At 33.3% G+C, this 72,089-nt stretch overlaps 1 protein-coding gene across 2 annotated transcripts; it reads left to right on the top strand.

Annotated features, from left to right (window-relative positions):
* Positions 1 to 38,917: 38,917 nt before the first annotated feature.
* On the top strand, positions 38,918 to 45,637 carry LOC110663693 (dolichyl-diphosphooligosaccharide--protein glycosyltransferase subunit STT3B). Of its 2 annotated transcripts, XR_002496581.2 has the most exons (7): positions 38,918 to 40,001; positions 40,291 to 40,827; positions 41,477 to 41,931; positions 42,544 to 42,666; positions 44,200 to 44,259; positions 44,602 to 44,787; positions 45,210 to 45,350. XR_002496581.2 is itself a non-coding variant. In XM_021823082.2 (6 exons), the coding sequence occupies exons 1-6, from the start codon at positions 39,078 to 39,080 to the stop codon at positions 45,337 to 45,339; spliced, it is 2,229 nt and encodes a 742-aa protein (XP_021678774.2). In that variant the 5' UTR covers positions 38,921 to 39,077; the 3' UTR covers positions 45,340 to 45,637. The 2 variants fall into 2 exon arrangements, 1 of the variants encoding a protein (XP_021678774.2); XM_021823082.2 differs by lacking the exon at positions 44,602 to 44,787 and having other exon boundaries at positions 38,921 to 40,001; positions 45,210 to 45,637.
* Positions 45,638 to 72,089: the final 26,452 nt, after the last annotated feature.

Raw genomic sequence — 72,089 nt, forward strand, 5'->3', positions numbered from 1 at the left:
GCATATTTATTTTGTATTATTTCTTTTTATTTTATTATTGGCACCACTAAGTATTATTGCTTAGCGGGTTGCTTTTTGCCACACGTAGGTTCTGGAGAGACCGACTGAGAGCCCAGTAGACCACAGACTGGGTGAGATCTTCTGCAGCTCTGCATAGTGTCCGTGTCACCTCACTGTCATCAGTGCATTTGTAGGACACTAGGTTTTATTTTGGTATTTTGTAATTAACTTTTATTTTCTCATGTGTAATTAAGACTTATGTAATGCATTTTAGTATTTATGTAAATTACGAAAATTGTGTTTATGAATGAACAAGTGAATATTTATTTATGACTTTTGTATGAATTTCATATGAAATGAATGAATGAGAATAGGAGTATATATGAGAAATATTGGGATTTTGTTGATGAAATGGAGTTTGGGATTGATTGAAAATTTTGGAAGTGTTTTTCATAGGTTCCGAAGAGCTGTTTTATCCATTTTTAGCCAGCACTCTGTCGGATTTTCTATAAAATTTGCGGAACCTCAAATAAATTATAATTTCAATAAATGACTTAAATGAATGATATTTCACGAATTATATTTCATAACTATGAAAGAAATAAATTAGGAAGAATAAAAATAGTTGAATTAAAATAAGGTATTCCGGTACACTGTGTGACATATCTTCCTCGGCTATACAGTAGACGGGTAAGGGGTGTTGCAGTTTGAATGTGATTTAAATATGATTTTTTTAAAAATTGTTTGAATGTGATTCAAATCTGAATTTTTAAATTTGTTTGAATCATATTCAAATCTAGATTTTTAAGTCGAATATAAGATATTCAATTTAATTTAAGTATGTATGTTTTATTTAATTATTAAATAGTGATATGCATGATGGATGATCATGGACTATAAAAGACCAATGTGATTAGATTTATTTCTTTTATGTTTCTTTGGATTGTAAATTAATTTATTTATTTTAATTTATTTTGGGCATGTATTATTAAGGTTGTAATAATTTTTGGGTTGTAATTTCATTCATTTAGTTCTTGTAAATTCGCCTTGATATGCCAAGGATTACTATGTAATTGGATTGCAAGAAGATTAAGGAGGTCAAGAGCATTGGTGAGACCAGTGGGAGGAATTCAAGATCAAGTGTTGATTATGTACTCCTTCAGCAACTCTTGTAATATGAATGAATGAAATGCACCTAGGAATGCCCTGATTCAATTCTTGGTGGCTCATAATTGAATCCCTTAGAAAGTCCATGATCATACCATATTTACTGTTTATCCATGAATGCATGAGATGTATGGGAATGTATGCAAGTATATGATATATGCATGCTAAATGGATAATGTGCAAAGTGAGACCTTAATAGTAATTAGGATGACCATAAAATCTTCCAAACAAATGATTAAGTTGGAAATGCTATAATTAAAGTAATTATAACATGGGCCCTCCATTAGGGTAACTATTTTAAGAAATTTTAAATAGTTGCATATGATGCAATTAATTTAAGAGATTTTCTTAAGAATAATTGTTAAGCATGAGATTTTGTAAATATGTAAATGGTTTGGTAGCCAATATTTGATGTACCTGAGGACATTAAAATTATTTGCATAATTACTGGCTCAATGGGATCAACTTAACTAATGCAAGATAAGTCAATAATGGATGTACTTGAGATTTTGAGCATTAGGGGCTAGTAAAGGATTGAACCTCGCATGAGATGTGATGGGCAAGGAGTTGCTCACTTATAGTTGTAATTCCAATAGTAGATGTACCTGAGGATGATCAATAGAATTATAAGAATTCAATCACACACTAGAAATCCATCCAACTAGGATTTCTGTTTTCTACTTTGGAAGTGTAGGATTTGCTAAGTTAGTGGGAGGACCAATTTGATTAAAAGACCATAATCATTTTGGTTAATTACATGATACATTTACTAATTAATCTAGTTATTTTCTGCAGTTAATTTTCTGATAATAATGAGCACAGAACAACCACCACCATCCAATATCCTTGCAAGCATACTTGATCGCAATAGGTTGACAGGACCTAATATGTTTGATTGGCTAAGAAATTTGAAACTTGTCCAGAACCTTGAACATATAGGATATGTTCTAGACTCAAATGTTCCTGGTCCCTTAACTCCAAAGGCCACTCAAGAGGAACATGAAACTTTGGACAAGTGGAAGGAGCATGATATGAGAGCTAAGTATTACATGCTTGCTTCCATGAGTAATGAGTTATAGAAGTAGCATGAGAACATGCAGAGTGCAAGTGAGATCCTCCTTCACCTACAAGAGTTGTATGGTGAGCACAATAGGAATGCTAGGTATGAGATATCTAGGCAGCTGTTCCGCATGAGGATGTCTGAGGGACAAAATGTTGGGGATTATGTCCACAAGATGATTCGGCTAATTGAGTAGCTGGAACATCTTGACTTTAACATGAATTTCCAACTGCAGACGGATTTAATCCTTCAGTCCCTTCCTGAGTCTTTTGGGAATTTTGTGACAAATTTCTATATGACTAAACAGGAACACACCTTGGCTGGTTTACTCAACATGCTGGTTATTGCTCAAAAGAATATGTTGGGCAATAAAGGAAAAGGGATAGCTTTGATTGCATTTTCTTGTGCTGGAAAGTCCAACAAAAAGAAGGGCAATAAGAAAAAGAAACCTTAGATTCCTGGTCCTTCTAAGAAAATAGCTAAACAGAAAGGGAAGACTAAGGCTGATGGAGGCAAAGGAAAGTGTTTCCACTGCCAGAAGGATGGGCACGGGAAAAGGAACTGCCCAGAGTATCTTGCTTCTCCGAAAGACAAGAAGGATAGACCTTCAGAAGGTATGTCCATATCTTGTTATTTAGATTCTGATGATACTCATAGTTCATCTACAACTTGGGTTTTATATACTGGTGCCAGTTCTCACATTTCTTATGATATGCAGGAACTAGGAAATAGTAGCAGCTTGCGTTCTCGAGATTTTAGAGTCCGGATTGGTAATGGCTCAACTGTTGAACCTTTAGCCATAGGATCTAAATCTTTTTACATGTTTAGACATGTTTTGTGTTTGGATAATATTTTATATGTACCTAATGCTTTTAAGAACATCATTTCTATATCTAGTTTGACTAGAAATGGCTATGAATTTCAGTTCACAGATGATGTTTGCAATATTTATTTTGGAAATAAATATGTTGGTTCGGGTTATATGAATGATGGTCTTTATTATTTGGATAATAATGACAAACACAAAATGAATGCAAGTGATCTAAAAGAATGCAATGCCATGGTGAAAATCAACTCAAGTTCAAAATATATTTGACACTTAAGATTAGGTCATGTTGCAGAAGATAGGATTGCAAAATTGAAGAAAATGGGGATTTTATCCTCATTGGGCTCTAAGCCTACTCCAACTTGTGAATCTTGCCTTCAGGGCAAAATGACTAGATCACCCTTTGTTGGACAAGGACTAAGAACTGAAAATATTTTGAAACTAATACATAGTGATGTATGTGATCCATTTAAGGAAATTGTTAGAGGCATTTTTCATTACTTTATTACCTTTACTGATGATAAATCAAGGTTTGGGTATTTGTATTTGATGAAATACAAACATGAATCCTTTGAAAAGTTCAAATAATTTAAATCTGAAGTAGAAAATCAAACAGGAAAAAGTATTAAAGCTCTTCGATCAGATCGTGAAGGTGAATACTTGAGTACTAAATTTGATGAATACTTGAAAAAGCATGGCATTGTTTCCCAGTTGACTCCTCAAGGAACACCACAGCTAAATGGTGTATCTAAAAGGAGAAATCGTACCCTATTGAATATGGTACGTAGTATGATGAGCTATACTGATATTCCAATCTCTTTTTGGGGATTTGCATTAGAATCAGCTTTATATATTCTGAATAGGATTCCATCAAAATCAGTTTCTTCCTCACCTTATGAGATATGGCATGGAAGAAAACCAAGTCCTAAGCATGTTAAGATTTGGAGTTGTCCAGCTTATATCAAAAAGCTGAACACTAATAAATTGGAAACCAGATAAGAAAATGGTCGATTTGTTGGATATCCAAAAGATAGTTTTGGATACTATTTTTATTTGCCTACATCACAAAAGGTTGTGATAAGTAGAGATGCCACATTTTTTGAACAACAGTTTGTTCAAGAAGGAGGCAAAGGAAGGCAAATAGAGTTAGAGTTAGAGAATTCTGACCAACTAACAGATCAGATGGATATAGATCCATCTAGTCAACCTACACCCATTGATGAAACATCTACAGCTATTCCTCATAGAACAACAAGGGTATCTCACCCACCTGTGAGATATGGTTTCCTTTATGAAGAAGAACAAGAGTTGTCTACTCATGAAGAAGTAGATCATGGAGATGATCCATTTACCTATGAAGAAGCTATATCAGATATAGACTCTTCAAAATGGATTGATGCTATGAAATCCGAAATTGATTCCATGTATAAGAATCAAGTTTGGGATCTTGTTGACCCACCTGAAGGTATTGTACCTATAGGAAACAAATGGGTTTTCAAGAAGAAAATTGGTTCTGATGAAAAGGTAGAGACCTATAAAGCAAGGCTAGTAGCGAAAGGATTTCGCCAAAGGCAAGGAATCTACTATGAGGAGACTTTCTCGCCTGTTGTCATGCTTAATTCAATTAGGATTCTATTAGCAATAGCTACATAGTATGATTATGAGATTTGGCAAATGGATGTCAAAACAGCTTTTCTCAATGGATACATTGAAGAAAACATTTTCATGGAACAACCTAAGGGTTTTGAATCCCAAGATGTTTCCAAGGTATGCAAGCTAAAGCGATCCATTTATGGGTTGAAACAAGCTTCGAGGAGCTGGAACATCTGTTTTGATGAAGCCATTAAGTCATTTGGTTTTATCAAAAATGAGGATGAGCCATGTGTATATAAGAAGGTTAGTGACAGTGGTATCACTTTCCTTGTCTTATATGTGGATGACATACTGTTGATGGGACACAGGTGTGTTGACAACTATAAAAATATGGTTGTCAAATACATTCTCCATGAAAGACTTAGGGGAGGCAACCTATATTCTTGGGATTCGCATCTATAGAGATAGAGCGAAAAGAATAATTGGTTTATCCCAAAGTCTATACTTGGAAAAGGTATTAAAGAGGTTTAACATGCTTGATTCCAAGAGAGGATTGTTACCAATGAGACATGGTATCCACCTTTCTAAAGAGATGTCTCCAAAGACACCTAAAGAAAGAGCTAAAATGGCTAGGATTCCATATGCTTCGACTATTGGAAATTTGATGTATGCAATGTTGTGTACTAGGCCGGATATTGCATATGCTGTTAGTTTGACTAGCAGGTATCAATCCAATCCAGGTTTGGAACACTGGATAGCTGTCAAGAATATCCTTAAGTATTAAAAAAGAACTAAGGATTTATTCTTGATTTATGGAGGTGGAGACTTGTAATTGGATGGTTATACTGATTCTGATTTCCAATCAGATATCGATGATAGAAAGTCTACCTCTGGGTATGTGTTCATTTGTAATGGAGGTGCAGTCAGTTGGAAGAGTTTCAAACAGAGCACGACTGTAGATTCCACCACCGAGGCTGAGTATATTGCTGCATTAGATGTTACAAAGGAAGCTGTTTGGATAAAGAAGTTCGTGATAGAACTTGCAGTAGTTTCTTCCATTGAGTCATCAGTTCCACTTCACTGTGACAACAATAGAGCAGTCATATAGACTAAGGAACCCCGGTCTCACCAGAAATCCAAACACATAGAAAGGCGCTACCATATTATCAAAGAAATAGTTGGGCGAGGCGATGTAGCCATGCAGAAAATAGCATCAGCTGAAAATTCAGCTGATCCATTCACTAAGCCTATGTCACAGACTCAGCTAGACTGACATCTTGAGAAGATGGGTCTAAGATATTGTAATGAATGGCTCTAGTGCTAGTGGGAGATTGTTAGTAGTATGCCGTAAAGTATATCATTTAATATGTATCTTGTACATCTTTTATTAATAAAAGGCATTTTCACTTTTTCATTTACATAATATATTTATGTGTAATAGAAAAGGTCCATTGATATTTTGTTAGAAATTCTATTCTTAAGTTGTTAAGAATATGAGTGACAGTATTTCTAGCACAAAGTATTATAAATAGGTTCACAATCGAGGATACTTCATAATAAGGACATGACTTATCCAGTAAAATTGTATTCATATTTATTCCCAAGTTATTTATATGAGATATAAATAAGATGAAATGGTGAGTCTCATGCCATATAACAAACATGATAGGCATTTATACATGATAAGTAGGCCGAACCAATGACACTTATGACAAGCACATGGAGTTTACTCTTGTTAATGCATTGTCATAAATCATATCAGTGCAGATAATTTTTAGACCTGAGATAGCACAGTTATCTTGTATATAGGTGGTTTGAGTTTGATACTGCTTTCATACTTGTACTGTGTATGGGTATATGGGCATATGTTGGCTCCTACTAGTTATATATGGAGGTAGGTGTTGATCAAGATGGAATATGTTCCTCTAAGTAAATAGAGATAAAATCCTATATTCATTTAATTGTTCTTGATGTTTCAAGTTCCTGGCCAGGACAGATAGATTTATTTAGAAAAGAGTTTCTGATGAGAAAAATCTTTTAATCAAGAACTAGAATTAAAAGAGAACATAATATTCATAGCAAATGGGTTTTGAGATAAACCATAACTCCAGCTCGAATTGGGATTTTGTAACATAGAAATTCTAGTGCATGGCAACATATGATTATAGGTTCATTTAAGGTAAACCTTATTACTAATTGGATGGCCATAACATGCTATGCTAGGTGTTAACCATGGTCTATGAGGTGTATAAAATGATTTAGAGAAATCATTTATGGTAAGAAAGAGTTCTAATGATATTAAGAGTTGATATCATGTCTCATTGCCAATTAGTGATGAGCCTAGTAAGTCACACACAGACACAAGTTATCACCTAATTAAATATGATTTAATTAATTAATTAAAAAGTTTAATTGATTAATTAAATAGGTTTAGTTTGCAATTAGATTGCGAAGTCCCTAGCATGGCTTGAAACCAAATCTAGGTTATTGGATGTATAGTATAAGTTAAATTTATATTTAAAGTGTTTAAATATGAATTTAATTTATGAGAAATTATTTAATTTATATTTGATATAAATTGATTAGAAGAAGAGAAATAATTATTTTGGGTTGAGAACTCAAAATTAAGACACAGGGGTATTTTGGTCATTTCACAGGGTGACATGTGGCACCATGAGACGGTGACATATGGCACTACACATAAACTTGCCAAATGTCTTTATGTAAGATGATTAAAATTAAGATTAAATATAGGTTTGACACTTGGCAAAATGTGATTGAGTCAATTAGACCTAGAGCCAATCAGAAGATGACATGTCGCAAGGGTTTTAAGTGGTGACCTAGCTATATAAGTGTTGTTATGAATAGAAAAACATAACAAGTTGCTACCTTTCTCTTTGTGCCGCCACCTTGGAGACCTCTCCCTGAAGGAGCGGAAGCACGAAAAACACAAGTTTAGATCATTGAAATTCAAAATTTTTCATCTAGGGTCACATGTATCATGCAAGATTCATTTTTATCTATTTGATTTCAATGATAAACAACATATTAAAACTCTTTTAATATGTTTTTGGATCTGTATTTACCATTTAAGATTTTAGAATTAATCAGATTAATTTTAGAACCCTAGATTAAATCAACAACAAATACACTAACCTCTTAATGCACTGCAACATATTTGTACCTTTGGGATGCATCTTTAGGACACCAGATGTTGTCCCTCTAGCTTGTCCACACCAAGTTCACCTATAGCAGCCCTTAAACAGCTTCTAAAGCTTTTTCTATGAATTATAAAATCAAGTTTTTCCTTTTGAGAGATTAAAGATATAAACAGAACACTAGAAACGATTTCTAGTATTTTTAATTCAAGAGATTGTTTGCTGATCTCTTGGAATAGATGAGAGATGAAGAAGAAGAGAAGGGAGAGGTGCCTTTGGGTGGCGGCACAAAGAGGAGTAGCAGGTTGTTGTTATTTTTCTTTCATAACAACACTTATATAGTTAGGTCACCACTTAAAACCCTTGCCTCATGTCACCTTCTGATTGGTTCTAGGTTTAATTGACCCAATCACATTGTGCCAAGTGTCAAACCTATATTTAATCTTAATTTTAATCATCTTACATAATTAAAAGACATTTGGCAAGCTTATGTGCAGTGCCATGTATCACCATCTCATGGTGCCACATGTCACCCTGTAAAATGACCAAAATACCCCTGTGTCTTAATTTTGAGTTCTCAACCCAAAATAATTATTTATCTTCTTCTAATCAATTTATATCAAATATAAGTCAATTAATTAATCTTTATTAATTAATTTCTCATTAATTAAATTCATATTTAAACACTTTAAATATAAATTTAACTTATACTATACATCCAATAACCTAGATTTAGTTTTAAGTCATGCTAGGGACTTTGCAATCTAATTGCAAACCAAACCTATTTAATTAATCAATTAAACTATTTAATTAATTAATTAAATCATATTAAATTTGGTAATTACTTGTGTATGTGTGTGACTTACTAGGCTCATCACTAATTGGCAATGAGACATGATATCAACTCTTAATATCACCAGAACTCTTTCTTACCATAAATGATTTCTCTAAATCATTTTATGCATCTCATAGACCATGGTTAACACCTATCATAGCATGCCATGGCCAGCCAATCAGTAATAAGGTTTACCTTAAATGAACCTATAATCATATGTTACCATGCACTAGAATCTCTCTGTTACAAAATCCCAGTTCAAGCTGGAGTCATGGTTTATGTCAAACCCCATTTGCTATGAATATTATGTTCTCTTTTAATTCTAGTTCTTGATTAAACGATTTTCTCATTAGAAACTCTTTTCTGAATAAATCTATCTGTCTTAGCCAAGCACTTGAAACACCAAGAACAATTAAATGAACATAGGATTTTATCCCTATTTACTTAGAGGAACAGATTCCATCTTGATCAACACCTACCTCCATAAATAACTAGTAGGAGCCAACACATGCCCATATACCCATACATAGTACAAGTATGAAAGCAGTATCAAACTCAAACCACCTATATACAAGATAAATGTGCTATCTTAGGTTTAAAGATTAAATGCACTGATATGATTTATGACAATACATTGACAAGAGCAAACTCCATGTGCTTGTCATAAATGTCACTGGTTCGGCTTACTTATCATGTATAAGTGCCTATCATGTTTGTTATATGGCCTGAGACTCATCATTCCATCTTATTTATATCTCATATAAATAACTTGGGAACAAACATGAATACAATCTTTCTAGATAAGTCACAAACAATACCAAAATGCTGCTTCCAAGTCTCTCACTTGGCAGCCTTCTCCTTTCCCTTACCTACGACAGCATAAAGAAGCTATCACTGAGTATATCACTCAATGGTGCATAACTAATAACTTTAAAAATTAAGGTAAAACACAATTTGTCAAAGCATAATAAATCACATTTTTCTTAAGCATGAAAACTTCACAATAGTTCTAAGTTCATAAGAGCCATTTATTGGAATAACATTTCAAAGGAGAAATCATACTTCATAAATCACAATTCACAAAGCATTAGTGTTGCCAACATCAACACACAGTTTAGGCCATGACATAAAATTTCATGATCAGTGCCGTGTTGTACACCACGACAAAGCAATCTCAACCTCACTAACTGTTATTAATGAGGGAAGGGCTAGCTAGCTAATGAGTACTCATGTAGTCTTACCCCACTAACCATTATTAATGGGAGACATAATCAATATCAATTATAAAACCCCAAGTAGCTGTTACTACTGGGGAGTTTCGAAGGGACTGTCATGCTAACTGTGGTTTCAAAACAACTTTCAAGAGTTTCTAAATCAATAATCACGTTTGTAAAACAATAACATATTCAAATCATCATAAAACCCATAAAAGGGGTGCCAACACACAAATTCCTCAAAAACAAGAGAAAAACATACCTCATTCAAGATAAACTCATTTCAAATCAAACTCATACAAATAAACTCATTCAAATCAATTTACGAAGCTAAAACAAAGAAAAAGGTTAGTTGTGCACAAACCTTCAATAATTCTCCTTCCTTGTTACCTACTTCTCCTTGTCCGTTCCAGCTTCTTTTTCTACTGAAAATACACAAATAGAATATGTCAATACCAATTTCAATTGCTGCCAAGAACTCATTACATGCATGTCTAATGCATCCCAAGTTAGCTTTGAAAATTTTAGAATATTTTGGTTTTGGGACAGCTTGGTGCCCCAATCTTTGAATCCAATTTGTACCTAGTTTCAATCATAATTTGGTGAGGTGTTCTTCATGAAAATTGTTCATTTAGGTCTTAGCTTTATTTTCCTTTTTGAATCGTCTAATTTGGAGCTGTGTAGCTCAAGTTATGCCCAAAACACGATTACTGTTCACGTCACTATTCATGCTGCATATTTAGTTCTGACAAATTTATCAATCCAAATTCGTTCAGCAATTTGATCAAGTTAAGTCCATAATTTAGTATAATGTTCTTCATATGAAATGTTCTAATATGTCTTAGGTTTCCATCGGTTCAAGAATCTCCTAAATCGGAGTTTTCTAGAGAGAGTTATAGCCTTACAAAATTTACTATTCATTTGGTCAATTTTAGGTGCCTAGATTCTGGCAGATTTGGTGACTCAAATTCTTTCCGCAATTTGATTGAGTTAAGTTCATAATTTGGCCTAACATTCTTCATATGAAATGTTCTACTATATCTTAGGTTTACATCGGTTCAAGAATCACCTAAATTAGTGTTTTCTAGAGAGAATTATGGCTGTTTAAACTTTACTGTTCACGTGAATAATTCTGCAGGTTCCAGAATTTTATCTCCCATTTCAAGGCTCATTTCGGGTAGCTTAAGGTCATTTTCGGGGTAAGGTATCTTCATGAAAATTCTAGCCCTATGTTTTAAGTTTCGTTTCCAATTGGTTTCATAACAATTAGAGTTGTGTAGCTTAAATTATGGGCTTCCAAACACACTGATATCAGTGTGCAAAATTCTGCCCTAAGTTCAATTTTTCATTTCTTCAATTACTTCTATTAACCAACCTCAATTCACATTTAATTCACCCAAAATGACTTTAATTTATCATTGACACATCAATGGCACTTCCTAGCACAAACCCCACAATTTTCAAACACCAAAATTTGTAATTTTCCCTAATCCTACCATTTCATTACTTCCATTCATCAACCCAATGTCAATTCAAACTAAATAAACCTCAAATGATCATAATTTAACACTACACACACCAACTTCACTCTCTAGCACCAAAACCCAATTTCCCCATGAAAATCTTTCATAATTTAATTTATGCAATCCCATGAAATCTTACTACTTCCAATTATGCATACTACTTCACTTTAACTTAGATTTATCATCAATTTAACTAAAAATATATCAAACCCTAATTTTTCTCTCATTTGGCCAAAACCCTAGTTTAGGTTTCATACATGTTTTCTTTCATTTTTTTATAAAATTTCATCATAAATTAACTTCATTTCAAGTTTATACAACTAATCTAACATGAAAAGAAACTTACCTCTTGTTGATTTCTTTCCAACTTCACTTTTCTTCCAATTCTTATTCTCCTTGCTTTTAATCTCTCAATCAAAGATCTCTTTGATGTTTTCTTTTAGTGGGCTATGGAATTTATGAAGGGAATTTAAGGGAATTAAAACTTGGGAGGGGAAATCAATGAGGGGAAGAAGTGGAAGAAGAAGAGAAAAAGAGAGAGAGAGAGGAAGAGAGAGGAGAGGGTGGTGGCATCTTATGAAAAAAAAAGAAATGAAGAAGACATTTATCTTCTTATTTATTTATTTATATATATATATATATATATATACATACATGCATATATTTATCCCCAAAATTAGCTTATTAAAATTATAAATTTTAATTGTGTCATAAGGATAATTAAACTTAAATTTTTATTCCTTTTTTTTTATATTTACACTTAATTTTTCCTTTTAATTAAATAATTAAATTTAACTATCAAAAGCCCATAAGTCTTTCATTTTAATTTTGTCATAATGGAAATGAAAGTTTAAGTTTTCATTTCATAAATTTTCCCTTACATATTTTTACTTGAATTTTTCTTCAATTTTTACCCCATAATTCAATTCATTAATTTCATTTAATTTAATTGACATTTTGGTCAAAAGTCAACTCTTGAGGTGAATTGACCAAAATGCCCCTCATCGGGTCATAATCCTTCTTTTTATAATACCCGATGAGTCCTTAGCTTTTTGGTTCACTAGAATTTTTATTGTGTCTATCTCAATTAATTTTCTATTTATTTTTGGTCCTCAAGGTGTCTTTGAATAGTATTAGTCACGGACCAAAAATGGTACTATTTATAACTCGGAGGTTCGGGGTATTACAATTCTCCCCTCCTTAAAAATAAATTTCGTCCTCGGAATTTACCTGGTCTCAGTCTTTGAATAGCTGTGGGTGCTGTCTCCTCATGTCCTCCTCATGCTCCCATGTAGCCTTCTGGCCTGAATGATGGTTCCAAAGCACTTTGACTAGAGGTATTTGTTTGTTCCTCAACTGCTTCACCTCATGTGCCAAGATCTTTATGGGCTCTTCATCATATGCCAGGTCTGGATTCACCTCAATCTCCTCTATTGGCAAAATGTGAGAGGGGTCTGATCTGTACCTCCTCAACATGGAGACATGGAAGACATTGTGAATCTTTTCCAACTCCGGAGGCAATGCAAGTCTATATGCCAATGGACTCACTCTTTCCAGAACCTCATACGGCCTAATGAAGCGAGGACTTAGTTTCCCCTTTCTACCAAACCTCATGATCCTCTTTCATGGGGAAACTTTCAGGAACACCTTGTCACCCACACTATACCGAATATCTCTTCTCTTTAGGTTAATGTAGGACTTCTGTCTATCCATTGCAACTTTGAGTCTATCTCTAATGAGCTTAACCTTTTCTTCTGTCTGTTGCACTAATTCTGGACCAATCAACTTCCTCTCGCCCACTTCATCCCAACACAAGGGAGTTCTACACTTTCTGCCATAAAGTGCTTCATATGGAGGCATCCCGATGCTTGATTGATAACTGTTATTGTAGGCAAATTCAATTAAAGGCAAGTGTGTGTCCTAACTCCCTTCAAACTCAATCACATAAGCTCGAAGCATATCTTCTAAAATCTGAATGATCCTTTCAGATTGGCCATCTGTCTGTGGATGGAATGCTGTACTGAAGTTCAATCTAGTTCCTAGAGCTTTTTGGAGACTACCCCAGAATCTAGAAGTGAACCTTGGGTCTCTGTCCGACACAATAGACACTAGCACTCCATGTAACCTCACAACATCATCAATGTACAGTTTGGCCAATCTTTCCAGGCTATAATCCATTCTCACTGGCAAAAAGTATATAGACTTGGTCAATCTATCAACAATAACCCAACCTACATCATGATTCTTTTATGTACGTGGAAGTCCTGTCACGAAATCTATAGTGATTCTTTCCCATTTCCACTTGGGAATTGGCAATGGCTGTAGCAACCCTGCAGGCACTTGGTGTTCTGCCTTTACTTGCTGACAAGTTAGGCATTTAGCAACATATTCTGCAATGTCTTTCTTCATTCCTCTCCATCAATAATGCTCTTTCACACTTTTATACATTTTGGTTCCACCAGGGTGCATTGCAAAAGGTGAATCATGTGCTTCCTTTAAAATGATCTGCCTCAGTTTAACATTCTCAGGAATGCACATTCTGCCCTTATATAACAACAAGCCCTCATCATTTACTAATAATTCTATTTTCTTGCCATCCCGAGCCTCTTTCATCAACGTCACATACTTATCATCCTTCTGTGCAACTGCTTTAATTTGTTCTGCCAACATTGGCTTCACTTGCCAAGTAGCTACCATCTGCCCATCTTCATTAATCTCCAAATTAGCATGCAATGCTCTTAATTCATGCACCATGGACAAAGGAAAAACCCTCAAACCAGCCATAGTCTTGCGACTTAAAGCATCAGCTATAACATTTGCCTTTTCCAGGCTGATAGTCTATCAAGCAATCATAATCTTTTATCAGCTCTAACCATCTCCTTTGCCTCAAATTTAACTCCTTCTGTGTGCCCAAGTATTTCAAACTTTTATGATCTATGTATATATAACATCTCTCTCCATATAAGTAATGTCTCCAGATCTTCAAGGCAAAGACAATGGCTGCTAGCTCCAAGTCATGTGTAGGATAATTCCTCTCATGCGGTTTAAGCTAGCATGAAGCATAGGTAATGACATTCCTATCTTGCATCAACACACAGCCCAATGCATTATGAGAAGCATCACTGTATATGGTATACTCCTTACCCAAAGTGGGCAAGGTTAAGACTGGAGCTTCAGTTAAACGCCTCTTTAACTCATCAAAACTTTCCTGGCACCGATCAGTCCACTGAAATTTTACATCCTTCCTAAGTAGCTTGGTCAGTGGAGATGCTAGCATGGAGAATCCCTTCACAAACTTTCGGTAATACCCGGCTAAACCAAGGAAACTCTGAACTTCCGTGACATTTCTAGGTGACTTCCAATTAAGAATGGCTTCTACTTTGCTGGGATCCACCTGGATACCCTCTGCAGATACAATATGCCCCAAAAATGTAATCTCCTTTATCCAAAACTCACATTTCAACAGTTTGGCATACAACTACTTCTCCCTCAAAGTCTGCAATACTATTCTCAAGTGCTTGTCGTGTTCCTCTGCATTCTTTGAGTACACCAAAATATTATCAATGAACACCACAACAAACTGGTCCAAATATGGCCTGAAGATAGTGTTCATCATGCCTATAAAAGCAGCTGGAGCATTAGTCAACCCGAATGGCATTACCAAGAACTCATAGCAGCCATACCAAGTCCTAAAGGCAGTTTTAGGAATACTTTGCTCCTGCACCCTCAACTGGTAGTAGCCTGATCTCAAGTCAATTTTGGAGAATACAATTGCATCCTTTAACTGATCAAACAAATCATCGATACCATCCTTCTTCTTCACAAATAATACTAGTGCTCCCCAAGGTGACACGCTAGGGCGGATGAAACCCTTATCTAACAATTCCTGCAATTGCACCTTCAACTCTTTTAACTCAGCTGGTGCCATCCTATAAGGAGTGATGGAGATTGGCTCCACACCAGGCATAGTCTCAATTTCAAACTGCACCTCTCTTTCTGGAGGCAATCCCGGTAATTCTTTTGGAAAGACATCCAGAAAATCCCATACCGTAGGAATATCTTTAAGATCTAGAGTCTCCACCTGGGTGTCTATCACATGAGCTAGATAAGCTTGACATCCCTTTCTAATCATCTTTCTAGCAAGTGCAGCTACAATGATGTTGGTTGGTAATAACTGCCTCTCCCCGTGTATCACTATGTCTACATACTCGGGAAGACCAAAAGTGACTGTCTTCAGTCTACAGTTGATCATGCCGTGATGCCTGGCTCACCAATCCATGCCCAAGATGATATTATAATCTCGGAAGGGCATGTCAATTAAGTCTGACAAGAATGTATGTCCTTGGATCACCAGAGGACAATCCTTATACAATTTGTTCACCCTAACCTCTTGTCCTAAAGGACTAGTCACTAGCACATCATAATCCAATTTCACACAAGGAATAGCAATAGAGCATGCAATACTGGCACTAGCATAAGATTTTGTAGAACCAGGGTCAAACAGCCCATAGTCTCTATCAAAAATGGAGAAAGTATCAGCCACAACATCTGATGTCTCAGCTTCATCCCTCTGGAGCATGGTGTACACCCTGACTGGTGCACCACTCTGCTCTGGTTGGCTCACTATGCCCTGGCTGCCAGAAGTGTTACCTCTACCCCTACCTCTACCTCTACTAATTATCGATTGTCCTCTAGAAGCAAAACCTTGAACAGATCCCTCAGTGGTAGTAGGTGGCCCAGATCTGTGGGCACTAGTGCAATCTCTAGCAAAATGCCCACTTCCACCACAGTTGTAATAGGCTCCTATGGCCTTATAACATACTCCTCCATGAGTCCTGCCACAAGTCTCACAAGCACGGGTAGGAAAGGAACCCCTACATGTCTGCTGTCCGGATCTAGGTGGCCTCTGCCCTGAGAATCTTCCCCTACTAGATCCTCTATTACTTGGTCCCCCAAAGCTCTTCCTCTTACCCGAATTGTTACTTGGACTCTGACCTGTAGGCTTACTGCTCTTCTCTTTTTTAGTGATTACCTTCTCAGATGCCCCTTCCAGTTCTATCCTTTCTAATTCAAGGGCCTGTGATATCAACCCAGAGAAGTTGTCATGTCGAAACCCAACCACTTGCAATCTCAAACTAGGCCTCAAACCGGCCTCAAACCATTTGCATCTGTCTCTACTGGTAGTGAGTAGGCTTCCAGCATAGTGGTTGAGGTGAGAAAAGTCTCTCTCATACTCGGCTACAGTCTTGTTCCCTTGCTTCAAACTGAAAAACTCCTGTAGCTTCATATCCACATAGGTATCAGGAACATACTTCTGTCTAAACTCCCTTAGAAAGTCATCCCATGTCAGCACTGGTGGCTCAGCCAAACTGTGGGGAATGGTCTTCCACCACGCATATGCATCTCCATGCAGCAAGGAAATTGAATATTCAAACTTCAACTCATCTGTGCAGTGCAATTTCTTGAAGACCCTCTCCATCTGTTCTAACCATTGAACTCTGTTGCCCCATACTTCATTAACTTATCATATTGTCTGGCTGGGGATGGTGGTTGCACTGGAGGTGCTTGCACAGGAGCTTGGACTGGTATATTGCTAGCCATTTGCTGAAATAATGCAGCCATTTGCTGAGCAAACTAAGCAGGAAACTGCATGGGTGGGATGGGTGCAGCTGATCCACTGGCATTCTGAGGAGCTGGGGCTTCCCCCTATACCTCAGCTGCTACTAATTGCTCTACTGTGTGATCCCCCTCTTCCATATTAAATCACAAGGAATTCTACTCCCTGAACAACCAACACAAGGAGATTTCCCTCTATTAGTCCATATTATTGATGTAATGCACTATATGTATCAATAATAACAATTGAGCAGTTGTACTTATAAAAAATTTTCAAACATGCAATTTCAAAACTTGTATAAAAACCAAAGCTCTGATACCACTAAAACATGTCACACCTTATCCCTTGTAAGGCATGACATGTTCTCATAGCATACCTAATGAATCACCGAACTCCACCTACCGATAACCCATTAGTTATGATACAAAGGATTTTAAAACAAACCATAGCTTTTTATCTTATCAATTCTTTTGCGGAAAACTGCATGAGAATAGTTAAAATTCTATGTAAACATTCATTGGAAATAATGATAGACTAAATATTGCAAAAGTTACATTTTCATAAGTCTCAAAGTAAAATAAAAAATAGTTACAAACTCAAAATGTGATAGCAATGCAATGCTTTTAAATACAAACTGCTCAATGTCCGTACATCCATGCATATAGGTGCAAAATACATCAAAAGGAAATTACAGGGGTATAACTACAATATATACCCACAAATAATACCAAAATGCTGCTTCCAAGTCTCTCACTCGGCAGCCTTCTCCTTTCCCTTACCTGCGACAGCATAAAGAAGCTATCGCTGAGTATATTACTCAGTAGTGCACAACTAATAACTTTAAAACTTAAGGTAAAACATAATTTGTCAAAGCATAATAAATTACATTTTTCTTAAGCATGAAAACTTCACAATAGTTCTAAGTTCATAAAAGCCATTTATTGAAATAACATTTCAAAGGAGAAATCATACTTCATAAATCACAATTCACAAAGCATTAGTGTTGCCAACATCAACACACAGTTCAGGCCATGACACAAAATTTCACGATCAGTGCCGTGTTATACACCACGACAAAGCAATCTCAACCTCACTAACTGTTATTAATGAGGGAAGGGCTAGCTAACTAATAAGTACTCATGTAGTCTTACCCCACTAACCATTATTAATGGGAGACATAATCAATATCAATTATAAAACCCCAAGTAGCCGTTACTACTGGGGAGTTCCGAAGGGACTGTCATTTCAAAACAACTTTCAAGAGTTTCGAAATCAATAATCACGTTTGCAAAACAATTACATATTCAAATCATCATAAAACCCATAAAAGGGGTGGCAACACACAAATTCCTCAAAAACAAGAGAAAAACATACCTCATTCAAAATAAACTCATTTCAAATCAAACTCATTCAAATAAACTCATTCAAATCAATTTACGAAGCTAAAATAAAGAAAAAGGTTAATTGTGCACAAACCTTCAATAATTCTCCTTCCTTGTTACCTACTTCTCCTTGTCCGTTCCAACTTTTTTTTCTACCGAAAATACACAAATAGAATACCTCAATACCAATTTCAATTGCTACCAAGAATTCATTACGTGCATGTCTAATGCATCCCAATTTAGCTTTGAAAATTTTAGAATATTTTGGTTTTGGGATAGCTTGGTGCCCCAATCTTTGAACCCAATTGGTACCTAGTTTCGATCATAATTTGGTGAGGTGTTCTTCATGAAAATTGTTCATTTAGGTCTTAAATTTATTTTCCTTTTCGAATCACCTAATTCGGAGCTGTGTAGCTCAAGTTATGCCCAAAACACGATTACTGCTCACGTCACTATTCATACTGCAGATTTAGTTCTAGCAGATTTATCAATCCACATTTGTTCAGCAATTTGATCAAGTTAAGTCCATAATTTGGTCTATTGTTCTTCGTATGAAATGTTCTACTATATCTTAGGTTTCCATCGGTTCAAGAATCGCCTAAATCGGAGTTTTCTAGAGAGAGTTATAGCCTTGCAAAGTTTACTATTCATTTGGTCAATTTTAGGTGCCTAGATTCTGGCAGATTTGGTGACCCGAATTCGTTCCGCAATTTGATTGTGTTAAGTTCATAATTTGGCCTAACATTCTTCATATGAAATGTTCTACTATATTTTAGGTTTACATCGGTTCAAGAATCACCTAAATTAGTGTTTTCTAGAGAGAGTTATGGCTGTTTAAACTTTACTGTTCAGGTGCATAATTCTGTAAGTTCCAGAATTTATCTCCCATTTCAAGGCTCATTTCGAGTAGCTTAAGGTCATTTTCGGGGCAAGGTATCTTCATGAAAATTCTAGCCCTATGTCTTAAGTTTCGTTTCCAATTGGTTTCACAACAATTAGAGTTGTGTAGCTTAAGTTATGGGCTTCCAAACACACTAATATTAGTGTGCAAAATTCTGCCCTAAGTTCAATTTTTCATTTCTTCAATTACTTCCATTAACCAACCTCAATTCACATTTAATTCACCCAAAATGACTTTAATTTAGCATTGACACATCAATGGCACTTCCTAGCACAAACCCCACAATTTTCAAACACCAAAGTTTGTAATTTTCCCTAATCTCATCATTTCATTACTTCCATTCATCAACCCAATGTCAATTCAAACTAAATAAACCTCAAATGATCATAATTTAACACTACACACACCAACTTCACTCTCTGGCACCAAAACTCAATTTTCCCATGAACCCTAATCTTCCATAATTCAATTTATGCAATCACATGAAATCTTACTACTTCCAATCATGCATACTACTTTACTTTAACTTAGATTTATCATCAATTTAACTAAAAATACATCAAACCCTAATTTTTCTCTCATTTGGCCAAAACCCTAGTTTAGGATCCATACATGTTTTCTTTCATTTTCTTATGAAATTTCATCATAAATTAACTTCATTTCAAGTTTATACAACTAATCTAACATGAAAAGAAACTTACCTCTTATTGATTTCTTTCCAACTTCACTTTTCTTCTTGCTTTTAATCTCTCAATCAAAGATCTCTTTGATGTTTTCTTTTAGTGGGCTATGGAATTTATGAAGGCAATTTAAGGGAATTAAAACTAGGGAGGGGAAATCAATGAGGGGAAAAAGTGGAAGAAGAAGAGAAAAAGAGAGAGAGAGGAAGAGAGAGGAGAGGGTGGTGGCATCTTATGAAAAAAAAGAAATAAAGAAGACATTTGTCTTCTTATATATATATATATATATATATCCCCAAAATTAGCTTATTAAAATTATAAATTTTAATTGTGTCGATAATTAAACTTAAATTTTTATTCCTTTTTTTTTTTTACATTTGCACTTAATTTTTCCTTTTAATTAAATAATTAAATTTAACTATCAAAAGCCCATAAGTCTTTCATTTTAATTTTGTCATAATGGAAATGAAAGTTTAAGTTTTCATTTCATAAATTTTTCCTCACATATTTTTACTTGAATTTTTCTTCAATTTTTACCCCATAATTCAATTCATTAATTTCATTTAATTTAATTGACATTTTGGTCAAAAGTCAACTCTTGAAGTGAATTGACCAAAATACCCCTTATCGGGTCATAATCCTTCTTTTTATAATACCCGATGAGTCCTTAGCTTTTTTGTTCACTATAATTTTTATTGTGTCTATCTCAATTAATTTTCTATTTATTTTTGGTCCTCAAGGTGTCTTTGAATAGTATTAGTCACGGACCAAAAATGGTACTATTCATAACTCGGAGGTTCGGGGTATTACATGTTTCACTAGTAATAATCCTCTCTTGGAATCAAGCATGTTAAACCTCTTTAACACCTTTTCCAAGTATAGACTTTGGGATAAACCAATTATTCTTTTCGCTCTATCTCTATAGATACGAATCCCAAGAATATAGGTTACCTCCCCTAAGTCTTTCATGGAGAATGTATTTGACAACCATACCTTTATAGTTGTCAACATACCTGTGTCATTACCCATCAATAGTATGTCATCTACATATAAGACAAAGAAAGTGATAGCACTGTCACTAACCTTCTTATATATACATGGTTCATCCTCATTTTTGATAAAACCAAATGACTTAATGGCTTCATCAAAACGGATGTTCCAACTCCTCGAAGCTTGCTTCAACTCATAAATGGATCGCTTTAGCTTACATACCTTGGAACAATCTTGGGATTCAAAACCCCTAGGTTCTTCCATGAAAATGTTTTCTTCAATGTATCCATTGAGAAAAGCTATTTTGACATCCATCTGTCAAATCTCATAATCATAGTATGCAGCTATTGCTAATAGAATCCTAATTGATTTAAGCATAGCAACAGGCGAGAAAGTCTCCTTATAGTCGATTCCTTGCCTACGGCGAAACCCTTTCACTACTAGCCTTGCCTTATAGGTCTCTACCTTTCCATCAAAACCAATTTTCTTCTTGAAAACCCATTTGTTTCCTATAGGTACAATACCTTCACGTGGGTCAACAAGATCCCAAACTTGATTCTTATACATAGAATCAATCTCAGATTTCATAGCATCAATCCATTTTTGAAGAGTCTATATCTGATATAGCTTCTTCATAGGTAAGTGGATCATCTTCATGATCTACTTCTTCATGAGTAGACAACTCTTGTTCTTCTTCATGAAGGAAACCATATCTCACTGGTGGGTGAGATACCCTGGTTGTTTTACGAGGAACAACTGTAGATGTTTCATCAATGGGTGTAGGTTGACTAGATGGATCTATATCCATCTGATCTGTTGGTTGGTCAGAATTCTCCAATTCTAACTCTATTTCCCTTTCTTTGCCTCCTTCTTGAACAAACTGTTATTCAAGAAATGTGGCATCTCTACTTATCATAACCTTTTGTGAAGTAGGCAAATAAAAATAATATCCAAAACTATCTTTTGGATATCCAACAAATCGACCCTTTTCTGATATGGTTTCCAATTTATCAGTGTTCAGCTTTTTGATATAAGCTGGACAACCCCAAATCTTAACATGCTTAAGACTTGGTTTTCTTCCATGCCATATCTCATAAGGCATGGAAGAAACTGATTTTGATAGAATTCTATTCAGAATATACAAAGCTGATTCTAATGCAAATCCCCAAAAGGAGATTGGCATATCAGTATAGCTCATCATACTACGTACCATATCCAATAGGGTATGATTTCTCCTTTCAGATACACCATTTAGCTGTGGTGTTCCTAGAGGAGTTAGCTGGGAAACAATGCCGTACTCTCTTAAGTATTCATCAAATTCAGTACACAAATATTCCCCTCCACGATCAGATCGAAGAGCTTTAATACTCTTTCCTGTTTGATTTTCTACTTCAGATTTAAATTCTTTGAACTTTTCAAAGGATTCATGTTTGTATTTCATCAAATACAAATACCCAAACCTTGATTTATCATCATTAAAGGTAATAAATTAATGAAAACTGCCTCTAGCCATTTCCTTAAATGGACCATATACATCACTATGTATTAGCTCCAAAATGTTTTCAGCTCTTAGCCCTTGTCCAACAAAGGGTGATCTAGTCATTTTGCCCTAAAGGCAAGATTCACAAGTTGGAGTAGGCTCAGAGCCCAATGAGGATAGAATCCCCATTTTCTCCAGTTTTGCAATCCTATCTTCTGCAACATGACATAACTTTAAGTGCCAAATATATTTTGAACTTGAGTAAGCTTTCACCATGGCATTGCATTCATTTAGATCACTTGCATTCATTTTGTGTTTGTCATTATTATCCAAATCATAAAGACCATCATTCATATAACCCAAACCAACATATTTATTTCCAAAATAAAAAATTGCAAACATCATTTGTGAACTGAAATTCATAGCCATTTCTAGTCAAACTAGATATAGAAATGATGTTCTTAAAAGCATCAGGTATATATAAAATATTATCCAAACACAAAACATGTCCAAACATGTAAAAAGATTTAGATCCTATGGCTAAAGCTACAACAGTTGAGCCATTGCCAATCCGGACTCTAACATCTTGAGAACGCAAGCTGCTACTATTTGCTAGTTCCTGCATATCATGAGAAATGTGAGAACTGGCACCAGTATCTAAAACCCAAGCTGTAGATGAACTATGAGTATCATCAGAATCTAAATAACAAGATATGGACATACCTTCCGAAGGTCTATCCTTCTTGTCCGTCAGAGAAGCAAGATACTCTAGGCGATTCCTTTTCCAGTGCCCATCCTTCTGGCAGTGGAAACACTTTCCTTTACCTCCATCAGCTTTAGTCTTCCCTTTCTATTTAGCTCTTTTCTTGGAAGGACCAGGAATCTGAGATTTCTTTTTCTTATTGCCCTTCTTCTTGTTGGACTTTCCAGTAGAAGAAGATGCAATCAAAGCTACCTCTTTTCCTTTATTGCCCGGCATATTCTTTTGGGCAATAACCAGCATGTTGAGTAAACTAGCCAAGGTACATTCCTGTTTAGTCATAAGGAAGTCACAAAATTCCCAAAAGACTCAGGAAGGGACTAAAGGATCAAATCCATCTGCAGTTGGAAATCTATGTTGAAGTCAAGATGTTCCAACTACTCAATCAGCAGAATCATCTTGTGGACATGATCCCCAACATTCTGTCCCTTAGACATCCTCATACGGAATAGCTATATAGATATCTCATATCTAGCATTCCTACTGTGCTCACCATACAACTCTTGTAGGTGAAGGAGGATCTCACTCGCACTCTGCATGTTTTCATGCTGCTTCTGTAACTCATTACTCATAGAAGCAAGCATGTAACACTTAGCTCTCATATCATGCTCCTTCCACTTGTCCAAAGTTTCATGTTCCTCTTGAGTGGCCTCTGGAGGTAAGGGACCAGGAACATTTTAGTCTAGAACATATCCTATATGTTCAAGGTTCAGGACAAGTTTCAAATTTCTTAGCCAATCAGAGAGATTAGGTCCTATCAACCTATTACGATCAAGTAAGCTTGCAAGGATATTGGATGGTGGTGGTTGTTCTGTGCTCATTATTATCAGAAAATTAACTGCAGAAAATAACCAGATTAATTAGTAAATGTATCATGTAATTAACCAAAATGATTATGGTCTTTTAATCAAATTGGTCCTCCCACTAACTTAGCGAATCCTACACTTCCAAAGTAAAAAACAGAAATCCTAGTTGGATGGATTTCTAGTGGGTGATTGAATTCTTATAATTCTATTGATCATCCTTAGGTACATCCACTATTGGAATTACAATAAACTATAAGTGAACAACTCCTTGCCCATCACATCTCATGTGAGGTTCAATCCTTTACCTAGCCTCTAATGCTCAAAATCTCAGGTACATCCATTATAGACTTATCTTGCATTAGTTAAGTTGATCCCATTGAGTCAGTAATTATGCAAATAATTTTAATGTCCTCAAATACATCCAATATTGGCCACCAAACTATTTACATATTTACAACATCTCATGCTTAATAATTATTCTTAAGAAAATCTCTTAAATTAATTGCATCTTATGCAACTATTTAAAATTTCTTAAAATAATTGTCCCAATGGAGAGCCCATGTTATAATTACTTTAATTATAGTATTTCCAACTTAATCATTTGTTTGAAAGATTTTGTGGTCATCCTAATTACTATTAAGGTCTCACTTTGCACATTATCCATTTAGCATGCATATATCATATAATTGCATACATTCCCATACATCTCATACATTCATAGATAAACAGTAAATATGGTATGATCATGGACTTTCTAAGGGATTCAATTCTGAGCCACCAAGAATTGAATCAGGGCATTCCTAGGTGCATTTCATTCATTCATTTTACAAGAGTTGCTGAAGGAGTACATAATCAACACTTGATCTTGAATTCCTCCCACTGGTCCCACTAATGCTCTTGACCTCCTTGAACTTCTTGCAATCCAATTACATAGTAATCCTTGGCATACCAAGGCGAATTTACAAGAACTTAAATAAATGAAATTACAACCCAAAAATTATTACAACCTTAATAAAACATGTCCAAAATAAATTAAAATAAATTAATTAATTTACAATCCCAAAGAAATATAAAAAAATAAATCCAATCACATTGGTCTTTTATAGTCCATGATCATCCATCATGGATATCACTATTTAAAAATTAAATAAAACATTCATACTTAAATTAAATTGAATAGCTTGTATTCAACTTAAAAATCCAGATTTGAATATGATTCAAACAAATTTAAAAATTCAGATTTGAATCACATTCAAACAAATTTAAAAATTTAGATTTGAATTACATTCAAACAACCTTAAAAAATTCAGATTTGAATCACATTCAAACAATTTTTAAAAATCAGATTTGAATCACATTCAAACAATTTTTAAAAAATTCAGAGTTGAATATTATTCAAACAACTTTAAAAATTCATATTTGAATATGATTCAAACAACTTTAAAAATTCATATTTGAATCACATTCAAACAACTTTTAAAATTCATATTTGAATCGCATTCAAACAAATTTTAAAATTCTGATTTGAATCAAAATTTAATTTTGTGATTAAAACTCTAATTAAACAATTTAATTAGACATAGGATAAGCTTTTAGATCATACAACAATTACAAATTAAAAAGCCAAACCTTGTGCCACCCATGAAGGCCAAAGATGGCGCACCAATGATGGTGTTCTTCACCCAAGCCGCCACCTTTCTTGCAACCAGCAATGGATCTATCATCTTATGATTATTCCACATAATTAAATCATATAATCAACAATCTAAATGGCAAATATAGTGGCTCTGATACCAATTGAAGGAGCGGAAGCATGAAAAACACAAGTTTAGATCATTGAAATTCAAAATTTTTCATCTAGGGTCACATGTATTATGCAAGATTAATTTTTATCTATTTGATTTTAATGATAAACAATATATTAAAACTCTTTTAATATGTTTTTAGATATGTATTTGCCATTTAAGATTTTAGAATTAATCAGATTAATTTTAGAACCCTAGATTAAATCAAGAATAAATACACTAACCTCTTGATGCATTCCAGCGTATTTGTACCTTTGGGATGCGTCTTTAGGACACCAGATGTTGTCCCTCTAGCTTGTCCACACCAAGTTCACCTATGGTAGCCCTTGAATAGCTTTTAAAGCTTTTTCTATGAATTAGAAATCAAGTTTTTCTTTTTGAGAGATTAAAGATGTAAACAGAATACTAGAAACGATTTCTAGTATTTTTAATTCAAGAGATTATTTGCTAATCTCTTGGAATAGATGAGAGATGAAGAAGAACAGAAGGGAGAGGAGCCTTTAGGTGGCGGCACAAAGAGGAGCAGTAGCTTGTTGTTATTTTTCTTTCATAACAACACTTATATAGTTAGGTCACCACAACCCTTGCCACATGTCACCTTCTGATTGGTTCTAGGTTTAATTGACCCAATCACATTGTGCCAAGTGTCAAACCTATATTTAATCTTAATTTTAATCATCTTACATAATTAAAAGACATTTGGCAAGTTTATGTGTAGTGCCATGTGTCACCATCTCATGGTGCCACATGTCACCCTGTAAAATGACCAAAATACCCCTGTGTCTTAATTTTGAGTTCTCAACCCAAAATAATTATTTCTCTTCTTCTAATCAATTTATATCAAATATAAGTCAATTAATTAATCTTTATTAATTAATTTCTCATTAATTAAATTCATATTTAAACACTTTAAATATAAATCTAACTTATACTAACATCCAATAACCTAGATTTGGTTTTAAGTCATGCTAGGGAATTTGCAATCTAATTGCAAACCAAACCTATTTAATTAATCAATTAAACTCTTTAATTAATTAATTAAATCATATTTAATTTGGTGATTACTTGTGTATGTGTGTGACTTACTAGGCTCATTACTAATTGGCAATGAGACATGATATCAACTCTTAATATCATCAGAACTCTTTCTTACCATAAATGATTTCTCTAAATCATTTTATGCACCTCATAGACCATGGTTAACACCTAGCATAGTATGCCATGGCCACCCAATCAGTAATAAGGTTTACCTTAAATGAACCTATAATCATATGTTACCATGCACTAGAATCTCTCTGTTACAAAATCCCAGTTCAAGCTAGAGTCATGGTTTATGTCAAACTCCATTTGCTATGAATATTATGTTCTCTTTTAATTCCAGTTTTTGATTAAAAGATTTTCTCATCAGAAACTCTTTTTTGAATAAATCTATCTGTCCTGGCCAGGAACTTGAAACATCAAGAACAATTAAATAAATACAGGATTTTATCCCTATTTACTTAGAGGAACAGATTCCATCTTGATCAACACCTACCTCCATATATAACTAGTAGGAGCCAACACATGCCCATATACCCATATAAAGTACAAGTATAAAAGTAGTATCAAACTCAAACCACCTATATACAAGATAGCTGTGTTATCTCAGGTCTAAAAATTATATGCACTGATATGATTTATGATAATACATTGACAAGAGTAAACTCTATGTGCTTGTCATAAATGTCACTGGTTCGGCCTACTTATCATGTATAAGTGCCTATCATGTTTGTTATATGGCATGAGACTCACCATTTCATCTTATTTATATCTCATATAAATAACTTGGGAACAAATATGAATATAATCTTTCTGGATAAGTCATGTTCTTATTATGAAGTATCCTCGATTGTGAACCAATTTATGATACTTTGTACTAGAGATACTGTCACTCATATTCTTAACAACTTAATAATAGAATTTCTAACAAAATATCAATTGACCTTTTCTATTACACATAAATATATTATATAAATGGAAAAGTGAAAATGCCTTTTATTAATAAAAGATGTACAAGATACATACTAAATGATATGCTCTAGGGCATACTACTAACACTCCCTTCTCTTCTTCTTCATCTCTCATCAATTCAAAGAGATTAGCAAACAATCTCTTGAATTAAAAACACTAGAAATTATTTCTAGTGTTCTGTTTATATCTCTAATCTCTCATAAGGCAAAACTTGATTTTCTAATTCATAAAAAAAGCTTTAGAAGCTGTTCAAGGGCTGCCATAGGTGATCTTGGTGTGCATAAGCTAGAGGGACAACATATGGTGTCCTAAAGACGCATCCCAAAGGTGCCAAACACACTGCAGTGCATCAAGTGGTTAGTGCACTTATTTTGATCTAATCTAGGGTTCTTAAAATTAATTTGATTAATTTTAAAATCTTAAATGGCAAATGTAGATAAAAAAATATATTAAAAGAGTTTTAATATGCTGTTTATCATTGAAATCAAATAGATAAAAATGAATCTTGCATGATGCATGTGACCCTAGATGAAAAATTTTGAATTTCAATTATCTAAACATGTATTTTGCATGCTTCCGCTCCTTTAGTGTGATGATCAACTTTAGTGAAGAAAGCAAGTGGAAAGGAGGTGAAATGCATGGTTGCATGGTGATTTTAAAGCTTCGGCCATGGGAGGGTCTCTTTGGGAGGTTTTGGCTGGTTCAATGGCTTAAGGTTGAAGATGAATTCTGTTGTCCTAAGTGTCTTTTATAGGTGGCCAAATCTATAGTAGTGGAGCACTAAAATTGTTTTTAATGTTTATTTATTCAATCTATCATAAATTACATTTTATGCACCAAACTTCCATCATTAATTTTATGTACCACATTTTTAATTTTCATGACATTTTCAAAGTGTGCTATCACTCATTTTTTTAATGGACATTGAGGTCAAAAGGCAACTCTAGGTGTCAAATGACCAAAATGCCCCTCTTCGGGTTGCATTCCTGATTTTTCGATAACACCGATTTTGTCAGTTTCTCGATTTTTCATTTTTTCTTTGTACTAATTCATTAATTTTTCTTAGACATTTATAATGTCAATTATACTTCAATAAGTCTTTAATTATGTCTCAAAACTTAATTCCGAGGGTTTCCCAGATCCCTGGCTATTACTGTCAGTAACTTCCGTCACGGTCACCCATCATTTGCAGTCTGGCTCATTTAACTTGGTTTCATTTTCTCTCTTTTATTTTTCCTTAATTTTTCTTGTATTTTCTTTTTATTTATTTCATCATTTCATGTCTCCTCAGTAACATTTAAGTGTAGTTCTAGGTATTCTAGCTGTCTGGACAGATACTGGTCACCGGAATAGTAGAACACACTACCGATTATAGGGGTGTTATAACAATGTCTAAAACAAAGTTGAAGCCCTGTTTCTTAGGGTTCCAGATCAGTATGGCTCAACCTAATTAGAGTTTCCTAGCTGGAGATATGCTATAAACACTATTCTGGGGTCAAGTGTGATTTGGTCAAACTCCAAGTTTTAATGTGTTAATTTCTTCTAACCATTTGACCTAGTTTCTTTGGGTTCTGGTCAAAAGACCAATGTTGTAGACCTATGTCTTATAAAACTTTTGTCGTTGGTGTCATTGCATTTAAATTTTTATAGACCAAGTTATGGTCATTTTGCCAAAACTGGTCGGGTAGTCTATGTCCAGAAAATTCTGGGCATAATGGTTCAAGTCAGTTTGGTGTCGTAATTTGAGTCAACAATTTCATTTGGTTAGAGGCATTTCTGGGCTTGGTGTTCTCAATGAAAGTTGTAGTACTATGTCTAAGCTTTCCAATGGTATAAAATTCAGGTCATTTGGACCTATCTAATGAGAGTTATGGCCAAATGAACATGTACTATTTATTTGGTCATTTTTCTGGGTTTAGTGTTTGGATATCCGGACTGGACTAGCAAATTGGTTAACTTAGAGACAGAATTTGAGCAGGGTTTCTTCATGAAAAATGGGGTATTTTGAGTCTAATTTCACCTCCAATTGGCCTCATACCAATTGGAGTGATACAACTTTAGTTATAGGTCAAACAAGACCCTCGACTCATAGGTCTGAATTTCCTGCATAAGAGAAGCACTCCCAATATTCAATCTACCAACTCCCTTACTTCAATTGACATATATGGCACTTCAAATGATCAACACACAAGCTCAATTAGGTCAATATCCAACAATTACACAAAACCTTAATTCATGATCACAAACCCTAAATCAAAATTTCAACTTATGCATACCACATGTAAATCACCATGCTAATCACATTCACTTGTTAATCAACACTTGTAACCATAAGTATAACCTTCATTTCATCAAAATCCCATCAATTCTTATGGCTACTGAAAATTTAATCCCTCACAAAGTTGTCATTTTCTTTTTATTTTAAGTAATTTCAACTCTTCTTAAGTCCAAATCAAGCACGAAACAAAAAGTTAATGAGATTAGGCACTAACCTTTAAGTGGCACTTCTTGGACTTGTATAAACCTTAGAATTTCTTCACTTTATAATAATCAAAAGTTTCCTCTTGATGTGGGGATGAATTTTTGTGAAGGACAATTAGGGTTTTAGGGTGAAGAAAGCATAGAAATCAAGTTCTTGAAAACCAAAAATGGAGGAGAGTTTCTTGGTTGGAGATTCGGCCATGGAGAATTAGAAAAGAAGATGAGCTTATTTTTTTATTGCATTTTAATCCTTTTTATTTCTTATAAGTAGGCTTGTTAAATTTTAATTGGTGGGAAGCTTTTTAATGATGTCATTCTTGTGTAATAATTACTTAAATTTCATTTTTGTTTTTACTTTCTTTTTCTTCTTTCTTTGATCATTTTTAATTAAATTTTGAACAATATTTATTCACATTTTATGTCATATAATTTATTTACTTAATTGGACAAGTTGGCCAAAAATCATCTCTAAAGACGAAATGACCAAAATGTCCTCTGTTTGGCTTATTGAGCTAAAATCGTCTGTACCAATCTAAAACTTTTTCTAAGTATTTTCTTGGCATTCTAATGCCATCGAAACCTCAATGACTCTTCTCTAGAGTCCCAAAAATTATGTCATGAATTTTCTCCACAGTTTAGGGCTCCTAACTGTGAGGACCACAACTTCCCATTGGATTACTCATCGTTAGGGCACCGGCTCATTTAACTTGGTTGTATTTTATTTCTAAAATTTTTCCTAAATTTTTCTTATTAATATTTGAGTTATTTATGACTCCTCACTCTAGTCTAAATATTTTTCTAGACGTTCTAGCTGTTCAGACCGACACTGGTCACCGAAACAGTAGAATGTACAAAATTGCTACAGTGAGGGTGTTACATAACCCTAACAAGGATGATCTTTTTTTTTTTTATAGAAGTTACCTCTGTAGTCCCAAAAGTAGCCCGGGGGGGGGGGGGGGGGGGGGGGAATCTTATGAAAAATTATAGCTTTGTTCAACTAGGTGTTCCGAAGTATAGTGATGCTATGTAATGATATACTCTCAAGAAAAGCACATTTGAATCACAATGCACTAAGGTAACTTAACACAAGTTAATTTTCATGAAATCAAAACCTATATTCCGAATGTGCCTAGTTTGTATATTAATAGCTAATCAAAACAAAGCAACTCACAATATGTATATCAAATGTGCACAAATCAAACTTTAATTATAATAAAGGCAACCCAAGGCATGAATATCTTCAATCACTTGATTCAGTCAACTCAATACATATGCATATATCAATTTACTCAATGATGTCTCAACATGTTCAATAAACACAATATAACACAATATATTACAAAAAGTAAAGAGAGCAGGGTTTAGAAGATTGAACATAAGAGATTTTTATAGTGGTTCGGTCAACAAGTCTACATCCACTCTCTCAAAGATCATTTTGAGTCTTCACTCTACTAAATGCTATTTTCAATGGCAAGAGTCAAAGCCTTTTATATCCACAAGACTTCCTAAGGTTCTTGCAAAACTCTACAAGTGTTATGCCAAATATTCAACTAACTTCAAGCTTCAATAGGTGCTTGATCAATCCTCACAAATAGCATCAAAGATGTTTTTAACTCTATCTCACTTAATACAATAGATTCTATAAAGAAGAGAAGAGTATATTTGCCAATGTAGCTTAAAAAATCATTAACGCACTTGAATGAAAGTAATAAATGTTTTTCAAGAGAAGAGAGTAATTCTAAACCTTCATTAAGTGTTAATTGGGGTAGGATAAGTGCTTATATATTCTCTTTTGAAATCATAACATTTAAAGTCAATTTGGAGCATTGTTGGCACAAATTTTGAGGAAATAACCATTATTTTGTCATTTTCTACAACTTTAGGCAGAGTAGCTAAATAAAGCAGCAAAACAGAGAATTTTTGAATACCAGTAGCAGTAGCAAAACAGAGAATTTTTGAATACCAGTAGCAATGCAACTTAGCAAACATCTTAACAATTTTGGATACCAATAGTAATGCAACTTAGCAAACATCTTAACAATTTTGGATACCAGTACCAAAATATTTTAGTAAAATGATACTACCAGTGCATGACTTGGATTTGAAACTTTGAATAATCATGCCAACTTTGATAAAAAGAATTAGATCAGTTAAAAACCTTAAAGCCATAATTGAAAATAAGTTTAAGCACTCAATTTTGAAAACTTAAAAGAGTTAAGATATGAACACATTGGCACTACTCCTTCAATTCTTTGTACAATAAACCTAAGACTCAAATCCTAAATCTAAGCCTTTGATACCTCTACAATGCCCCTGAGTAATCTTCTTATCTTCCTTTGGCTTTGATTTGTCTTGTGTTAGCTTTGAGAACCATCCATCTATAAATGAGCTAACCACAAGTCCTTTCTTTTCTTTGAGCCTTAAGAATATCACACAACTTAGAGAAAATGTTAGATTAATTTTAAGAATTAGAAACTTAAAATTAGAAACTTCTTAGTAAATAACACCACTGGAGGGAAAAGCAAAATCTTAAAAAAAATTAATAATTCATTAATGAGGACAATATCGTCCTCGTTATAGACCTTAAAAAATGGAATATTGAATTCATTAAAAAATTTAGATATAATGACCACCATTTTATTTTTTAACAAAGGTATTTTATTATGGTAGTTAAAATTTTACACAACTACAACCAATTGCATTATTAGTCATTATTTACATATTATTAACGAGAAAATTTTAATTATGTTGTTAATACTCGGTCATTAAAAGCCATTATTCTTGCAGTATGCCTAAATTGCACATCATAGAAGGAAGGTAAAGAAATAGAAGTAGTTTTATTTGCTAGAGCTAAGAGTAGCTTTGCCACTAGAGTTTAAAGAAGTTGTTTTGCACTTAGAGACACTAAAAGGAATTATTGCAATTTTATCTGCTAAAGATAAAGTAGCTCTACAACTGAAGTTAAGAAAAGTTGCTTTGCAACTAGAGATTTCAAAAGTAGGGCTCCTTGCTAGAGATGTAAAAGAAGCATTTCTACTAGATTTTTCAAAAGTTTTCTTTTGAGAGTAAAGATTAAGGTTTGCCTATAAAAGTAGTTTCTCTCTCAACTCTGTGATGTGCATAAAAGCCTAAAGATATTAAATTAATTGATAAACTAATTAGATTATACATTATTAAGCTGGAATGGTTATAAGAGTTATCAAATTCCTCTATACTAAGGGTTCAAAGATAGTAAATTTTGCAAATAAAAAGGGCAGTAAAAATAAAGATAAGTACGGAAGTAAAAGTAATAGAAGGAAACCAAAGATGGAATTAAATAGCATTTCTAAAGTTTAATTAGTACATTATCGAAATGGCTTAAAAAAATGAGACTATGTTATTCATTAATATATAAATTCCAACTAATAAATGTGCATGAACAAGTATAAGTAAAAGGATAATTGTATTATGTTAGAAAATAGGAACTTGAATAGTATAGTTGGTGAATAAAAGAGTTGTTTCCCTATTCACGTTTGCATAAACCTGGATAATGAGAAAAATCCTCATGTTTTATCAAGAAAGACCATAGCAAATGGTATAAGTTAAGTCTTAAAGAGCTATAGAGTATGTGGAGTTATATTAAATGACCAAATATGTCAGTTAAGGTCATTTTTCCTCGTACACTATGGTGTAGACACCTATTCTTTAACATCTGTTTTAAGCATATTGTAGAGGTAATGAGGAGTTTTATGATAAAAATACCATTGGATGGTAAAGGCTCTGAAGTATTTTAGAGACTATGGAATGATTAAAAAATTAACAAAATAAAATAATTTTGAGCATTTAGAAAATTAATTGCAATTTTTTGAAAATAAAAGGTTTTTTTAAGGGCCATAAGCCTGTACTATTTAATTGAGCTTAATTTAATATTTTTCAAGGTATTAAATGAATCTTAAAAAATATTTAATTGAGTAAATTTGAATAATGAAACTCATTAAACTTTTAATTTGATTATAAGCGGATGTGAGCTTGATTTTATTTTGGGCTTTATTAAAAAAACTTTTTTGATTAATTCATAAATTAAAAAAGAAAAGAAAATAAAAGAAAATAAAAAGATAAGAAGTTTGGTTGAAGAACTTTTACTTTATTATTATTATTATTATTATTATTATTATTATTATTATTAGATAAATTTTTTTAAAAAAAAGATAAAAGATAAAAAAAAAAGAACTTTTCCGAACACCTATCCTTTTCCAAACACCTATCCAAGTCAAACTTTTTGCTGACTTTATACCCAATCTGTTAATGCTTTTGTTATTCAATCTCTTCCTATACTTTCTCCCTTTCGGAAAACTACCGTAAGCCTTTAAGTTCCTTCGCTCTGGATAGCTGTTTGTGCATCGAGGAAGCAGTTTTTGTTATTTTATCTTTTTTAAAATTTGAAAACCAAATTAGATTAGGTTAGTTTATCCTAACCCTACTATAAATATGTTGTTGTGATTAGGGTTTGAGGGGGGGAAGACTGTTAGAGTGGCTGAAATTAAGAAAAATTTAGCTATTTTTTTTATATCTATTGGTGTGTGGGAGAGTTCTTTGTAGAAGTTTTCTTCCTCCTCCAATTTTCCAATCATTATTTTTACCTACATTCACACACTAATCACATAATTTAGAGAATTTAATTAATCAATTCACCCAAAATTATTTCATTTTATTTATTTCAACGAATTCCTAAGATCTACAAGGTGCCAAAGGAGCCTTGAAATTCCTTTGATTTTGTTAATTTTATTACAGGGCCTTAGGAAGTTTATTTTAGGTTATAATTTTTCTTTGATAGTTTAAGATGTCTAGATTTTCATCATTTTCTTTATTTCATTTAATTCTTTGTAGATTAATTATGAAATTTTTTATTATACCACTACTCTAATTTATCAATTTTGTGGTACTAGTAGATAGTTTTAATGTTCTGTATTAATTGGTACATGAAATTAGACGTTTCTTTTTTTTATCTTTTAACTCAATGTTTTACCTATCTTATGATAAAATTTGATAACTTTTTGAGTAGATTTAGTATTTTTAATTTATTTTTACTTTTTATTCATTTTTTCTGGTTAGTTTGTATTGTAATTGAGTTAGTAAATTTTGTATGTTTTTTAGGTTGCTATTTTTAATGTTTTCATTTGTCCATGTTAAATTTTAATATGTTTATGGTTGAAGACATTTGTTTTGGATTTTTTTATTAAGTTTTATATTTTTTTTATAGATTTTTTAAAATTTTGGTACAGATTTGAAACTTTTTTAGAAATTTTACTAGTCTAATTTTAAGACTCTTTATATTTGTCTTAAATTAAAACCCACGTTTTTTAATTTATTAGGATTTTTTTTAAAGAATGTTAGATCTATTAGAGTTAGGATTAATTAATTTAATTAGAAATGTTAGATCTATTGGAATTAGGATTAATTAATTTAATTAGATTAGGACATTTAAATTGATTAAAATTAATTTTTCAATTTCAATTTTGACTTGTTTTAGTTAAATAGTTAATTTTTCTTTCTATTTTATTTCATATTTATTTTTCATTTAATTTTATTCTATATTATTTTATTAAAATACTTATTTTTGGTCACTTTTGAATTTTTTTTTTATGTGAAGTAATTAAATAGTTCTAAAGCCTATAAATGGAACCCGAGTGGAAATTACAAAGGAGATGGAGTAGAATTGGACTTTTTTCATTAGTAGAGTAAAGAGAAATTTAAACTTCACGACTCCCTTGCATGGGATGTAATGGGCCTAGGCCCTTGTAATATTTATAGGATATATTTTTTTAATTTTATTTTTTTTATTTTGTAAAAGGTCATTTTATTTATTTATTTATTTTTTGAGATTGAATTCTTTTCTCCAGGGAAATTTAAACTTCAAGACTCCCTCGCATATGATGTAATGGGCCTAGGCCCTTGTAATAGTTATAGGATATATTTTTTTAATTTTATTTTTTTTATTTTGTAAAAGGTCATTTTATTTATTTATTTATTCTTTGAGATTGAATTCTTTTCTCCTCCCTCATTTCTTTTAGTTAGGTTTTATTTTTATATTTTAATTACAATTATGCATGAAATTTAACTTAATTAATTTAAACTTAAGAATAACTTGGTAACATTAAAATTAACTTATGCATGTATGATAAAAAAAACTTAGATTATAATAACTTAGAGATTATGCATGTAAATAAAATTGTATCAAACTAACTTAGTTAAATATATGTATAGGGGAAAATGGTAATTAATGGGCCTATGTACATAACCTAGAAACCATTGACATGTATAGAACCCTCATCTTCCTCTAGTGCATGTATTTTAAATTGAAAAGCTTAGGACTCTATCTTTTGTATACTATTGTATGACATGTAAAATGACTTGGCATGTAACTAACATAGTTAAATATACATGTAGGGAAAGATGGTAAATAAAGTAATTCTTCTAACTAAGAAACATCATATGATAAGACGTTATATGCACATGTACCTATTTGTTATTTTCTTAAATGGTTGGATTTTAAATGTGTATTTAATTTTAGTTTGTATAAATATATGATTGAGAATTAATAAAAATATAATAAGACAGATTTTAGGAATCAATAGTATAGGCTACCCTTATTCTAAGATAAATCCAGGCAGAGAGGGTGCTTAACATGTTCCCTCTCTCGTACTCACTATCTCAAACCTAGGCCATTGGGCTCATGATAAAAGAAGGGTAATAAACCTCTACAAAGGGTAAGTTATTGCCCACGCCCCTTCTATGATTTTGTCCCAATTATTATATGGGTGGTAATTCCTTTCCTCCACCTTAGTGGTATTAATATTGAAGCATTGTGGTAGTGTTATGAGAAAATAATGCTAAACTAAGTTCGACGGTCCCATATATGGCCTGAGTAAGGTATAACGTTAATGATTGAATTAATCTATATAATTTAGGAGCCATGGATAGTAAAGCAATTATCTCAAGTAAAAATAAGGACCAATGTTCTGTTCTCTTTAAATTTCATTTTTCTTATACTCATCCAATGCTAATAGAAATCTTTAGATGTTGCAAGGTCCCTCTAGTAATTTATCTTAATGGTGGAAGGCAAAAATATTAAAAGAAGAGGTATGCCCACTAGACAAAAGGACAGCTAAGCTGTATTTTTGTTGGGTCATGTATATGAGCATAATCATGTAATTTTATTTATTAAGACTCAGTTTATATGTACATAAATAAGATTTGTGCTTGGAATTGTTCTTAGTTTAGTATTGCACATGTTAAAAAAAAAAAAAACTCCTTGTAAGTAAAGTTACAAAGATGTTGTACCGAACGAAAGTTACAAAGATGTTGTACCAAACCTAATTACAATTTGAATGATTAATTATGAATTCCAAAGATTTTAAATATTTTGATTTTTACATAGGTGGGTTAAAGCTAAATTTACAAAGAAAACTCTACAGGATTTTTGAAAGGATTCTAAAGTGAGAAAAAATATAGCAATAATAACTAGTTCCTTAATAGGAGCTAAAGGTGATAGATGTTTTTAAATTAGTAAATAATAGTGTATAGAATAAGGATGTGACACGACCATCTTCCAAGACGGTCCACCTAGTGCCTCGGTTCGATTGGAAACTCAATCCCGAGTGCTAATAAGGTCTTGCCGATCTGAACCTTATGGAAGCCTAAAGGTTCCTGGTCACTATCTTGAAGATAGGTTGTTCAAAGTTCGCTTCGATCGTTGTAGATTGGATGATTTAATCTCGGCCATCTAATTAGCATCTTTGCCATTTGATGTTTGATCAAAGCAAGGTTGGTACAAAATTGAAGCATGCAAAATGGGGAGTCAATTAGTGGTCTTAAATTGTTTAGATGATGGCTAGATTTCTGAAAACAACCACCCTTCTGAGCATCGTTGGTTGGAAATGGAAGCCCATGCCACAAAGAGTTGAACGTCGATGGTCTCGCTTTGAACTGATGTCTGGATTGTAAAAAATGATGTTCTAAACTTTTGCATCGATCTCTCTTCTCTCTCCTCCTATCGTTGTTGCTGTTATCTCTAACCACCACTGTTTATCTTATTTACATTATTGGAGTGAACTAGAGATGACTAACCGGTCATTAGTGCTATTTGCTATCTGCTAAAGGGAGAGAGAATGGGAGGTAAGACAATTGAGGAATCCTTTTTATAATAAAATAATAATATTTTATAAAAATATCTTATCTAACTTCTTAAAATAAAAAAATATAATTATTTTTTTATTTTTCATTTAATAATATATTTAAACACACAATTAGAATAATAATTTAATTTAAATAACTCTAATTCAAATCAATTTTAAATAATAATCAAATTAATAATGATATCATTAAGATTTTAATAATAACCATTCTCTCAAATTAACAGCATTAAAGTAATTAAATTTATGAATTATTTATTTCTCAAATTTTCAAGGTATTACACTTTATTTTTAAGAAGTCTTGTTTTCTTTGAATGTAGTGTAAAAGTAGCAGCAATAATAATGATTATTATTATAGTTATTATTTTCTTTTCAAGGTTAATACTTTATTTTTCATTATTAATAAAATAGTATAGATTCAGTATATGCGATTATACACAAAAAAAAAAAAAAAAAAAAGCCCAAGTAGTTGAAGACCATCGGGTCTATGTCTCTGATATTAATCCCAACACAAACCCTCTTGGACTCCACTCTCGCAGAGTGATAGGAAAACTTGAGGGAAAATCTTTATCCATAAATAACTCCAATATTCCTGTATTTGAATTCATCCTTGATAAAATGGTAGGAAGAACGGAACCCATCAACGGCACTGCAAAGCCAAAATCTGGATCCTCTCTGATGAATAATTTCAACGCAGATCTGTTTAACGTTTTCTCCCTCAAGTCCCTCAGGCTCAAAACTAAGCAACAAGAGCTTTTGATCCGTGTCTCCATTCTCTGTCTCGTCTATGTTTTGGCTTTCATTACTCGTTTGTTCAGTGTTCTTCGTTATGAATCCATGATTCATGAATTTGATCCTTACTTCAATTATCGAACCACTCTTTTCCTTACCCAAAAGGGTTTCTATGAATTCTGGAATTGGTTCGATTCTGAGAGTTGGTACCCTCTTGGCCGTATCATCGGTGGCACGCTCTATCCCGGTCTCATGGTTACTGCCGCCGTCATTTACTGGACTCTCCGATTCCTCCGATTTGCTGTACATATCCGCGAGGTCTGTGTCTTGACCGCGCCATTCTTCGCCTCTAACACGACCCTTGTCGCCTATTTCTTTGGTAAAGAGATTTGGGACTCTGGTGCTGGTCTGGTTGCTGCTGCTTTAATTGCCATATGTCCTGGCTATATTTCTCGATCCGTTGCTGGGTCTTATGATAACGAGGGAGTTGCCATTTTCGCTCTATTGTTGACCTTTTTCTTGTTTGTTAAGGCTGTCAACACGGGCTCCCTTTCTTGGGCACTGGCTTCTGCTTTTGGATATTTCTATATGGTGTCTGCATGGGGAGGTTATGTGTTTATTATTAATTTGATCCCTCTTTATGTCTTGGTGCTGTTGATCACTGGGAGATACTCGCTCAGGTTGTATGTTGCTTATAATTGTATGTATGTGTTGGGGATGCTGCTTGCCATGCAGATTAGGTTTGTGGGTTTTCAGCATGTGCAGTCTGGAGAGCATATGGCTGCAATGGGCGTGTTCTTCTTGATGCAGGTTTTGCATTTCATTTCACTACATTGTTATTCTATTTTGAATTATTATACAGTGTGCTTGATTGCTGGCACTACTTAAGTTTTTCTGTGAAAGCAGCTAAGCTCAAGTAGAAATAGTAATTGCTGTTTGTTTAATGCTTCAGCTCGTTTATGGATGTCTGTAATTCCACAATGGCATTTGTAACTGTGTTGTTTACTTTGAAGAATGATAAATTTGTTTTGAATTTTTGTTCCCTTTAGTGAGCTTTTGGAGAAAGCAAGACTCATACTAAGTTGACCTATGTGTGCAGGTATTTTATTTCTTGGATTGGGTTAAGTATTTGCTGAATGATGCAAAATTATTTCAAGCCTTTTTGAGGATCACTGTGACCTTCACAGTTGGTGTTGGTGCTATTGCTCTAGGAGTTGGCACAGCATCTGAGTACATTTCTCCATGGACAGGCCGGTTTTACTCTCTTCTAGACCCTACATATGCTAAGGATCACATCCCCATCATTGCATCCGTTTCTGAGCATCAGCCAACAGCTTGGTCATCTTTCATGTTTGATTTTCATATCCTGCTTTTCCTTTTCCCAGCTGGTCTTTATTTCTGCTTTAAGCGGCTGTCTGATGCTACAATATTTATCGTGATGTATGGTCTCACTAGTATGTATTTTGCTGGTGTTATGGTTCGGTTGATTCTTGTGGCTACACCCGCCGTTTGCCTTATTAGTGCCATTGCTGTTTCTGCCACGATAAAGAATTTGACAGTGTTGTTAAGGTCAAAGAACAAAGTTGCCCAAATCGGTTCTACCAAAGGAACTAGCAGTGCAAAATCTTCTTCTAAGGTGAGATCTCTACAACTTGGTTTAGGTTTTCTTTAACTTCCTTATTTTGGTTTATTGCTTTGAATTAGCTTGTACAAGAATATTTTTTTTGCATGTGTTGCAACGTCCTTACCCTCTCCTTTATAAGAAGTTTATAAGAAGAATAGTTAGAATTATTTTACAGCGTTTAGCAACTTATGAAGAAATAATTCCAATGATAGTACAATTTGAGTTTGTGGTCAGTTTTACAGATTGGAGTACTAGTACTTTTTATATGTTATTAACTTTAACATGGTTTGATTTGCACTGAAAATGCCTTCTATGAATATTGCTTTTAGAGAACTATTAATATCCATTTATTAGTGCATGAAAGAATTGGAGTGTGGATTTGAGTCCTTCGCAATTCAAAAATGTTATAAATTTGTCAATAGGGTTTGAGAAGCAACCACATCTTTTTTTTTAAACTGTTTCTACGTTGTGAAAAGGGGGACCAGGCAACCTCTTTGATGCATAAGTCATACTGAATTGCTATCCACAGAAACTAGACACCGTAGTTAGGACAAATTTCGTTTCCTCGTACCAGATTTTCAGTACTATTGAAAAGTTTCTTTTTCTTTATGCTGATATATCTCTCAAAATGTGGTCTTACTCTTGTTTGATGCACAAGCAGGGTTTGCTTGATCACTCTCAGCCTTTTCAAAGGAATGGTGCTATGGCATTGCTTCTTGGTGCATTTTACTTGCTCAGTAAGTATGCTACGCACTGTACCTGGGTGACGTCAGAGGCATACTCATCTCCCTCAATTGTCTTGGCTGCAAGGGGTGCACATGGCAACAGGGTCATTTTTGATGATTACCGTGAAGCATACTTTTGGCTACGGCAAAATACACCTCCAGATGCTAAGGTGATGTCATGGTGGGATTATGGTTACCAAATTACTGCCATGGGAAATAGAACTGTTATTGTCGACAATAATACCTGGAACAATACCCACATTGCTACTGTTGGACGTGCAATGTCATCTTATGAGGATGAAGCATTTGAGATAATGAGATCACTTGATGTGGATTATGTATTGGTTGTCTTTGGCGGTGTTACCGGTTACTCGTCTGATGATATCAATAAGTAAGGCTCTAACAGTCATATTTTAAAAAAAGAAAAATTAATATGTTTCTTTAAGCAGTTTACCATTCTTTTTATTCATTTTTCACCTTTCAAATGTCTCAAGAGTCGCATATTGGAAAGAAACAAAAAGTTAAAAAAGCATATAAGGATGGGAGACTAACTAACTAATTGGTTAGTTCTAACCTTTTAGCAATGGTTGGTCCAAGCTCAAGTGTACCCATCTCACACTTCATGGACTCTTGCCTCGGCCAATTCATTCACCTCTGCCATTCAACTCAGTTCAATAATAATATGTTAACATCGTTTGTCCTTCCAGTAATGATGTAATTAATATTTCACTGTTTCTTGTTCCTGCCAACCTGAAAAGCTACAAAATAAAAAAGTAAAACCATTCTTTTGTTGTCTGGCTTAAATGATGACAAAATGTTCGGCTTGCTGCGAAACTTGACAAATCCTAGAGCACTCTCTTTGCTGGTCATTGAAGTTATCGATTATATTAACTAGCAAACATTCTGTATTATGATCATCTTGGAAAAACATTGTTGCTATGTCTTTTTTATGTTCATGGATTATGATCTTTCATTCTGTAATAATGCAATTAACTTGCACTAGGTTTTTGTGGATGGTGAGAATTGGCGGTGGAGTGTTCCCTGTAATCAGGGAACCTGATTACCTTGTCAATGGTGAGTATCGTGTTGACAAAGGTGCAGCTCCAAAGATGTTGAATTGTCTCATGTAAGTTACTAAGTTCTTGTTTCTCATTCTGACATTATCAGAAAGATGTGAATTTGTTTGTTTTATTTTTCCCTCCTTCCCTTAATTCTTAATATAAATAAATTGAAATATGAGTAGTTATAGTTTTCATCTGTGGACAGTTTGAAAACATATGGGCAAATCTTATATAAAAGGTGGATGGTAGGATTTTGAGAGTGCCCTGTCTTGTATTGAGGCAGTATAGAATTCTCATTTGAATCGATTAATTCTGGAGAAATCTATTGTAAATTTTGTGCAATTGTATAGTTATTGTTTGCTTTCGATTTAGTTAATTTGTGGGCTTTTTAAGAATGGTGAACTGGAAAATCAGTTATCCAATTTTAATGGTTTCTTTTCAGATCAGTAATTCGTTGAATTATGGCCATCGATTTGGTTTGTCAGCATTGTTTATGATTTGGTTGACCAAACCAAACCATAATCACCCATAGTTGATTCTTCATAGTTGCCATCCCTTTCTCAAATATATTTCTTTGCTTCTCTATCCAATTTTATTTTCTTTTCATTTACACATTATTTTCAAGTTATAAGAGGTGAAGAAGATAAAAGGTAGGCTTAAAATGGAATCAGTAAAAGTGGTTAACGAGGGTTTTGGATCATTAGATTTTTCAATAAATGTATCTCTAATGCAAAATAAAGGAAAATAATTCATACAATCAAAATGGTATGTGTGAAGTTAAAATTTGTTCTTAAAGGATAAACCCTCTTCCTCTGCCAACAATGTACTAACACAAAGTTCATTGGAAATAATTATCTATATAGGATAAACGGGAAATGGTATTAGACAACAAAATATTATGCAAAAATGTTAAATTTCTTGGAATGAAATATATGCTACTTATTTAAGGAAGAAAAAAAAAATGGTAATAAATTATAGATTGATGAATATGGTGATAATTGATGCAACAATTTTTTGTTTCAATTTTTGTTTTAATTTTGTATTTAAAAAATAACAGCTTAATATTTAAGGTGCAATACATCAAAGGTTTCAATGGTATTTCAGGACTGTCATTATCTCACAATATGTCAAGTCACCAACTTTTCTTAAATGCGTATTCAAACAAAAAAGGGAATTGAAATGTGAAGACTTGAGTAAATGTTTGATGTCTTATAATTAGCGGCAAACCTTAGGAATAAAAATGTAGTTTACACAAAAATTTGTATTTAAATTAATTGAAATGATTCTATATGTGAAAGCAAAAGTCAGCTAAAAATGATTTTGTTATGTTTAATGTGTCTATTGTAGATTTTGAGTATTTTCTTGGGATTTTGTCTGTGCAATTTATCTGTTTCTTTTTAATGAAATAATGATGATTTCCTTGAAAAATATTTTCCATCATCTTATACTAGATTTTATTCTTACCCTTGCTTCTAAATTTAAAAAAAAAAAAATAATAATACTGCTTTGCGGTCAAATTTGTAGTGCCATAGTCATGTGCCACTCTTGTTCCAACTTTTGGTACATGTAAGTTTTATCTTACCAATTGTGGTGAATAGGTACAAGCTATCCTACTATCGGTTTGGAGAATTGGTAACAGAAATGGGCAAGCCTCCAGGGTACGTTCAATATTCACACTCTTTGTTTCTCAAGTTGTTAGCATTTGTACACTTGCTTGCAGATCCATGTATATGCATTGTCTGTCGCTTCTGTGCATCCTAATTCAGTATATTTTGCACATGAGAGAAGGGAAGGGGATTTTAATAATTTATTAAAGTTTCCGGAATGGTGTGAACCGGATATTCACTATTGAATAAGGAGATGCAGTTTCTTATAATTTCACAAATCTTAAAAGTAGTATGTAAGTCATTGAGAAGGCAATTGAGGGTTCATAACAAGAGCTTGAGTTTTTTAATCCCTAACATACCCTTTCAAAAACTTCCGATGTACCAAAATAACAGGTGGTCGTCAAGAAGGGAAATTTTGCAAGGTAGTTAAAAAGCTGTGAAGTTGGAAAAGATGCAATCCCTTATTGATGCAGAACAACCAATATGGAGGAGATGAACCATATTTAGATGGCCTTGTGAACAATATCCACTGATAGTGCTCATCAACAATATCCATGAAAGCAGCGTTTGAATAATACCGTGAGCCTTGGACTTCTTCTTTTAGCCTGTATTGATGTGATTGTGAAAAAATGCTTATACGGACAAAACTCAGGTCTGGATTGCATATGAATTTTGACTCTTAGATTAGACCAATCTACTCGTGAAGCTAAAAATTAAACAAAATACTTCTCCTAGAAGTCAGAAACTTAGGAGTGAAAAGTATGGCTTGATAACAGGTAGAACTAATCATGCAATATCTTAAACAAGCTTTCCATCCTTGTATTTGCTCCAAATCAATGTCTGAACTCTTGAAGTGGCTTTGCCATGTTTAGAGTTGCCTGCTAATCTAGGTCTCAAGGATATGGTGATTTCCACAAAAGGGTATGAAAATGTCCCATTATTCAAGGGCTTCATTATTATTTTGTGCCTTTTTCATTATTCATTTCTGTAAATATTTGTAGGTATGATCGTGCAAGAGGTGTTGAAATTGGAAACAAGGACATTAAACTTGAATACTTGGAAGAAGCATTCACAACATCTAATTGGATCGTCCGTATTTACAAGGTGAAGCCACCTAATAATAGGTGGTAAGATCCGTTTCTGTCTGCAGGACAGAAAAAGAAGTTCATGGATGATGGACGGGAGCTTGAATCATGAACCATAGAGAAGGCCTTTAGAAGAAACGAGTGTTTTGCTTTGAGATTGAACTTGTAACATTCAAGGCTCTTAGAATTTTTCTGGACCCCATTTTTGGATGCCCTCTTCACCTCTTTAGTTGAAACAATTTAGACATTTTAGATCCTCCAATGCTAAGTAATCAGTGTAACGAACTAAGCATGGTGCAATTTATAGATCTTGAATGGGTGATGAGTTTGTTCATGGTCTAAAAGGGTGGTTCTCTCCAAATGCTTGTGGTGAGTTTAACATGATCAGCATGATTGGCCTTGAATTTTAGATTTTCCCTCGGTTTGTGTTTGGAAAGTTAAAAAAATAAAAAAATAAAAAAAATCCAAGAATTTAATTTATCTGATTGTTGTTCAACTAGTTTTCATGTTTGTAATGGAAAGTATATAATTATTAAAATTCTGATCTTTTACTCTACTAAATGTTAATTTTGAAAAAAAAAAGAATTCATGAAAAAGTTATTTGGTTTTAACTAGTACTGATTATATTTTAATTTCTAAGTTAGTTTAAAAATAAATTCGAATGGTAATGCGCGCTTTTGCCTCACGTTTGGACGCAGTGGAGTTTCCATTCATGGGAGAGCTTTAATATTATTGCACCTAACTCAAAGGAAATGATCTTCAATCAACAGTAAAACGAGGTAATCTCCGATCCAACAGTAAAACAGGGTGAGGAATACCTGGATATTAAAAAAAAAATTATTAGATAAAACCTATTAGCGAGTTTAAGTAGTTTAAGGCTCAGTTTGTTTCTTGGAAAATAATTTACATCTAAAAAATGTTTTTAAGAAAATATTTTTTTATTATTTATTATAATATTAAATTAATAGTATTTATTTATATAAGTATATATAAGTATTTTTACACTTTAATAAAATTATATAAATTCAGAAAAATAATTTCCTCTTTTTGAAAAGGGAAAATCATTTTTTTTAAATAATTTAATTTTCTATTTGATTAAAAAAATATTTTTCATTAATCTTTTCTTATATGTCCCAAACACTATAAAAAGTAAAAATATTTATCCAAAAATTATTTTTTTGTAAATCAAAAAGAGCTAAGTATTTGATTAAAAGATATTTAAAATAAAAGTAAACTTAATTTTATTCACCACTCATCAACTTCAATTTGTATTATAAAAACACTTAAATTTCAATTGAATACCACTTAAAATCCCTTGTCCACATTCCGTTGAATACTCCAACCAAAAAACTGATTTAGACTTGCACAAATATTTTTATCTCTACCATGTGGAAAGAGCAATGTCTTTAATTATAGTAGAAACATTATTGATAACTCTTCCATTTTGTTTAATTTTTTTTTTTTAATCTTTGGCTATAATTCATAGATAATCCGTCTACATATGTCAAGATCAATTTCTAGTTGGAATACCCAACAGAATCTAGCTAAAGGAACTATAAGTGATATAAAATTGAAAATAAATTGAAGTTAAGGATGTGATGAAACAATGAGGGATGAAAATTAAGCCTCAAAAGTAATTTAATTTATTAAAATAATACAAAAAATTATGTAATTAAGTATTGTGATTGCTAAATAGAATAATATTGATACTTTTAAAAATTATTAAGATAATATAATCTTTTATTTGATAAAATTAGTTTTAAAATAAATAAATAAATTATAAATAATAGATACGTTGAAAATAAATAAATATATGAATTAGGATTAATAATCAAAGCTTCAAATTAGACTAAAACTGTATTTCTTATATATTATTTACCATTCTCTTCCCCTTAATTGGAATCAAAACCTCGAAAAAGAAATGGAATTGAAAGAAAATCATTAATTTAGTTTTGATTCTAGTTTGGACCGAGCTAGAAAATTATATATATATATAAAGAAAAAGAAATTAAGAAAATTAGAAGAATAAATGAAATTTGATATACAAGAATGGAAAAATATTTTAATAAACTATAAATACAAACATAAATAAGAAAATTTAATCAATGGTTAAGGGAATAAATTTAAATTAAATATAATTGTAATATACTTAAAAGAAATTTCATCATATTTCAAAAAAAAAAATTCATTAAATTATTATTAATATACTTTAAACAATATTCTTATTATGTATATTTTAATTAGAATCAAATGGAAATTAAAAATTTGTTTGGAATTAAAATCAATCGAAATTCATCAATTTTAATCTAATTCTGATTCCCTCTTTTATTTAATCGAGATAGGCCAAAATCATTGATTTCTTAATCGTCGCCACGCCTAATTTGGCAACCTCCGCTTTTAAGTCATTCTTCAATTCTTTGATTTAAAATTGTACTTAAACAACTTCAAAATTTCAATAAATCACTACAATTTAATATATATACATAAGATTAAAATAAAATATAAATAACTTCATTAGTCCAGAGCTCTTTTCCTTATCGATCAGGATTCAACTCAATTAGAGAGCAATCTAAAATTATTTATCCTAAACGCATCAGGTCAATGCGAGAGAATGCGATTTTGAAATCGTCCTAGAAAAAAAAATTTAGTCTATAAAAATTAACCCAAGGATACTCTTAACCATAAGTTTCCATATATATATATATATATATATATATATATATATATATATATATATATATATATATATACTCTAAAAATGTATACCTGTATATTATTTAAAGTATTGGTTCAAGCAGGGAGGAAATTTTATTCAAATTATTGGTGTAAAGGAGATATGTCGAAGGTTGGATTGCTCTCTCATTTTTCTACTGAATTTTTTTTTTGTCAAAAATATGGACAGAACAAAATATGATGTACTAAGAAAGGGGCTGCTAAATTGATCATTTATTTTATTTTTTAAAATTTTTATTTTTACTTTATGAGCATCAACGTTCTATAGATTAACACATGATATCCAAGGGTGGTTAGTCACTGGAGATATTTTTAAATAACAATGAGCTTAAGAGAAATTTACCTCTTTGAAGCTTAAACTCTCACGTAGATTCTAGCCAAAAAGAAATTATATAAATTTATCAAAATTTATTCAGGAAGAGAAATTATATAAGAGAATTGAAATTTGAAGTGTTAATATACCTCGATAGAGAAAATTTGGGTATTTTACTTAATTTTTGTTTGTCTAAGTCTATATATACCTTTAACACCCGAAGCACTTTCGGTAGCCAAAAGAGGGACTTTTGGTAGCCGAACGTCTTTTTCTTATCTTTCATTTTCAACTCCAAAGCTTCAATTCTCAACCTACAAAGCTACTAACAAACACTCATAATACACTTAGACTCTTCATATTTTGTCCACCATCCGTGAAACCTTAAATTTCATAAAAAATTTCTATTAATAGCAGAAATTTTGACATCGAAAAGTGATAGATGTTATAACAAAGGTGAGAATAGACTTAAATTAATATTTGGTAAAATAACTTAATGTGTTTTATGTATCTCATTCTCAAAATTTAATTGGTTAATATTTTAGTAATTTAAGATTAAAATTAGTGGCTAATGATTTTAAAAAATTTATTAATAGAATATTTGGTTTAAATGTTAATATGTATTAAAAAGTTTAAAAATCTTTTAGAGTATCAATTAGTTAAAACTTTTAATTAACGGTTTAAAACAATAAAAATTTAAGTTGTTAAAATTTAGTGTAATAGACTATGGCCCAATGATGAATATGATAACTATTCATAATTTAATTAATTGAAGCTTATTTTTATAAGAATTAAAATTAAATTTAAATATTTAACGTTTAGATATAGGACACAGTTTTAAAGTTATAGTTGTTAAAATAATTAGGTAAATGCTAAACTTTTAAAATTATTAAATCCATATTTGATAGTTTTTCAATTATTTAATTAAGCTATAAATTTTTTTTATTGGCTTAATTATACTTTTGATTAAAAGTTTAATTTTAGTTTTAATTTTTAAAAGATATTTAACATATATTATTCTTGCACATTATAATTAATAATCATAGTTAATTGATATTTGAAGTTGATTTTAAGTAATAAAGAAGAATTTAATTGATATGTGAAAAGGTTAATTTATTTTATTGGGCCAATGAAATGAAAAGTATCAACACATTGATTCTTTCTAATCTAATTTTAAATTAATTTAAAAATATTAAATACATCTTAATATAAATTTTTTAAATAAATCTTAACGATTATCTTTTAATAATTAATTTGGATGTGGCCTAAAAATATCAGTAACCAATTTAGTTACCCATATAAAAAATGTGACACATTAAATTAGTGATATTGATATAATTTTTTTTTAAAAAAATATTGATATAAATTCTTAATCAAAGTTAACATCCTTATTGCCCCATATTTATTTTATTAGTCTCTATTTTAATTTTTATTATAATTTATAGATATATGGGGCAATTAATGTTAAAGGTTATTGGATGTAAACTTTGATTAAGAATTTATATCAACAAAAAATTGTAACAATAAATTTATAATCGTTATAATGTGGTTATAATGTGGTTATGACTCAGATACATACTTACGAGTAGATAATTAATTAAATATTTGATTTATTAATTTTTCAATTTTATTAGGTTAAATATTTAAAAGACCAAATATGGTTCCAACGAATAACTTTGATAAAATATTTTAATAATATTAATAAATGACTCATCTCCATTTATTATCAATATTTTATAACATATTCAAATTTTTTTTTTAAAAAAATCAGTCTTTTATATCTAAAAGATTTCCATAACAACACTTAGTGGATAACTTCTTTTACAAAATATATATTTAAAAAAAAAATCAACCAAAACTTATTTTAATTTAAATTGACCCACTACTTTAAATGGAACTTTTAAATGTAAAAAAAAAAAATTATGAGGTTAAAAAGAATTTTGTTTAACTTGACTCATATAAGCCAAATGTTCATATTGGCCCATATAATTAACATATCGAATTTTAGATCAATTGTCACACCCTACTCCTCGTAAGATGTAACATATTTCCGTAGTACGCCTAATGAATTACCGTACTTCACCTATCGGTAACCCATTAAATATACTACAAGGGATTTTAAAATAATTTTCGTTCACTTTGGAATTGATGGGTAAAATTTTTTTCAAGTTTTTAAAACCTTTATTTAAAGTCCAAACATAAATTAAATTCTTAGATATTTAAAATCTTCGCAATTTTTATAAAAATTTTGGCAGAGTGCCGTCTATATTTTGAGAAAACAATTTTTCAAAACCTGAAAATAGAAACACTCCTAATATATTTCTCAATCACAACTCCATTTGCAACCACCAAACTTCAAATCAACAGCAATAGCAACACTTCAATTTAAAATCCAAATTTTAAATCAAGAATGAATATCTCAAAACATTTCATAACTCATGCACATTGCATTTTAAATCATTAATTTACAATCATAAGTTAATTTACAGATGCAAAATATCAAAAATAATATTATTACAATTTTATCTGTATAACTGCTCAAATTACAGAGATACATATGCATACTATTATATTTACATCAAACTAAACTACCAGGGTATAGACAAATACCCGTACAAAAATTCTTCAATTGTTCTCCTCTCTAATTGTAGTAGCTCGCTCTGCTGCTACGTCCTTTTCTCTATCTGCGACAGTAAGTTAAAGCTATCACTGAGTATATAAATACTCAGTGGTGCACAATAAAGCATAAAATGCATAATATAAAACATTTATGAACAAATCATCATTCAAAAAATCTCATAATCACATTTCACAATTTTGTTTCTCAAATCACATCTATAACAAATCATAATTTTCAAAGCTTAATATAGCCCAACTTGATCAAACAATTTAATAAACATAGTATTGCTAAACAATAACACAACTTAGGACATGACACAAAATTTCCGAACATGTCGTGTGTACATCACGACAAGGCATACTCACCCCACTAATCGAAATCAATGAGGGAGGTGGCTAGCTAGCTAATGAGTACTCATCTAAACTCATCCCTCAGACTGGGAAGCCAGAGAGGGAGGAAAGTGATCAAATATCTAACTCACCCTACAAGTGGAAGAGGAACATATTAATATTGTCATGCCAAGTGTGAATTAAAAACAATTTAAATCAAGTTATTCAAATATTTTATACAATTCACAAATCATATTTCATTCTAAACTTTTCATTTACAAAGTAGGCAACACACTATTTTTCAAATAATATTTTCAAAGCCATAACAATCAAAATTATTCACAATATTTATTTTAAGAATTGTCAAGTAGAAACAAAGAATTTTAAGTTTATTGTGCACAAACCGGACGTGAGTCGCCTCTAGGCCTCGACTCAGTCCCTTATACCTTTCGGATCTTTTTCAGCTGAAACACAAAATTTATAGTGTTTCAGTATCTTATTTTACAAAAAATCCAATAATTAATTCATAAATACTTAATTTTAGCCCAAATATACTTAAACTAACATTCTTGGAATTTTTCATTTTGGAGTTACTATTCATGGTACTATTCAAGTCAATTTGTTGACTTTCTAAGGCTTAATAGGTATGAGAATTCCAATTTCACCCACATACCACATTTTGGTCACTAAATTTATTGGTTTTGGTTGTTTACTCAAATTCTAAGTCTTTTAGGCAAATTTGCAAATTTTCAGTTTTGGTGTCTTGAATTGCACTGTTCCATTGGTCTTTTTACTGTTAGAATTTGGCAAAACTTTCTTCATAGAAAATGTTCCCTATTGTCTTAAGTTTATTCTCCTTTTTGAATGACTCCAATTGGAGTTTTGTAGCTCAAGTTATAGCCATTTGAACCATGGCTGCTGGATTGGACTTAACCCAAATTTCTGGGCAAATTTTGATTCTGGCAGTTTTAGGTCACCAAATTTGGGTGGCCAAATGACTTGGTTAATGGCATAATTTGTCACACCTTACCCCTTTGTAAGGCATAATATGATCCCGTAGAATACCTAATGAACTACCGAACTTCACCTACCGATAACTCATTAAGTACCCTACAAGAGATTTTAAACAATTTTCTTATTTTTGATAAGTTGTGAGCATTTTCTAATAGGTATTTAAAATATTTAATTAAAATTAAAACTAGTTAATATTTTTAGTCCATTTTATTTCTCCACAAATTTTATAAAAATTTTGCCAGATTTTCGTCTGTATTTTGAGAAAACAGTTCTTCAAATACCTGTAAAAAAGCACTTTCAAAAATTTTCTCAACCACTACTTCAATTTCACAATCAATCTCAACAATTTCTCAAATCTCAAAATTCAACAGTCCACATTTCTCAATTTCCAAAATTCAATCATCAGTAAAATAATATCTATCAATCTCATTCAAATTAAAATAAAACATTTCCATTCATTAAAGACAACAATCTATATATACACATCATACCAAAATCTACAGTATGAAAATTCAAACTAAATTTTATTACAACTTTATACAAACTTTGTCCAAACTGCTGGTCGATTTACATGTCCATACATTTATGTGCAATACATACATTAAAATAAATATTTACAGTCAGGGTATAAATTATACCCGATAACTTCAAGCTGATAAATCCTCAATCCTCAGCAGCTCAGTCTGCTGCTCCTCTAGTCTCTGTATCTGCGATAGCAACAAAAGCTATCGCTGAGTACTAGGACTCAGTGGTGCACAACATACTAAAATAATCTTTATGTAGAACTTAAATCACATTTATTCAAAAATTTGACTGAACATGAGAATTAAATACAAATCATGCATTATGAGATTTTAATCCCAAACAATTTCATTTTGAAGTATCAAATCACATTTCATAAAACCCACAGTTAGATCATGCCATTTGAAACAAATAGAATCTCAATAGCCAAAGGCTAAAGAGAAATCACATCACAAGGCTAGTTAGCTCAAATATATGGATATCCATTCACATTCTCTTCTACTGGCACACCTCAACACTTCTCTAGAGAAGGAATCAAAATTCGAAACTAATTACCCCCATTAGTCGTGCTAGTGAGGTGTTCAAATATATGGTCATGACACTGTGGTTTCAAAACTTATCTTAACAATTTGCTAAACATTGTCATTTCAAATATACACAATAACTTTCACAATTTAAATCAAAAAATTATAAATAAGGTCACAATAAACTTTCAACAATTCAAAGCAAAAGTAAAATGCATATTTCATTCACTTTATCAATGAGTTTTAAAGCATAGTGATGTTGTGCACAAACCTCAAGCGAGTAGCCTCTTGGCCTTGACTCGGTTCCTCGGGTTCTTTCCCGGTGTTCTTTTCAACTGAAACACACAATTTTACAGTGTTTCAGTACTATAACTTAGCGTAAATCCAAAAATAAATTTAACTTCACTTTTACTTAGCTCTAACGTCCTAAACTCGACGTTCTTTAAATTTTGTGTTTTGGGGTTACTATTCACTACACTATTCAAGTCAAATTGTTGACTTTCTAAGGCTTAATAGGTATGGGAATTCCAACTTCACCCACATACCACATTTTGGTCACTAAATTTGTTGGTTTTGGTTGTTTATTCAAATTCTAAGTCTTTTTAGGCAAATTTGATAATTTTCAGTTTTGGAGTTTAAAGTTGCACTGTTCCATTGGTCACTTTTCTGTTAGAATTTGGCAAAACTTCCTTCATAGAAAATGTTTCCTATTATCTTAAGTTTATTCTCCTTTTTGAATCACTCCAATTGGAGCCAATTGGAGTGATTCAAAAAGGAGAATAATTGTAGCTCAAGTTATAGCCATTTGAACCATGGCTGCCGGATTGGACACAACCCAGAATTCTGGGAAATTTTTTTGGTTCTGGCAGATTTGGGTCACCAAATTAGGGTGGCCAAATGACTTGGTTAATGGCATAATTTGGGTTTGTATTCTTCATGAAAGTTTTAGGTCTATATCTCGTCTAACCACTGGTAAAATTTTAGGTCATTTAGACCTTCCTAGCTCAAGTTATGACCAAATGAACAAACACTATTCATTTGGTTAGTTTATACAGGGCAGCCTGCAATTTTCTAAATTTGGTCAATTTATTCATTAGGTTTTGATCACTTTTTGGGCATGCTTCCTAATGAAAATTGTGTCATTTAGTGTCTATTTTCATTCCCAATTGGTCTCATACCAATTGGACTTGTAAAATTTCATTTTTGGTCCCTCAAAGGAAATTTGGTCATGCTGCCAGCAGCATGACCATACTCCATCCGAATTTGGCTTTGATTCAAACACCTCTAACACTCTTCATTAGGTCACAACTGACCATTTTTCACTTCACATTAGGTCAAAGACATCATTTACCACTTCCTCACATCTTTGGTCTCTAAACCCTAATGTTCAAAACCCTAATTCACAAACTCATGCATTTAGATACTTTCAAAGCCTTTAATCCTAACCATTCAACTAATTAAAGTTCCTATACCCATTCAAACCATTCAAATCATGCAAATCACCCTCCCCTTCATGCTGGCCGAATTTCAGCTTAGTCCCTCTACAAATTTTTCTTTTCATTTTATGTTTATTTACAAGTAAATCAAACTATAAATACAACTACTAAATCTCAAACTTTCAAATTAATGTGCTTACCTCACTTGAATTTGAATTCTCTAATTTCCCTCTTCTTTTCTTCTTTCTTTGATGACCAAGCTTCTTCTCAAGTGGCTAAAACAAGTTCTAATGAGGTTTCTATGGGAGCTATTGAGGTTTAATAAAGGATTGTAAGCTTGAGAGCAAGCTTTAATGGAGGACCATTCATGGAGGAGTGAGGGTGAGTGGACGACAACTTGATAAGGAAGAAGACTTTTGATCTCTCTCTCTTTTTTTTTTTTTCTTTCTTTTCATTTTGTTTTTATGTCTTTAGGAAGACCAAAAATCTAATTAATTAAATATATTAATTATTATTTTTATGGCATCATGCATGATGTCATCACTTTTTAACTTTTTCATTTTCTTTTTTTTTTTCTATTTATTTATCTATTAGTTCTTTAATTTAATTCTCGATTCTGAAATTTTATTTTCTCTGATTTTATTTGACAGTTAGGTCAGGAGTCAGCTCTGGGGATCAATTGACCAAATCGCCCCTCGTCGGTTCATCCCGATTTGTAAATAATTCAATATTTCCTCTGGCTCCCTAACCTAATTATTTGTGTAACACCCCTAATTGCATAGCCTAGTATATTTCACTGTTCCGGTGATCGGTGTCGGTCCGGACAATTAAGGGGATTAGAACCACACTCAAGACAACTAGATAAGCCTTAAACCCAAATAATTAGTAATTGTCAATTAGTTAAGTATAAATAAGAAAAACAGAACATAAGAGGTTAAATGATCCGAGAGTCACAGCGATGGGTGACCGTCTCGGGAAGAACTGCGAAGTCATTTTAAACTCAAATTTCGAACCGTAAAATGTGATGCTGCGGTCCTTAGGACCTTTATGAACACAGTGGAAAAGAGAAAATCACGAAAAAGAACTGTTAAGTCAGTCAAATAATTAGGTCAGGGAGCCGGAAGAAATATGGAATTAATTGCAAACCGGGATGAACCGGCGAGGGGCAATTTGGTCAATTGACCCCGAGAGCTGACTCCTGACCTAATTGTCAAATAAAATCGGAGAAAAGAAAATTTTGGAATCGAGAATTAAATTAAAGAACTAATAGAAAAATAAATAAAAAAAAAGAAAAGAAGAAAATAGAAAAGTCAAAAGGTGATGACATCATGCATGACCTCATGCATGATGCCATAAAGAATATAATTAATTTATTTGATACCACTAAGACATGTCACACCTTACCCGTCTGTAAGGCATAACATAATCCCGTAGAATACCTAATGAACTACCGCACTTCATCTACCGATAACTCATTAAGTACCCTACAAGGGATTTTAAAATAATTTTCTTATTTTTGATAAGTGGTGAGCGTTTTCTAATAGGTATTTAAAACATTTAATTGAAATTAAAAACTAGTTAAAACTTTTGGCCCATTTTCTTTTTCCGCAAATTTTATAAAAATTTTGACAGAGTTCCGTTTATACTTCGAGAAAACAGTTCTTCAAATACCTGAAATAAAAACACTTCCAAAAATTTTCTCAACAACTACTTCAATTTCACAATTAAACTCAATCAATTTCAACAACTCCACAATTATGTCAATCAATTTCTCAAGTTCAAAATTCAATAATCCTCAAAATACTAGCAATTCATTTCATTCAAATTAAATAAAATAGTTCCACTCATATTTCATTAAAAACAAAACAATTTATATACATCCTTACAAAATTTACATCAAAAGAAATACAAACTAAACTTTATTACAAACTTTGTACAAGCTGCTCAAGACCCATTTTACATGTCCATATATTTATGTGCAATACATACATCAAAATAAATATTTACAGGCAGGGTATAAATTAGACCCGATGACTTCAAACTGATAGCTCCTCACACCTCAACAACTCAGTCTGCTGCTCCTCTAGTCTCTATATCTGTGACACAATAAAAGCTATCCTGAGTACTAGGACTCAGTGGTGCACAACATACTAAAATAATCTTTATACAGAACTTAAATCACATTTATTCAAAAATTTGAACTGAGCATGCGAGTTAAACACAAAACATAATTTATGAGATTTTAATCCTAAACAATTTTATTTTGAAGTGTCAAATCACATTTCATAAAACCCACAGTTAGATCATGCCATTCGAAACAAATAGAATCGCAATACCCAGAGGCTAAAGAGAAATCACATCACAAGACTAGCTAGCTCAAATATATGGATATCCATTCACATCCTCTACTACTGGCACACCTCAACACTTCTTCAGAGAAGGAATCAAAATTCGAAACTAATTACCCCCACTAGTCGTGCTAGTGAGGTGTTCAAATATATGGTCATGACACTGTGGTTTCAAAACTTATCTTAACAATTTGCTAAACATTGTCATTTCAAATATGCACAATATCTTTCACAATTTAAATCAAAACGTCTTAAATAAGGTCACAATAAACTTTCAACAATTCAAAAACAAAAGTAAAATGCATATTTCATTCACTTTATCAATGAATTTTAAAGCATAGTGATGTTGTGCACAAACCTCAAGCGAGTCGCCTCTTGGCCTTGACTTGGTTCCTCAGGTTCTTTCCCAGTATTCTTTTCAACTGAAACACACAATTTTACAGTGTTTCAGTACCATAACTTAACATAAATCAAAAAATAAATTTAACTTCACTTTTACCTAGCTCTAACGTGCTAAATTCGACGTTCTTGAAATTTTTGTGTTTCGGGTTACTATTCACTACACTATTTGTAACACCCCGCTTGCATAGCCTGGTAGATTTCACTGTTCCGGTGATCGGTGTCGGTCCGGACATTTAAGAGGATTAGAACCACACTTAAGACAACTAGATAAGCCACAAACACAAATAATTAGTAATGTTCAATTAGTTAAGTATAAATAAGAAAAACAGAACAAAAGAAGTTAAACGAGCCGAGAGTCACAGCGATGGGTGACCTTCTGGAATGATCATAAGTCATTTTAAACTCAAATTTCGAACCGTAAAAAGTGACGCTGATGTCCTTAGGACCCTTATGGACACAGTGGAAAAGAGAAAATCACGAAAAAGAACCGTTAAGCCAGTCAAATAATTAGGTCAGGGAACCGAAAGAAATATGAAATTATTTACAAACCGAGATGAACCGGCGAGGGGCAATTTAGTCAATTGATCCCGAGAGCAGACTCCTGACCTAACTGTCAAATAAAATCGGAGAAAAAAAAATTTCAGAATCGAGAATTAAATTAAAGAACTAATAGAAAAAAATAAAAAAGAAAAGAAAAGAGAAGAAGAAGATGGAAAAGTCAAAGGTGATGACATCATGCATGATGTCATAAAGAAATTAAGGATTTTTGGTCTTCTAAAAGGGATAATTACTAACAATTAAAAAGAAAAAAGAGAAAAGAAAAAAAAAACTTGTCTTCTTCTTTAACTTCAAGCTGTCCACTCTCTCTCTCCCATCCCTTCCATTTACTTCATGAAAACCTCCATTGAAGCCACCTAAAGCTTCCTTTAAACCCTAAATCTTGCCATGAAATCTCTACATCCCATAACTAAAACTTGTGTTTGAACTTTGATAAGAAGGTTGGGAGTAAATAAATCAAGCAAAGTTTGAAGAATTGGATAGACAAATTCTGCTCACTTAAGGTAAGCTAATCCAACTTTTCTTTTAGTATATATGATGGATTTAGGGTAGAAATAAATGAGATTCTATGAAGAAATTGAAAAATATTGCATGATTAGGAAGAGAGGGAATTTTCGGGCAGCTTAAAGAGAGTATGAATTGCATGAATTTAATGGGTTTGAATGAGTTTAGAAACCTTACTTAGTTGAATGATTAGCATTAAAATCATTAAATGTAGTTAAATGCATGAGATGAATGAGTTAGGGTTTGAATGTTAAGGTTTGTGAACCAAATTTTGGAGAAATGCATAATTGATATCTTTGAACAATTTTGAGATGAAAAATGGTCAATAATGACCAAAAGAGATGTGTGGAAATTGTGAGAATGGAAGCTAAATTCGTAGGGCAAATGGTCATGCTGCTGGCAGCATGACCAAGCCAACTTTGAAGGACCAAAACGGAAATTTTACAAGTCCAATTGATATGCCACCAATTAGGGATGAAAATAGACATAAAATAGCACAATTTTCATTAAGGAACCATGCCAAAAACTGACCAAAACTTAGTGAACCAATTGACCAAAGTGAAATGAGAGCAGGCTGCCACTGCACAAACTGACCAAATGAATAGTAATTGTTCATTTGGTCATAACTCGAGCTAGGAAGGTCACAATGACCTGAAATTTTACCAGTAATTAGATAAGATATAGATCTAAAACTTTCATGAAGAATACTAACCCAAATTATGCCATTAACCTAATCAAATGATTGAGCAAAGTTGAGTTACTGAACCTACAAAACTGCAGAATTCCATTTGAACAGTAAAGTTCCAATGGCTATAACTCTCTCTAGAAAACTCCGATTTAGGCGATTCTTGAACCGATGGAAACCTAAGACGTATTAGAACATTTCGTATGAAGGAAATTAGACCAAATTATGGACTTAACTTGATCAAATTATTGAATGAAGTTGGATCAAAATCTGTAACCTAAATTGCAAAGATGAATAATTGCAAGTAAACAGTAATTGTATTTTGGCTATAACATGAGCTAAAAAACTCCAATTGGGGTGATCCAAAAATGAGAATACACTTAAGACAAGAAGGAATATTTTCTATGAAGGAAGTTTTGCCAAATTCCAACAGTAAAAGGGCCAATGGAACAGTGCAACTTGGAGCACCAAAACTGAAAATTTGACAATTTGGCCAAAAGGATTTAAGCTTTGAGAAAATGACCAAAACCAACAAATTTAATGACCAAAATGTGGTATGTGGGTGAAGTTGGAGTTCCCATACCTATTAAGCCTTAGAAAGTCAACTATTTGACTTGAATAGTGTAGTGAATAGTAACCCGAAACACAAAAATTTCGAGAACGTCGAATTTAACACGTTAGAACTAGGTAAATGTGAAGCTAAATTTATTTTGGATTTGTGTTAAGTTCTAGTACTAAAACATTGTAAAATTATGTGTTTTAGTTGAAAAGAATATCGGGAAGGAACCCGAGGAACCGAGTCAAGGCCAAGAGGCGACACACTTGAGGTTTGTGCACAACATCACTATGCTTTAAAATTCATTGATAAAGTGAATGAAATATGCATTTTACTTTTGCTTTGAATTGTTAAAAGTTTATTGTGACCTTATTTATGATGTTTGATTTAAATTGTGAAAGTTATTGTGTATATTTGAAATGACAAAGTTTAGCAAATTGTTAAGATAAGTTTTGAAACCACAGTGTCATGACCATATATTTGAACACTTCACTAGCACGACTAGTGGAGGTAATTAGTTTCGAATTTTGATTCCTTCTCTGGAGAAGTGTTGAGGTGTGCCAGTAGAAGAGGATGTGAATGGATATCCATATATTTGAGCTAGCTAGCCTTGTGATGTGATTTCTCTTTAGCCTCTAGCTATTGAGATTCTATTTGTTTCGAATGGCATGATTTAACTGTGGGTTTTATGAAATGTGTTTTGATACTTCGAAATGAACGTGGTTTATATTAAAATCTCATAATTCATGTTTTGTGTTTAATGCTCATGTTTAGTCAAATTTTTGAATAAATATGATTTTATTTTTGCATAAAGATTATTTTAGTATGTTGTGCACCACTGAGTCCTAGTACTCAGCGATAGCTTTTATTGCTGTCGTAGATTTAGAGACTAGAGGAGCAAAGAGATCGAGTCAAGATTGAGGATCATTCAGCTTAAAGTCTTCGGGTATAATTTATACCCTAACTGTAAATATTTCTTTTGATGTATATATTGCACATAAATGTATGGACATATAAAAATGGGTATTGAGCAGTTTGTATAAAAATTGTATAAAGTTGTAATATATATTGTAGTTTGAAATTCTCTTAATGTAAATTTTGTAATGTTGTATCTAAATTGTTTTGTTTCTAGTGAAATATGAATGGAACTATTTTATTTAATTTGAATGAAATGGATTGCTAATATTTTGATGATCATTGGATAGTGGATTTGAAATTTGAAAGTTGATAAATGTGTCGAGAAATTGATTAATCTCACCCACTGCATACTCAATATCCCTTCTCTTCAGATCAATGTAGGACTTCTGACGGTCTGATGCAGTCTTAAGTCAATCTCTGATCACCCTGATCTTCCCCTCAGTTTGCTGAACAATTTCGGGTCCAATCATCTTTCTTTCACCCACGTCATCCCAACATAACGGGGTTCTATATTTTCTGCCATACAAAGCTTCATATGGAGGCATCCCAATGCTTGATTGGTAACTGTTGTTGTAAGAAAACTCAATCAAAGGCAAGTGTGTATCCCAACTGCCCTTAAATTCAATCACACAAGCCCGTAGCATGTCCTCCAGAATCTGAATTACCCTCTCGCATCGTGGCCATGCATGCGTGGGTGGAATGTAGTATTGAAGTTCAATCTAGTTCCTAGGGCTCTCTGAAGACTACCCCAGAATCTAGAAGTGAACCTAGGATCCCTGTCTGATACGATGGATACCAGTACTCCATGTAATCTCACAATCTCATCAATGTACAACCTGGCCAATCTTTCTAAACTGTAGTCCATTCGAACTGGCAGAAAATGAGCAGACTTGGTTAGTCTGTCAACAATGACCCATACTGCATCATGACTCTTCTGTGTTCTCGGAAGTCCCATCACAAAATCCATTGTTAGTCTCTCCCATTTCCATTCCGGTACTGGTAGTGGATGTAACAACCCAGTGGGTACTTGATGCTCTGCCTTCACTTGCTGACAAGTTAGGCATTTAGAAACAAATTCTGCCACATCTCTTTTCATACCCATCCACTAGTAATGCTCCTTTAGCCCTCTATACATTTTTGTGCCACCAGGGTGCATGGAAAAAGGAGACTCATGTGCTTCCTTCAAAATGATCAGCCTCAAATCAACATCATTAGGAACACATATTCTACCTTGGTGTAGCAGTAGACCATCATCTCTGAATTAGAATTCTGGTTTCTTGCCCTGCCGGACTTCCTCTAATAATTTCTGATACTTCTGGTCATTCTGAGCAGCCATTCTAATCTGATCAATCAACACTGGCTGTACATGCCATGCAACTGCTGTCTGCCCCTCATCATTAATCTCTAAGCTGGCATGTAATGATCTCAACTCATGTACCATAGACAAAGGAGTAATCCGTAGACTTGCCATAGTCTTGCGACTTAAGGCATCAGCCACAACATTAGCTTTCCCTGGCTAATAGTCTATCAAACAATCGTAGTCTTTTATCAACTCTAACCATCTCCTCTTTCTCAAATTCAACTCCTTCTGAGTGCCCAAATACTTCAAACTCTTATGATCTGTGTAGATATAACACTTTTCCCTATACAAATAGCGTCTCCAGATCTTAAGAGCAAACACAATAGCTGCAAGCTTCAAGTCATGTGTCGGATAATTCCTCTCATGCGGTTTTAGCTGGCGTGATGCATAGGCAATGACATTTTGATCTTGCATCAATACACAGCCTAACCCATTGTGAGAAGCATCACTGTAAACAGTGTATTCTTTATCCGGTGTAGGAAAAGTCAGGACTGGAGCATCAGTCAAACATCTTTTCAATTCATCAAAACTCTATTGACATTTATCCGTCCACTGAAATTTCACATCTTTTCTAAGCAGCTTGGTCAATGGAGATGCCAACATGGAGAATCCCTTTACAAATCTACGGTAGTATCCAGCTAAACCCAGAAAACTACAAATCTCTGTGACATTTCTGGGTGGCCTCCAATTAAGGACAGCTTCAATCTTACTTGGATCTACCTTGATGCCCTCTTCTGATACTATATGCCCCAAGAAAGATATTTCCTTTAGCCAAAATTCACACTTCGACAATTTGGCATATAGCTGTTTCCCCCTCAAAGTCTGCAGTACAATCCGCAGATGTCTATCATGCTCTTCTGCATTCCTCAAATAGACCAATATATCATCTATGAATACCACAACAAACTGGTCGAGGTATGGTCTGAAGATAGTGTTCATCAGATCCATAAAAGCAGCCAGAGCATTAGTTAACCTGAATGGCATGACCAAGAATTCATAATGGCCATAGCGGGTTCTAAAGGCAGTTTTAGTAATACTCTGCTCTTGTACTTTCAGCTGATAATAACTTGATCTCAGGTCAATTTTGGAGAACACAGCTGCACTCCTCAACTAATCAAACAAGTCATCAATGCGGGACAATGGATATCTATTCTTTATTGTCACCTTATTCAACTGTCGATAATCAATATACAAACGGAGAGTGCCATCTTTCTTCTTAACAAACAACACTGGCGCTCCCCAAGGTGACACACTAGGGCAGATAAAGCCCTTGTCAAGCAATTCTTGCAATTGCACTTTCAACTCTTTCAATTCTGCAGGTGCCATTCTATATGGCGTTATGGAGATTGGGTCCACACCAGGCATAACATCAATTTCAAACTGCACCTCTCTTTCTGGAGGTAGTCCTGGCAATTCATAAGGAAACACATTCGGAAAGTCACATACCGTAGGGATGTCCCTTAGTGCTGGACTCCCCACTTGGGTGTCTATCACATGTGCCAAGTATGCTTCACACCCCTTTCTGATCATCCTTCTGGCTAGTGCAGCCAAAATGATGTTTGATGGCAGTAAATGCCTCTCCCCAAGTATTACCACATCACCGTACAAAGGGAGGCCAAAAGTGATCTTGATCTCTGATCAATCATGGCGTGATGCCTGGCTAACCAATCCATGCCCAAGATGATATCATACTCTCTGAAGGGCATTTCAATCAAGTCTGACAGGAAAACATGTCCTTGGATCACCAAAGGACAGTCTCTATAGATTCTGTTGACCTGGACCTCTTGTCCTAACGGACTAGTTACTAGCACTTCAAAACCCATTTGGACACATGGAACAGCAAGTGAACTAACTATGCTAGCACTAACATATGAATGGGTTGAACCCGGATCAAACATCACAAATACATCTTGATCAGAGATAGAGAATGTACAGGCTACCACATCGAAAGTATCAGCCTCTTCTCGCTGTCTCATCGTGTAAACTCTAGCTGAAGCACTTCCTTGTGCTGATTGACCAATCGTGCCACTGTTGCTGAGCAGTGCCTCTACCTCTACCTCTTCCTCTGCCAACTGACTGTGAACCTCTGGGAGCAGGACTCTGAATAGATCCCTCGGCAGTAGTAAGAGCTGGACCATATCTCGGAGACGGAGCACTAGTGCAGTCTTTAGCTATATGGCCCTTGCCTCCACAGTTAAAACAGGCTCCAGTGGCCCAATAGCATTTCCCCCCATGAATCTTGCCACAAGTCTCACAGGTAGGACGAGAATGTGAACCCACAGCAGCTGACCGGACCTAGAAGTGCGTGTCCGGAAAATCTGCCCCTACCAAATCTTCCACCTCGACCCTTGCTGGGTCCACTAAATTTCTTCTTCTTCCCAGAAGTCCCACCAGAACTCTGTTCTACTGACTTTTCCCCCTTGTCTTTTTCTGATTTCTCAGCTTTCTCTGATTTTTCTTTCACTGGGGTTGCTTCTGATTCTATTTTTTCCAACTCAAGTGCTTGAGACATGAGCTCTAAGAAGTTGCTGTGTCGAAATCCCACAACTTGCATCCTTATGCTGGGCTTCAAATCCGTCTCAAATCTCTTGCACCTTGCCTTGTTGGTGGTAAGGAGACTCCCCGTATAGTGACTCAGGCCGGAGAACTCCCTCTCATACTCTGCCACTGATCGGTTCCCTTGTTTCAAACTCAAAAATTCTTGCAGTTTTTGATCAACATATGCATATGGGATGTATTTCTGTCTGAATTCTCTGATGAAGTCATCCTAGGTCAGCACTGGTGGTTCAGCCAAGCTGTGGGGGATGGTCTTCCACCAATCATACGCATCCCCTTGCAGTAGCGACACAGAATACTCAAACTTCAGTTCATCTTGGCAGTGAAGCTTCTTAAATACTCTGTCCATTCTTTCAAGCCATTGCTCTGCCTCTAAAGGGTCCACTGTATCCTTCAATTCTGCAGCCCCATACTTCAGTAATTTATCATACTGTCTGGCTGGAGGCAGTGGTTATGCCACAGGTGTTTGGGGTGGAGCTTGAGCAGGCATACCCCCAGCCATTTGTTGAAACATCGCAGCCATCTGCTGTGCAAATTGTGCAGAAAACTGCGGCATTTGTGGGGCTGGTGCTACAGATCCACTAACATTCTGCAAAGCCGGGGCTTCCCTTTGTGCCTCAGCTTCAACAGACTGCTCAACTGAGTGATCCCCTTCTTCCATCTCAGTCGAAGTTAGGGTATCTCCTGAATAAGTAACACAAGGAGATTTCACTCCGTTAGTTCATATTAATGATGTAATGCACTGTATGTAACAATTATGGACATTGAGCAGTTGTACTTAACAAGAAAGACACAAATTCTCAAATTAAAATATACTTCAAAAATTTTGCTCTGATACCACTAAAACATGCCACACCTTACCCCTCTGTAAGGCATAACATGATCCCGTAGAATACCTAATGAACTACCAAACTTCACCTACCGATAACTCATTAAGTACCCTACAAGGGATTTTAAACAATTTTTTTATTTTTGATAAGTGGTGAGCATTTTCTAATAGGTGTTTAAAACATTTAATTAAAATTAAAACTAGTTAATATTTTTGGTCCATTTTATTTCTCCACAAATTTTATAAAAATTTTGCTAGAGTTCCGTCTGTATTTTGAGAAAACAGTTCTTTAAATACCTGTAAAAAAGCACTTCCAAAAATTTTCTCAACCACTACTTCAATTTCACAATCAATCTCAACAATTTCTCAAATCTCAAAATTCAACAGTCCACATTTCTCAATTTCCAAAATTCAATCATCAGTAAAATAATATCTATCAATCTCATTCAAATTAAAATAAAACATTTTCGTTCATTAAAGACAACAATCTATATATACACATCATACCAAAATCTACAGTATGAAAATTCAAGCTAAAATTTATTACAACTTTATACAAACTTTGTACAAACTGCTCAAGACCGATTTACATGTCCATACATTTATGTGCAATACATACATCAAAATAAATATTTACCGTCAGGGTATAAATTATACCCGATAACTTCAAGCTGATAAATCCTCAATCCTCAGCAGCTTAGTCTGCTGCTCCTCTAGTCTCTGTATCTGCGATAGCAACAAAAGCTATCGCTGAGTACTAGGACTTAGTGGTGCACAACATACTAAAATAATCTTTATGTAGAACTTAAATCACATTTATTCAAAAATTTGACTGAACATGAGAATTAAATACAAATCATGCATTATGAGATTTTAATCCCAAACAATTTCATTTTGAAGTATCAAATCACATTTCATAAAACCCACATTTAGATCATGCCATTTGAAACAAATAGAATCTCAATAGCCAAAGGCTAAAGAGAAATTACATCACAAGGCTAGCTAGCTCAAATATATGGATATCCATTCACATCCTCTTCTACTGGCACACCTCAACACTTCTCCAGAGAAGGAATCAAAATTCGAAACTAATTACCCCCACTAATCGTGCTAGTGAGGTGTTCAAATATATGGTCATGATACTGTGGTTTCAAAACTTATCTTAACAATTTGCTAAACATTGTCATTTCAAATATACACAATAACTTTCACAATTTAAATCAAAACATTATAAATAAGGTCACAATAAACTTTCAACAATTCAAAGCAAAAGTAAAATGTATATTTCATTCACTTTATCAATGAGTTTTAAAGCATAGTGATGTTGTGCACAAACCTCAAGCGAGTAGCCTCTTGGCCTTGACTCGGTTCCTCGGGTTCTTTCCCGGAATTCTTTTTAACTGAAACACACAATTTTACAGTGTTTCAGTACAATAACTTAGCATAAATCCAAAAATAAATTTAACTTCACTTTTACTTAGCTCTAACGTGCTAAACCCGACGTTCTTTAAATTTTGTGTTTCGGGGTTACTATTCGCTACACTATTCAAGTCAAATTGTTGACTTTCTAAGGCTTAATACGTATGGGAATTCCAACTTCACCCACATACCACATTTTGGTCACTAAATTTGTTGGTTTTGGTTGTTTATTCAAATTCTAAGTTTTTTTAGGCAAATTTGATAATTTTCAGTTTTGGAGTTTAAGGTTGCATTGTTCCATTGGTCACTTTTCTGTTAGAATTTGGCAAACCTTCCTTCATAGAAAATGTTCCCTATTGTCTTAAGTTTATTATACTTTTTAAATCACTCTAATTGGAGTTTTCTAGCTCAAGTTATAGCTATTTGAACCATGGCTGCCGAATTGGACACAACCCAGAATTCTGGGAAATTTTTTTGATTCTGGCAGATTTGGGTCACCAACTTGGGGTGGCCAAATGACTTGGTTAATGGCATAATTTGATTTTGTGTTCTTCATGAAAGTTTTAGGTCTATATCTTGTCTATCCACTGGTAAAATTTCAGGTCATTTAGACCTTCCTAGCTCAAGGTATGACCAAATGAACAAACACTGTTCATTTGGTCAGTTTATACAGTGCAACCTGCAATTTTCTAAATTTGGTCAATTTATTCATTAGGTTTTGGTCACTTTTTGGGCATGCTTCCTAAATGAAAATTGTGTCATTTAGTGTCTATTTTCATTCCCAATTGGTCTCATACCAATTGGACTTGTAAAATTTCATTTGTGGCCCCTCAAAGGAAATTTGCCCATGCTGCCAGCAGCATGACCATACTCCATCCGAATTTGGCTTTGATTCAAACACCTCTAACACTCTTCATTAGGTCACAACTGACCATTTTTCACTTCACATTAGGTCAGAGACATTATTTACCACTTCCTCACATCTTTGGTCTCTAAACCCTAATTTTCAAAATCCTAATTCACAAACTCATGCATTTAGCTACTTTCAAAGCCTTTAATCCTAACCATTCAACTAATTAAAGTTCCTATACCCATTCAAACCATTCAAATCATGCAAATCACCCTCCTCTTCATGCTGGCCGAATTTCAGCCTAGTCCCTCTACAAATTTTTCTTTTCATTTTATGTTTATTTACAAGTAAATCAAACTATAAACACAACTGCTAAATCTCAAACTTTCAAATTGATGTGCTTACCTCACTTGAATTTGAATTCTCTAATTTCCCTCTTCTTTTCTTCTTTCTTTGATGACCAAGCTTCTTCTCAAGTGGCTAAAACAAGTTCTAATGAGGTTTCTATGGGAGCTATTGAGGTTTAATAAAGGATTGCAAGCTTGAGGGCAAGCTTTAATGGAGGACCATTCATGGAGGAGTGAGGGTGAGTGGACGACAACTTGATAAGGAAGAAGACTTTTGATCTCTCTTTTTTTTTTTTTTCTTTCTTTTCTTTTTGTTTTTATGTCTTTAGGAAGACCAAAAATCTAATTAATTAAATATATTAATTATTATTTTTATGGCATCATGCATGATGTCATCACCTTTTTAACTTTTTCATTTTCTTTTTTTTTATATTTATTTTTCAATTAGTTCTTTAATTTAATTCTCGATTTTGAAATTTTCTTTTCTCCAATTTTATTTGACAGTTAGGTCAGGAGTCAGCTCTGGGAGTCAATTGACCAAATCGCCCCTCGTCGGATCATCCCGGTTTGCAAATAATTCAATATTTCCTCTGGCTCCTTGACCTAATTATTTGACTCGCTTAACAGTTCTTTTTCGTGATTTTCTCTTTTCCACTATGTTTATAATAGTCCTAAGGACCGCAGCGTCTCATTTTGCGGTTCAAAATTTGAGTTTAAAATGACTTCGCAGTCCTTCCCGAGAAGGTCACCCATCGTTGTGACTCTCAGCTCGTTTAACTTCTTGTGTTCTGTTTTTATTATTTATACTTAACTAATTGAAAATTACTAATTATTTGTGTTTATGGATCATCTAGTTGTCTTAAGTGTGGTTTTAATCCCCTTAATTGTCCAGACCGACTCCGGTCACCGGAACAGTGAAATATACCAGGCTATACAAATAGGGGTGTTACATAATTTGGGTTTGTGTTCTTCATGAAAGTTTTATGTCTATACCTCAACTATCCACTGGTAAAATTTCAGGTCATTTAGACCTGCCTAGCTCAAGTTTTGGCCAAATGAACATTGTTCATTTGGTCATTTTGTACAGAGCTGACTGAGATTTTCCGAGTTTGGTCAATTTGTTCACTAGGTTTTAATCACTTTTTGGGCATGCTTTCTAGATGAAAATTGTGTCATTTAGTGTCTATTTTCATTCCCAATTGGTCTCATACCAATTGGACTTGTAAATTTTCATTTTTGGTCCCTCAAAGGGACCTTGGTCATGCTGCTAGCAGCATGACTACACTCAATCCGAATTTAACCTTAACTCCAACGCTTCCAACACACTTCATTTGGTCACAAATGACCATTTCTCACTTCAAACTAGATCAAATACATCATTTCACCATTTTTCCAAATTTTTGCCTCTAAACCCTAGGTGTCAAACCCTAATTCTCAATTTGTTACATTCAATTAATTCTAAGCATACCAATATCATTCCTCAACTCCATTAGGCTTTCATACATATTGAATTCAATCAAAATACAAGCATATTCATAGCAAACCCTAGCTGGCTGAATTCACTAAAAGTCCCCCAACAATTGTTTTCTTTGATTTTTAAGTGAAAATCTAAGTTAATTGAGCTAAACACACAAAGTATAAACTAAATTTTTTAAACTTAAATTACTAACCTTATGTAGAATTTTCTTCCCTTCAAAACTCTTCCTTTCTTCTTCGTTTTGTTGTCAAGTTCTCTACCAAAGCTTGAAATCAAGATTTAATGTTGGAGGTTTAACTTTCTATGGTGGAATTTAGGGTTTGCTTATGCTCAAAATGAGCTTTAATGGAGGATGAAGTGAGGGAGAGGGAGAGTGAGAGTGAGGCGGCACAATTGGAAGAAGAATAAGACTTTTGCTATTTTTTTTTTCTTTTCTTTTATGACTTTTATCCTTATGGAAGACCCAAAAATCAAATTAGTTAAATATATTAATTATTATATTTATGGCATCATGCATGATGTCATGCATGATGTCATCTCCCTTCACTTTTTCATTTTCTTTTTTTTTTATTTATTTTTCTATTAGTTCTTTAATTTAATTCTCGACTCCAAAATTTTCTTTTCTCTGATTTTATTTGACAGTCAGGTCAGGAGTCAGCTCTCGGGGTCAATTGACCAAACTGCCCCTTGCCGGTTCAACCCGGTATGCAAATAATTCAATATTTCTTTCGGCTCCCTGACCTAATTATTTGACTGGCTTCACAATTCTTTTTCATGATTTTCTCTTTTCCACTGTGTTCGTAATGGTCCTAAGGACCGCGGCGTCACATTTTACTGTTCAAAATTTGAGTTTAAATCAACTTCGCAATGCTCGAGAAGGTCACCCATCATTGTGACTCTACTGCTTAACTTGTTCTGTTCTGTTTTTCTTATTTATACTTAACTAATTGACAATTACTAATTATTTGTGTTTATGGCTTATCTAGTTGTCTTAAGTGTGGTTCTAATTCTCTTAATTGTTCAGACCGACACCGGTCACCGGAATAGTGAAATATACCAGGCTATACAAATAGGGGTGTTACACCAATAAAAAATATAAATTTTATTAACCTTAATTTAATAAATATGTAATTTAAAATTTGGCCTAAATTTTTCATATTATGGTTAATTTTAATTTTAAATTAGTAATCTTTTAAAAAAAATTAACTTTAAACTCTATTAAGAGTACTTCAAATTTGGTTATGTTCTTAATAGACTCACATTTAGTCAAAATAAAATTTTCAGTACCATATAAATATCAAAATTCAAAAAAAGGTACAATTTTATAGGTGAGTAAATTTCACTCGTTATCCTTAAACTTTAGATACTATAACTTTTAAACATAGTCTCTGTCTTTGCTTTCTTTCTCTATCTTTGCCTCTCTCTTCCTTTCATTGAAACATAATGGTAGCCTCTATGAGAACGCCACTGCTCACCTCTCTCTCTCTCTCTCTCTCTCCACACACTCTTTCAAATTTCTAAACTCTTATCTTTTCCAAAAGCCAATTCCTTTGATTCCCAATTTAAGTCTAGATCCACCTGCCATTCCCTAATCTTTTCCCCAACAGACTTCCTTCACTTCACTCTTTGTCACTTTTTTTCCCCCCTTAAAACTAACACTCATTGCTGCTTTTGGCTCTAGCCATGGCTACATTTTTCTCTACTTCCCTTTCCATTTCTTTTTTTCCTTTTCTTTCCTTTCTTCTCTAGTTTCCCTCTTCTATCAATGTCCTAAGGTTAGACTGATTGCTTCACACTACAAGGTTGCCTTGTTTCCTTAAGCTTTGGAATCAGTAAGGGCTTTGGTCCAAATCTAGTTACGGATCCTCATGGTATAGATGAAACAACCTCAATAATAATAGTTTTCCTCATTAATTAAGTCACATTACATTGGTGCATATATAGGAAGCTATAAGTAGAAGTTAGTATAAACTTTAAGTAAGCTATAACAGAGGCATATCAACTTGGTGCAAAAATCTATACTATTAGTACAATGGATAATCCTTATCATGCCCCCTTAATTTGAACTAGGGATCGGTCGAATTGTTAACCTATGGAAGAGATTTTCATAGCAAGTAGGAGACACGGTTTTGGTTAATAGATCAACAATCTGATCCTTAGAGGAGATGAATTGAACTTTAAGCTTCTTTTTAGAAATCATATCACTAACATAATGGAAGTCGACCTCTATATGTTTTGTCATCGAATGAAATACAGGATTAGTTGACATGTATATTACCCTAACGTTTTCACACCATAGCATTGGGATGGTAGTAGACCCAAAACCATTGCAATGGAGAAGAGATTTTAGCCACTATATTTTAGTTGCCTCAGCACCAATGGCTCTATAGTCAACTTTAGTCGATGATTTAGCAATTGTTAGCTATTTTTTCATGCCCTAGGAAATCAAATTAACACTTATATAAATTACATAGCTTGAGATTAACTTATGGTCATCCA

Source organism: Hevea brasiliensis, chromosome 16, assembly GCF_030052815.1.
Source record: "Hevea brasiliensis isolate MT/VB/25A 57/8 chromosome 16, ASM3005281v1, whole genome shotgun sequence".
NCBI lineage: Eukaryota > Viridiplantae > Streptophyta > Magnoliopsida > Malpighiales > Euphorbiaceae > Hevea > Hevea brasiliensis.

Coding starts and splice junctions, on each gene's coding strand:
- LOC110663693 (XM_021823082.2), top strand. CDS start 39,078: ATGGTAGGAAGAACGGAACCCATCAACGGCACTGCAAAGCCAAAATCT. Junction 41,932..42,543: donor TCGTCTGATGATATCAATAA/GTAAGGCTCTAA, acceptor AACTTGCACTAG/GTTTTTGTGGATGGTGAGAA. Junction 42,667..44,199: donor AAGATGTTGAATTGTCTCAT/GTAAGTTACTAA, acceptor TGTGGTGAATAG/GTACAAGCTATCCTACTATC.